Consider the following 72089-nt stretch of genomic DNA (forward strand, 5'->3'; position numbering starts at 1 on the left):
AAGTGATGCTTAGTACATCATTCTGTTGTGTCTTTGTTGTTTATTCTTTGTTAACTAATCAACACTTATAAAGGCATGCTTCATCACGATCTTTATTCTCCTAGTGTTATTTATCCCATAAATCTTTGTTTTTTAACCACAATGTCTCATCCAATTGTTTTTAGAAACTTAAGCCGTGAGGCTGGGCATAGAATATTGTTATGTTATTTCTAACTAATGTTTATTTTAAGACTTATTTCAGTTGCTAACAATTTCTTGCCTCTTGAGTTAAGTAAACTTCATATTACTCATGGTATTGATTATGGATCTAGCATCTTGCTCTTTGGTCTATACAGCTTGAGTAGGAGGGAATGTTGAGCATTGATTATATAATATCATATTGAAAGTCACAACTTGTGGGCTCTGTGTTCAGCTGAGGACTCCAGGTTTGGACCAACCTAATCTGTTTTACTTTACTTGACACATATTTCCTGATGGACCTTCACGCTTATTGGCCAGTCTGGATCCATTGATTATAAAAACTGTACCAGTGGGTCAGTATTCATGATTGACTAAACTATGGGTTATTGTGGGTTCAATAGCCATCCGCCTTTTAAAATGTGGCTACTAGAAAATTTAAAATTATATATGTAGCTTACGTTTATAGCTTGCATTATATTTCTATTGGACTGTGCTAGAATAGAGAGTCTAGAAATAGATCCATACATATGTGATTAATTGAATTTTGACAAAAGCATCAACCCTTACATCATACCATACCCAATATTAACTTAAAATAGAAGATAGACCTAAATGTGAAAGCTAAAACTACAAAGCTCCTAGGAGAATGCACAGGAAAACAATGTTTGCAACCTAGGGGGATGCAAGAATTTCTGAAATAGAATTCAAAAAGCAAATTATAAAATTAAAAAAATTTATAAATTGGGCTTTATAAGACTTTTAAAACTTCTCATTGAAAGATGTCGTTAAGAAAACAACAAGGCAAGTCACATAATTAGAGGGTTTTTTGTTTGTTTGTTTGCAACATTTGCAATACATGTATCTTACAAAGGACTTGTATGTAGATACTTACAACTCAGTAATGAGAAGATGAATTGCCAAACAAAAATGGGCCAAATATTTGAAAATACAACTCATAAAAGCTGATATTGTTGGAAGGCAGTTCTCTATGGATTTCTTATATTCTTGCATGGTTCAGGCCTTTTGAACAAAGAACATGTTTGAATAGCAGGCTTGTATTGGAAGCTAGAGATAGGAGATTCTACCAGAGGAGTTTAGATATGTGCCTCCCTGGAGATGTGTCAGGGAGGTACAGATAAAATCTCCTTCCTCTTCTGGAAATACTTGCTTACATTCCAAGGTGATGAATAATCTTTCTCTCCAGAGGAGAGGACGAGCAGATATGCCGGCAGCCTCATAAAAGTTCAGAGTCTTCTAGTTTTAGGGTCCCATGAGGCACTGCACGTACAGATAACACCTGGCTCTCTCTCAGTGCGTGGCCCTGTGGGAATTAGGATATGGGGAAACTCACAAGATGCTGCTCTGTCTACTGCTTTTAAAGTGAGTAATAAACTGTCCATGTCTCTGACTCAGGGGTCTGGTGTCTTCTGTGTGTATATGTATCTAAAATTGAGGCAAGCTAAATAGTTAGCATGCACGAAGCCCAAAATCCCAGGCCCTTCCCAGATTCCAGCATCACATTTTGGCAATGAGGCTGGGATGCTGATGTTCTGGAAGAGGCAGATGAGGGCCCCAAAGACCCATTAATGGGACCTGAGGGAAGTTCATGGGTATTGGTGCTTGACATGTTGACCAAACGGTACAGTCAATTGGGCAATATGGATTCCTCCACTTTGTTGCCCGTTAATAGGATGGTTTGGGGAGGTGGCTGTAGGTTTGAAACAAGTAGCCCAAATGATGCTTTTGGGTTTTGCTCTCTCCTCCAGGTTGGAGGAGAAAGGGAGTCACCAGAGCTGGTGGAGGGTTTTGGGTGGACTAGTAACATTGGAAGATTGTTCAAGTAGGGCCACGAGCAGCTGTCACACTACTGAAACCTGAATGTAAATACGTCTTGCTTACTGGCACAAAGACACTTTCTCCACGTCCCCCTCTGCCTCTAAGCAGTTTTCAGTACTCAGGGTGGGGCTGAGGTCTTGCCATCCCCAAGGAGGTCTGAAAGCCCTGGAGGACTGTCTGAATATACGGGGAGGAGAGGATCTCAAAATTTTACTTCTCTTTTTGGGTACCAAGTCACCATTCCACTGGTCCTGCGGGGGGAACGGGTGCTGGGCATGGTGGGGGAGGGGCACAGGTACTGTGATGGTTAATTTTATGTGTCCCCTTGGAGGCTGTTTTTGGATGAGATTAACACTTAAATCGGTTAAATTTGAGTAAGCAGATTGCCCTCCATGATGTAGGAGAGCCACATGCAGAGAACTGTGGGGGGACAGACTTCACTGCCATCTGATGCCGCCAATGGGTCGGGATTTAGCGTGAGCACCTAGCATCTTAGTGAACTCTAGACATTGAAGACAGAACAGTATCAAGATCTTGCTAATTGGAACCTCCGGGCTCCAAAGGGAGGCAGCCTGCACCAGGAGGTACACTATGGGGTTTTGGGCTTGCGTTTTCGACATAGCTACTAGATACATCACTTCTGAAAAGTAGTTACTAGCTTGCTCCTGAGCTCTTGTTGAAACTGAGTGCCTGATCCATAGAGGCCTGGGATTCCTTGCCTGTTGCTCTCATCTTTGGAGGATGGGTCAATTGAACACCGTGATTGACCAGGGGAAGGACCCACAAGCCTCACTTGTCCAAAGGACATGATGTACTGAAGTCTGCAGTCAGCCTGGACCCAGGAGGAGCTCAGCTTTATATGAGAAAGTGGCAGCTTTCTCTGTGGGGGAAGCTTGGTTTCCCACTCTGCTGCCTGAAGAAAGCATAAGTTGCTGGCTCTTTCCACGTCCTTCATTCACAGAAGTTCCCCTGAATATCTGGGCCTGTCTAAGCTGACCCCCGACGGTGTCCACTACGGCCACCCAGCCTCAGCATTGGCTATGCAGGGCCGAGAGCAGACAGGGCCGCTCCACTTAGCAGGGGAGCTCAGACTCTCAGACCCAGGGCACCCCTCTTGGGGGCCGTGAATTGTGGAAACAGATGGTGGTTGCTGATTGAACTGACTGAGTCACTCATGTAGATGGCCATGACAAAGGCCGTGACAGAGGAGGGGTAGGATCTTGCTGTGGATTATATGGGCTGCATTCAGTGAACGCTTGCTGTGTCCTCTGATGAGACCCACGGAGAGCACACAGCTGATGGGGCCTGAGGCTTGTTTGCAATTTTCACAAACAAAGCCGCTGTGAACACCTGAGTGCGTCCCTTCTTGTGCACGAAGGGAGGAGGAAACCCAGAGAGGCAGAGCTCTTGGGTTGGAGCGTCAGAGAAGTTAGTGTCTATAGATGCTGATTAAGAGCCTTCCAAAGCAGGATACAAGTGCTCCCGGTTCCCTATGCCTTTTAATATAGGGTTTAAAACATATTTTACTAAAATATAGAGCTTATGTTGTATAATACTGTTTCTGTTTTAGAATACTGCGTCGAGTACCTGATGTATTGCTTTTTGCTTTGAAACATTTCTGGGGCACCTATTCTCTGCCTGGCACTGTCCTGGGTGTGAACACGCAGCGGGAAGCAGCACAAAGGCCCTTCCCTGCGGAGGCTCAGCCATGAGTCGGGTAGACAGTGGCAAACCAGCACAGATGTAACGGGTGACATGCAGCGACAGGAGTAAGGAAGAGAAATAGACCAGAGCAAGGGGGCGGGGGGGGGGAGGGGGGATGCAATCTTAGACAGGACAGTAAGGAAAGGCTCTCTCATGCAGTGACACTTGAGCAAAGATCAGAATGAAGAAAGCAATATCACAGGATTGAAGATGACTAAGTGAATTTAGGTCGTATATAAAAAATTGCCATTTACAGCAGCATGTGTCCAGGACATAACACGACTGGCTCCAGCCAGCTGCAGCTGATGGAGGACCATGCGTCTGGATGGACCCCAGACCCCAGCTGGACCAAACTGAAGACATTTTGCCGAGCAATGATCAACAGGGCTTGTTGTAACCCACTGCGCACACACCTACGGGCTCGTTCAGTTCTATCCACGACAGTGGCTGTCAGTCCTTCATCAGCACAACCGCCAGCGTCCCCTGTGCAGAGTTTAAACCTTGCATTTCTGCTCAGCGTTTTTCTTCACGGGCACGTGCTTTTTTCCTGCATCTGAATAGATGCAGCTTTGTACATTTTGCTTAAGCTCTGGTGGTCTTTGTTTTATTTTTTGATGGTGTCCATTCTGATGTAAGTAAAAGAAAGATATAAAGAGTCAAAGATGTGAAAAGGTCACAAGTAATTTTTATTTATTTGTAAAGCTTTGCATGTGTGAGGATAAGTCTAGTTTTGGTTTATTTGTCATCTGTGGATTCTAAATATTCTTCCTTACTGCTGGGATCCCACGGAATGGGGTGCCCAGGGCACCCTTGCACATTTGGTGTCCTAATTCTGAAGTTGTGCCACGAACAATGACCACAAGTGGAAACTAACTCCCAAAAGTCTCTCCGAGTAGCTCTCTAACACAGAAAAAAAAAAATCGCTTTGAAATTCAGGAAGCGAGACAGAGGTCACTTTCTGTAGGAGATGAACTGCTAGAGATTTCCAATGCCCTTCAGCCGCGCTGGTGTCTAAGGGATGCGATTTTGGTGCTGACCAAGTATCCAGTAAGCTCTTCGGGACACTCAATGAATGGAAATGTGTAAAGTTAAGACTGAACCGTTACTCGATCACTTTATTTATAATGCTGATGATTATGGTTAACATAGTATGCCCATTTGAGGTACATATTTTGTCCTAATGTTGTGTAGTATTTTATTAATGCAATTCGATAAAGACATAACATGAACATAAAAAATACTGTCTAACACTTAGTGTACTTCAAAGTGGAGCCTATATTCTATACTACACTGTAACAAAATTAATATTGATATATGTTATGTTATATATGATATAATATAATATAATATAATATAATATAATATAATATAATATAATATAATATAATATATTCATAGGATGATTTAGTTGTTTGATTATCTCAATCCCTAGAAATACAGGTTTAGATCAGACGGAATGAGCAGAAACCCAATTTGATTGTTAAAATAGCTGGAATTTAATTCACCAACGTTTGCTCCCGAATTCGGTTGGAACTGTGCTTCTCCAGCTTCAACGTGCATTTGAATCAGTGGGGATCCTGTTAAAATGCAGAGTCTGATTCAGAAAGTCTGGGGTGGGGCCTGAGAACCTGCGTTTCCAGCCAGCTCCCCGGCGATGCAGATGCTGCTGGGCCATGGACCACACTCTGAGCAGCAGGGGTTAGAGCTTCGCATGTGGCGTGCGTGGAGACACTGGTGGCCAGGCATAGGGTCGAGGGGTTAAGAGATCTCTCTCTGCAGGTGAGTAGGGCCTGGGGCAGCTTGAGTCTCTAGACTGGTTCTCTCCAGCCAAGAGCAGCCTCATATTCTACTCCAATGGTTTTGTTTTTCATGTACCATAGCGGGCAAGAGCTAGCTTTGACGTTTACACACTAAACCATCTGTATCTGTTCAAATTCTTTATACTTCAAGGGCAGAAAAACAATCCAAAGTGACTTAGAATAAAAGGAGACATATTGGTTCACGTAACTGGAAAGTGTAGGAATAGCCTGGCCTTAGGCCTTCGAGTGATGGCACCTGGACCAGTGTTTGCCTATGTTCTCTTGGTTCCACTCACCTTCAAGAGGAGGTTGCTTCCCTTATATTCTCACATTCTCGGACTCCTATTCTTCCCCGACAGCCCCGAGATGGCTGGGATCCTCCAGATCTTATCTCCTCTCAAGCTCAAATCCAGAATTCTTAGCAATAGTCTCACTGCACCTGATTGGCTCCTGTTGTGTGACATGCCTTTCCCTATATCAATCACTATTGCCAGCGATTGAATTGTGGTTGAATTGTGTCCCCTCCTAAAAAAGATGTTGAGGTCCTAATCCCCAGGACCTGCAAATGTGACCTCATTTGGAAACAGGGTCTTTGCAGATGTAACGTGAGGTCGTTAGCGTGGGCCGTAATCCAATATGATGGGTGTCGTCATAGAAAGAGGACACTTGGGGGGCCGGCCCAGTGGCATGGTGGTTAAGTTTGTGCACTCCACTTTGGCGGCCTAGGGTCATGGGTTTGGATCCTGGGCATGGACCTACACACTACTCATCAGACCATGCTGTGGCGGCCTCCCATGTAGAAAATGGAGGAAGATTGGCACAGATGTTAGCTCAGGAACAATCTTCCTCAAGCAAAAAGAGAAAGATTGGCAACAGATATTAGCTTAGGACCAATCTTCCTCACCACCCCACCCAACCCCCAAAAAAGAGGACATTTGGACACCTGGACTTTCTGGGATGACTTTCAGGGAGAACGTCATGTGAAGATGAAGGCAGAGATTGAGTGATGCATCTAGAAACCAAAGAACGCCAAAGATGGACCGCAAGCCATCAGAAGCTAGAACAGGAGCACAGAACAGACTCTCCCTCACAGCCCTCAGGAGGAGACAGTGCTGCCGACATCTTGGTCTCAGAATTCTGGCCTCTAGAGCTGTGAGACTGTACATGTCTGTTGTTCAAGCTGCCCCGTCTGTGGTACTTTGTAATGGTGGGCCTGGCTGACTAATGCACCAGGGTAATGCAATGCCATTCATCCTGGTTTATGCTGTTCTCATCTTCACCCATCATCTTGGGAATGCCCTTCCTTCTCTGGAACCTCTATAGACTGTCCTTCTGCTTCAAGTGGTGCAGATAAGAGACGTCCCCTAAACCCATGATTCTCTGACTTGAGTCACCTGGGGGGCTTTTAAAAACATGGGTAGGGCCGGCCCGGTGGCGCAAGCGGTTAAGTGCGCGCGCTCCGCTGCGGCGGCCCGGGGTTCGCTGGTTCGGATCCCGGGCGCGCACCGACGCACTGCTTGGTAAGCCATGCTGTGGCGGCGTCCCATATAAAGTGGAGGAAGATAGGCACCGATGTTAGCCCAGGGCCGTCTTCCTCAGCAAAAAAAGAGGAGGATTGGCGGATGTTAGTTCAGGGCTGATCTCCTCACAAATAAAAAAAAAAAAAAAAAAAAAAAAAAAAAAAGAAAAACATGGGTAGTTGGGCCCCATCCCGAGCGTGTCTGAGTTAGTAGGTCTGGGATAGGCCTGAGAATCTGCATTTCTAACAAGCTCCCAGGTGATGCCGACGCTGCTGGCCTGAGGACTACACTTTGAGAAACTCTGCTCTGACCCATCCTATTTTCAAGCCTCCCTCATCTGTGGTACTTACCTCTAGATCTTTCTATTTACTGCCTTGTATTATTGCTTAGACTTTCCTTGTGTTCTCTCATCTCAGCCACGTTTAAGCCTTTGAGAGTTAGGTACACCCCTCCTCGTTTAGAACACAATAGACAAAAAAACTGCCAACTGGTGCCTAGATTTGGAAGGAAAAAGCTGAAAGCCCCTCTATAGTTTGCTAGTCAGTAAAGGCTGCAGAAATACCCTTTTACCCAGAACGTCTATCCTTTCAATGTTCCTAATATTGTCCACATTTCTACACATCCTGACGTACCTCACTGCAGTTCCCAAGAACCCAGCCTAACTTACAACTTTAGAAAATAAAATTGCACACACTTTTTCTAGAGATTTGAAGTAAGGAGCTATTAGAGTAAAATGCTGTTGCTACTGACAGTTTGAGGGAAACGCGAATCCTCCTCCTCAGCTGGTGCCAATTATAACAGGCCAACTGACGTGGCCTCCTGCCCGCTGCACGCTGCTGTGGCCATCGCTGTGTGTCTTCTGAAACTGAGGTAAAATGGACTCCACTCTTCCCTCAGCCCACGGGTACTCTCCCTGTGCACATGGCCGGCAAGCCTCTTTGTGTCTCTCCCCTATGTTCTTTCCCCGTCTGGCCGTTATGACTAGCATAGATGAAAAGCTACATTTACCTCAACTTGGGGAGAGCCTTTCCACTCCAAAGAAACTTCAAAGAGAATAAGAGCTTGGTCAACAAAACATCAGATCAGCATTTTATTTACTCAAAAAGGACACCCAACTTACCATTCCAGGCCGGGCTGGCTTGGAGGGTTGTCCTGTCTAAAATTTCACAATTTATTTCCTTCATGGTGTTATGCGCTAATGTCCCCACATGATATTCTCCAAGAGTGTAAGCGGGAGTTCATTTTGTTCCTAACACCTCTGTGGGAGGAGGCTGGGGCTGCATGAAAACATGGGATGACTCAGTCAAAGAGGAAGTGGAGAGGGAGACCTACCTCCTGAAATGGAGGATGTGGTGGGTGAATTGTTGGTAGTAATTCCTCATTTTCCTATCATGCACCCTGGCTGTGGTCTTCCCTGCCCTACTTATGTTGCCATTAGCTTTGACCAGTGGATGTTAGTGGACATGACACAAGCAGGAATTGAAGTGTGCTGGCGTGGTTGGGCCTGTGCTCTTGACCTTCTACCATTGACAGGAGAAGAGCTTCCCCTAAATAGCTTCTTCCTCTTTAACCTGGACCCGACACAAATTCACATGGTGCAGACTAGAAGGTAGAAGAGGGAGAGGCCAGCCAGACTAACTTGAAGAGGCAGAGACCCCCAGATGAGCCCAGCCTAGATCAACAAACACGTGCTATGTTTTCTTTGCCACTGAGATTTTTCTAGTTGTTCGTTATGCAGCAATAGCTGACTGATACAGAAGGCAAAGACAATAATGAGGAAGTTGGGGATGCAAAATATAACTTTACCACCTTCTCACATTTGCCTAGGCAGGCCCTGCTCCCATATCAGAAATGACAGGGCCATGCACGGCTTTGTCAAATATATGATTCATTTTTGCCTCCCTCGTTATGATTTGCAGGATAATGATGTCTTTAAACAGCTTTTAAAACTCTCACATTAGCCAAGTGATGGGATCGCAACTAACACTTTGGCAAGATTTCAAAACTGAAGGGAACTTGTGAGGTGTGTTCATTTATAATAAAATGAAATGACTTGAAGGTTTTAGTTTTCCATTATGAAAGTTTGAGTGCCAGAAGCTCAGCTATGCAATTTAGCTCTCAGCTATTTTCACTAATATCTCCTCAGCTTGACATCTAAATACCCACTCAGTCAACAACCTCAGGAGGGTTCTTGTTACTAGCAGTGCTGTGTGTGGATCTGTGGGGAGATGAGGCATGAAAAATGCTCTCTATTCTTTGAGAATTTATCATTCAGAGTAAGCAAGATCCACTGAATAGATCAATTACTCATTTAAATGCGGAAAGAACTTTATCAACGTGCTCTTTAGTAACTTTCTTTTTATGTTATTACAATAATTTGTGTTTATTTCAAATAACTTACAAAACATAAAAAAGCATAAAGAAAAAACAGATTGCCAGTAATCCTAATATTCAAATAACCATTGTTAACATTTTGATGAATAACCTTTCAGACAGTTTTCAAGGCACGTGTATCTCTATACACATTTCTTTTTTAAAGAAAAATAGTATCACGTTGCCTTTTTCACTTAATATAACATGGTCATCTTTCCATGTCAATAATTGTTGATCTGTAGCATAATTTTAATGGCTGCAAAGTATTCCTTTGCACGGATATGCCATGATTTTTTTCATCAGTTTTCTATCAATAGTCATTTAGGTTATTTTCTGATTTTCTCTATTAAAAAGAGTAATGCAGTTAATATCCCCAGGCATTCTTCTATGTTCAATGGTCCCCTTATGACCTTAAGACAAGTTCCTGTGAGTGAAATTTTTAGGTCAAATGTATGCTTTTTGTATAAGTCTCAGGTATTTTTGTATAAGTCTTTTGTATAGTCTCAGGTAAACTGACTTCCAAAGGTTCAATTTTTAAAAGTCTTCTCCAAAAAATTTAATTATTTTGATTAGATGATCAAGTCGCAATTGAAACATGTAATGTATCTGAGTCTCTCTCTTGATGTTAAAGGATAATTGTTTCAAGTTTATAAGTTGTTACAAAAGCTTGATGTTCTTGTGACTCAATCAAAAACTTTCAATTTTGGTCCTTTCAACAAATGTTTGTAAATCCCTTTTTTCCCTGGATTAGGTTCTAGCCCAGCAGAGGAACATCCATACACATGCAGAAAAAAAAAAAAATGAGACAGAAGGTGCTATTGCATCCTTCCCAAGACATTGGCTCTGCCTTGCTCTGCATACCTTCTGCATGTCCTCCCAGCTCATTATACCCACGATAGTGATTGCTTTCAACCAACCAGTACAGACCTCCAATCACTAGACACCTCTGAACAGCTGGGGAATTCCATGAGGTTGAAAGCTGGCAGCCTGTAGATGGGACCAGTACTATCTATTCACATTGTACCCACTGCTCCCCAATGATTAAGGCTGCTTGCTTCGCCCACTTACTTTCCCTGCCTTGTTTCTATGGGCATATGAGTTTTGTTCTCAATCTCTTTTCTTCTGGTATAGAAGAAGAGGGTGTGACATGCAGAAAAGGACCTTGTACAGTGATTTACATGTGAACTCTATTTCACAGAGCTTTGTTGCATGAATGGATCTGGGAAGGGAGCACTCTCTGCCCTGATGGGGTGGCTTTCGAAACACTGGGTCTCTGGTTCTTCTTTGCTCTGTAGGTCCCGTTCAGCCTCTGGTGCCCAAGTCCTCTGTCTGACCTCATGGAAAATGAAGACAAGTAAAACAAAGACAAAATATAGGGAAAGAAAAGAAAAAGGGAGACTGAGGGCAGCCTCAGTGTGTGACAAGTGGGTTCCTCCCGTCCTTCCCATAGTGTCAGTGCAACTTGCTCCTCCTCTGCTGGCTCCTATGATTCCATCTGGGTGGGTTGGGGCAGGAAATGAACCCCATCCTTGAATCCAAGCAGTGTCTGCAGAAGCCAGTGATTTTATAGCTTGCTCTGGGGGAGAGAGGAGGTTGCTATTACCCCAACTCCTCTTTTCCGTCTCTGTCTCTGGTTTTTAAGAGGCACATCTAAAGTCTAAGGCACACAGAGGTCGAAAATAAAAGGGTGGAGAAAAGGACCCATCAGGAATATACTACCCAACAGACTGCTTTACTTAGATAAATATTAGACAAAGCAGACTTGAAGCCAAAAATCATGATAAGGCAGGGAGCTGGGCTCTGCATAACGGTAACAGGTTCCAGGTATCAAGGAGATATGGCCATTCTAAATACGGATGCACGTAACAAAAGAGCCTCATACACAGGAAGCTAAAAATTGATAGAACTGCAGAGGAAGTTGGTAAATCCACTCTTCCAATTATTTCAATTATTGATAAGTTAATCAGACAAAAAATGAGCCAAAGTAAGGGAGATCTGCACAAATCACAACATTGGCCTAATGGACCCACGTGGAATTCTGCATTCAGTGCTAGAGATGTAGACAACCCACGAGAAGCCACAAATATCAATCATATGGTGGCTGGGCCACACGGGGTAGCCTCAATAAATCTTACAGGATACATTTCATACAGCGCAAGCTCTCTGATCACATCGCTATGAAGTTAGAAGCTAATACAAAAAGACAAATTAAAAAATGCTGACGAGTTGGGAATTTAAAAACATACTGCTTAATAACTTGTGGGTTAGAGAAGAACTCTTAATGGAAGTTTAAAAAGAGCCAAAAGTTACTTCTTTGGAAAAAACACAAACAAAACAAGATAGACAAGTTTCTGGCAAGACTGATCAAGAAAAAAGAGAGAAGGCCGAGATACATAATGTCATAAGTGAAGAAAGAATTATAATTATGGATGAAGTCGTGATTTAAAAGATGAGAGAATGCTATTAACAAACAGAGTGGATTTTTGTTATTCCTGCGTCTGTGTTTTATAAAGTCACCATGAACTCTGAATTAGTGAATGCCAAACTGTCTCCCAAGGGAAATACAGGGTCACGTTGCTCCCGGCCTCTGCTCACGATGTTTTCACCAATTGATCAATACACAACCTTGTTGTCTGTGTGTTTCTGTTTAGAGACACCTTATTTGATATATATTGTTGATTCATTAACACTGACTTCATGATCAACGACTTCATAGCTCAAGCCTGAACGAAACTTATCTAAAACACTGCAGCACTGTGCCTGGGGGACATTATAAAAAGCAAACAGCACAAAAATGCCCAAAACATGCCACTAAGTAGACCACAAAAAGGACACTTGTTTACGGTACGAGAGCTGAAACAAGGAGGCAGAGCGTTGCCTTGTCCATCCTCAGACAGGAACGCATGTATTGGGTGAATTAAATTTTTGGCTGTTCTGCACATGTCCACGAATAGTCACGAAAGCTCCACAAGTGGTGATTTTGATGTTACAGATAAGTTTTAGTGTGTAAGAAAATTCAGAAGGATAGAATCTGTGAACAGGGAGGATCAACTCTAGGTGCCAACAATTTTTTTTGAAGACAATTTTCTATAAAGCACTTTTTATGTTGACGACAAAATTGAGAGGAAGGTATAGAGATTTCCCATATAGGCCCTGCCCCCCCACACCCACAGCCTCTCCCACGTTCAACATCACTCAGCAGAGTGGGGCATTTGTTACCAAGGATGAACCTATAATGACACATCATAATCACTCAAAGTCCATAGTTTACTTTGGGGTTCACTCTTGGAGTTGTGCATTCTATGGGTTGAACAATGTATAATGACATATATCCATCATTATAATATAATACAGAGTATTTTCATTGCCCTAAAAATCCTCTGTGCTCTGCTCATTCATCTCTCCCTTAACCTCCACCCCAGAACCACTGATCTTTCTATTTTCCCCATAGTTTTGCCTTTTCCAGAATGTCATATAGTTGGAATCATACAGCATGTAGTCTGTTCAGATTGGCTTCTTTCACTTCACAATACACATTTAAGTTTTCTCTATGTCTTTTCATGACTTGACAGCTCATTTCTTTTTAGTGCTGAATAATATTCCATTGTCTCGATAGACCACAGTTTATTTATCCATTCGCCTACTGAAGGACATCTTGGTTACTTCCAAGTTTTGGCAATTATGAATAAAGCTGCTATAAAAATCTGTGTGCAGGTTTTTGTACTGGCATAAGTTTTCAATTCCTTTGGGTAAATACCAAGGAGCGCCATCGCTGGATCCTACGGTACTACGGCAAGAGTATGTTTAGTTTTGTAAGAAACCATCAAACTATCTTCCAAAGTGACTGTACCATTTTGCTTTCCCAGCAGCAATGCATGAGAGTTCCTGCTGCTCCACATCCTCACCAGCATTTGGTGTTGTCAGTGTTCTGGATTTTGTCCATTCTAATAGGTGTGTAGTGGTATCTTGTTGTTGTTTTAATTTGCATTTCCCTGATGACATATGATGTGAAGCATCTTTTATAAGCTTATTTGTCATCTGTATATCTTCTTTGGTGAGGTGTCTGTTAAGATCTTTGACCCAGGTCCACTTTTATAAAGGCATAGTGAAGCACAAGGCTGAGATGATCTGAAAATTTCAATCTAATTCCTAGAATCAGCTAGAATGTAAGCTTAATGAGGGCAAAAACTTGTGTTCTAGTCACTGCTGAATTTTCAGCACCAGGAAGCATGCCCAATACACGACAGCAGCTCTATAAGTATTTGCTGAATGAATCCTGATCATCATACAAGACATTTGCATGGCTTAGCTCAGGGGTCAGCAAATGTGGCCTGTGGGCCAACTCTGGCCCTCAGCCTGTTATTATAAATAAAGTTTTATTCAGACACAGCCACACCCATTTATTTACATATTGTCTAAGGCTGCTTTTGCACTACAATGGCAGAGTTAAGGAGTTGCAACTGAGACCATCTGGCCCAAAAAGCTGAAAACTATTTACTATCTGACCCTTTACAGAAAAAGTTTATCGAGCCTTGGATTAGTTTGTCAGATTAGCCCGTCCCTCCAAGGAGGGCGGCACTTCGGAGAAGGAATGGGGCATACGTTTCTATTCCTCAACACTTCCTTTGTTTCTTTCATCATTTATGTAGTCGCACACTGTACTGAGGCCGCAAACTTTACGGATGGCTAGGGAACCCATTTCTCCCTTCCTAGAGTTCAGTCTTGTAGGGTAGAAAGATGTGTAAACACAGGTCTACAATCCTTATATGCAACTCCAAAATTCGAAAGTTCTGCAAACTAAAAGTTTTATGGAACTCTTTTGGCTGCAAAACCTGACCTGAACTGATGAGAGATGATTTGTAATCATTTTCCTCACTTAGTCTGAATATTCATGTATTTTCCTGCAGAAATGTTAATGGGTTTGATTACGGGGTGCTGCCCCCGGATCCTTCGGGGTTTTTAATTTAATACAGAGCATATGCAGCGCATGATCTTTGAAAGCTGCTAAATTCTGAATTCCAAAGCACATCTGGCCCCAAGGCACGTTGTCCTCTAGTGGTAATATGACACGATATAGGTATAATTCAGTTATAAACAGATGCTCAGCAGTGAGCAGGGGAGAAAGAAAGTCCTCGAAGGTGAGGGGGTTGGGGACTCGGGTGGGCAGCACTTAGTGGCGACAAGAGATTTTCACATATTAAGGTATATGGGGTAACTATTCGGACTGAGAGCTGGTTCAACTTGAACTAGGGAGGCCTGATGTATGGCCTGTTGGGCATGCATTGTACATCTGCCTTGACCATTAAAATAAAGAATGCACTCTCTTAAGATAAGGATGCATACTTCCTCTCCTACACCCTATTGGTAACGCCCGTATTAGTCCCTTTCACGACATCAGGGTCACGTTGACCTGATAATTTGCAACTGAATAGCTCTTTGAAACTTTGAAAATGTATCCTGGGTGTGTTTGATGTATGTTCTTTGTTCTAAAAAGATATAAGACTGTGCTGAAAACCATGCTTCTCCAGAATGCTTTCTAAGGACTTTCCAGTTATAATCCTCACTCTGGTTCAAGTAAACTCACCTTATTTCTCTTATCTATGGAACGGTTATTGGTTATTTTGCCTCGACACTGGGCATCTGATAGCTAAGCCTGGGCCACGAGCACGCGTTAGATGCTCAGGGCAGTTTGGGGAGATACAGAGGAATGATGAGAAAGTTATATTGAAAGCAAAGTTCTCATTTTTCCCAGGACTGACTCTATCTGAGGCCCCTTCTGCCACAAGTTGAACTCACTCCCCTCCAAGCACAGTTGTGAGGTCTGTGTTATATTGGTGTTCTGTCGCCCCTTCCTACCAGCCTGCTCTTTCTTACCTGTCTTCCCTCTCCTAGATGTCTAGTAGTGTCAAGTTGGAGACATTCCCTGACCATACTTCAGAACTGATTCTGGTGAGGACACTTGGGCCACTAGAATGACAGAGAGCTGCCTGTCCCACGCTCCTGATGTCACTATCTCAGGAGTCAACGCGAGGGTGTGCTGATTGCAGGGTGCAGGTCCCATGTCTGAGCTTGAGCTGCAAGGGAGGCTGGGAAAGTGAGTGTCTAGCATTTTCAGTCCTGGTCATGAGAGCCATCTCTATGCCTTTCCTCTCCACCAGGACTCTGGGGACCTCGTCAAATGCTAAGAGGGGTTCAGATGCTGAGAGTGCAAAATGAACGACAGATTTGGAGTGTGTTGGAGAAGTAGAATGACTGGAAAACCATTCTAGAAAATGAGACTAGAAAACTGATGAGGTCATGGAAATTCCTAAATGATCTATCATTTGGTTTTAGTTTTTTTCTTCTCTTGGATGCCAATCTGCTTTTTTTTTTTTTTTCCTCTTTTCACTTGGGATTAAATTATGCTTTCAAAAGCTAGTCATTTTTTCTGGACTGATTGAAGGACTTCGTTGACTTGAAAGCACTTTCTGCCAACTGTCTTTAATTGCTTTTTTCCCTTTAAATCAAAGGTGCTTGTATTTGGTCCTGGATTGGCTCCAAATTAAGTGATTATGTGTTGTCGCCTCCATACTGTCCTCTGATATCTTCAGAGCAAATGGACTATTCACGTCCCTGCCTGAAAGTGATGACCCATTCACAGAGGGAGCGCCTGCCACTGGGGGTGATTGGCTTCCTGGGGAGAGGGGAATTTTCACAGGTAGCTAACTCCCTTAGAATTCCTGTAAAAAGGACCCAACTAGAAGGTAGAAAAGATAGGGTCACCAAGACGACAAATTAAGAAGAATGGTGACTGTGATTGAGTTGCTTCCTCTTCTCTGGATTTGACTCATTAAAACATGGGGAGAGATTGCTGGAAGGCCTGTTCTGTGTGTAGCACTTCTGCAGAAGCTGTCAGGAGAAACCTTTGTGGCATAGGTAAGGAGGCAACACAGCTCAAGGAGAGGCACAGCTCAAGCAAAGACACAGAGGCAGCGATGAAAAAGGTATGCTTGGGAATTATGATGTCTCAAGAGGCCAACATCTGTTCTCTGGACCCATGCTAATTTTCCTAGTGTCTGTAGGAATAGCTTCTTATGGAATACAAATCCCTTGGAAATTCAGTTTCGGGGGCCCCTCAAAAAGCAAAGAATACAAGTTGCTATTGTGAAATATAATCTAGTTAGAATCAATTGCCCAGGCATGAAGGTGAATTAGCTACAGAGATGCCGACTGGCGGGGACTGCTTGATTTGGTGATGGCCATCTGCTCAATTATCAGGGCGATAATTATTTGAAATGCCCTCTCAGCCCATCTCTAGGCTAGCACTGAAGAGTAAACATAGTCCCCAATCCATTGACTGTTTCTTTTTTAACATTTGTGTTTTAGCTCAGTTTGAATGAGGGAATTCAGGACAAATTGACAGGAAAGGTGAGGACAACTGGATGCATGAGTAAGGTGGGAGTGCTTAGGAAATGCAACCCAACAACATTTCCCAGATGTGAGGACCCTGATAAATGGGGACAAAGGAGAAAAGAATCCACAAAGGCATTTCGAAAGAAAGAAAGAAGACGAAGCCAAGATCCTGCCATGTGAAAGTTGCTCTCTGTGTCAGTCGATCTCTAATCAAGATCCTGTTGCCTTCTGCAACATCGCCTCCCCTTGGCGGCCTGCATTTTTTTTCTCTTCTTAATCGTAGACATTACCAGAGGACCAATCTTTAATGTCAGTGCTTTTCTTAACCTTCTCTCCCTTGGAGACTTCCAATGTATTCAAGACTTTACCTACCGCATGCTGCCTTCAGAGGCTGCATCTCCAGCTGAGATCGCAGCCCTAGACCTGGATCTCCACCCATCTGCTGGGCATTTCTACTTGGAGACCCTCCCATTGTCTCAAAATCAAAATGTCCTGAACAATGTCAAGCAGCTTCTCAGCCCATTTCCTGACTACTGTTTCCACCAATGGAGTCACTATTCACGGAGCTTCGAAACCCTCCTTTTCTTGTCTGTTGACTTCCGTAACCAATCATGCAGAAACCTCAATTTTATCTTTAAAATCTTTCTTGAGTTCATCCTTTCCTTTAAAAAGCCTTTTTTATTGAGGTATAACACATATGTACAAGTGAAATGTACTAATACCTACGTTACATCATGTGTGTGTGTGTGCGTGTGTGACCACCACCCCATCAAAAAATTTAGAAGATTCCCATCATCCGAGAAGCCTCCCTTGGGCCTCTCTCCAGTCAATACCTGCCCCGCAGAGGTGAGAGATGATCTGGTTTCTAGCAGCAGAGGTGGGTTTTGGCTGTCTCGCATTTCACGTGAATGGGACCACACGCTGTGTACTATTTTGTGTCTGGCTGCTTTTGGTCAACAAAATGCCTGTATGATTCATCTGTGTTGTTATTTTTAGCACTCTTTTTTATTGATTTATAGTATTCCATTGTACAAAATGCCATACTTCCTTTATCCATTCTACTCTTGAAGGACATTTGGGTTGTTTTCAGTTTGGGGCTGTTTTGGGGTAAATCTGCTGAGCTGCTGTCAGCGGCCTGGTGCACATTTTTGGTGGACAAATGCACTCATTTCTCTACGAATGGAATTGCTAAGTAGGCATATAGTTAGCTTTAGAAGATACCGCTAAACAATTTTCCAAGGTGGTTCTACTGATTTACACTCCCACCAGCAATGTAAGAAGGTTCTAGTTGCTTTACATGCTGGCCAACATATGGCATGGCATTGATGGTCTTTTTTTTTTTTGGTTTTAGCCATTCTGATGGATATATAATTGTACCTCATCGTGGCTTTGGTTTGCTTTTCCCTGCGAGCACCTTTTTATATGCTTATTGAGCATCGGGGCATTTTCTTTTGTGAAGTGTTTAAATCTTTTGCCCATCTTTAACTGGATTCTTTACCTTTCTCTTCTTCATATATTTACATACGACTCCTTTGTCAGAGATATGCATTGAAAATGTCTTATTCACGTCTGTGAATTGTCTTTTCCCACCCTTAACGAAGTTTTCTGACGAATAGAAGTTTTTAGTTTTAATGAAGTCTGTGTTTGAGTATTTTCTTTCATGGCGAGTACTTTTTGCGTTCTCTTTAGGAAATCACTGTGTACTCCAAGATCTTGAAAATAGCATGCTATATTTTCTTCTGGAAGCTTTTTTGCTTTACCTTTCACATTTATTTATTTTTTTATTTTTTGTGAGGAGGACTAGCCCTGAGCTAACATCCGATGCCAATCTTCCCCTTTTTTCTTGAAGAAGACTGGCCCTGGGCTAACATCTGTGCCCATCTTCCTCTACTTTGTATGGGCCGCCGCCGCAGCATTGCTTAACAAGCGATGCGATGGTGCACGCCTGGGATCCGAACCTGCGAACCCTGGGCCGCCGCAGTGGAGCGTGCGCACTTAACCACTGCACCACCGGGCCGGCCCCTACTTTTCACATTTAGGTCTATGATGCACCTCAGATAAAATATTTTTTCGTATGCTGTGAGGCAGTTGTCCAGATTCATATTTCCCATGTCGATATCCAGTGTCTCTATCACTGTTTATTGACAAGTCCATTCTTTTCCCTCTGCGTTGCAGTGGAGCCATTGTCATTAATGAGGTGACCACCTACGTGTGGCTCTGAACCTGGGCCGTCCACTCCGCTACAGTGGTCTGCTTCTCTATCTTGGTGCCCATAGCACAGGACAGTCACTGCTATAGCTTTAGGGTACGTCTGTATTCAGATCTCACTTGATCTGGCCAATCTCGTCTTTCACCGTTCTGTGAAATAATCTGTCTAGTTTAGGAAGGCTAACTTTTTTTTGTTTTGTTTGCTTGCCTCTTTGTTTTTGTTTTTAGAAATCAAAACAAAAAATTACGTGAATGCCCACACGGAAAACCAACAAACGCTGACCTGCTCTGGCTGGGGCTGGAGTGAGGGAGAGGGGCCGCAGCCCACCCGCTTGGCCCTTCCCGCCTCATCTCCATTCATTCACTCCGTCGTGTGCTCGTTCCATGGATATTTATTGAGCCTCTACCCTGTGCCAGGGAAACAGCGGTGAGCGAAAAGCAGACCTGCTCCCCTTAAAACTTCCAGTTTAGAGGAGGAGACAGATAAAGATGCAAACCCCAAGTAAATCAGGTAATTACAGACTGTGAACAGGGGTACGAAGCAAACAGAATGCAGTGAGACAGACCAACAAAAGGGGAAGGCCTTTGTAGGTGCTCAGGCCGGGTCTCTCAAGCCAAGACCTGGAGGATGAGAAGGAGCCCACTGAAAGATTGTTCTTTTTTTTTTTTTTTTTGTGAGGAAGATTTGTCTTGAGCTAACATCTGTTGCCACTCTTCCTCTTTTTTTTTTTTTTTGCTTGAGGAAGATTGTCACTGAGCTATCATCTGTGCCAATCTTCCTCTATTTTGTAAGTGGCTTGATGATTGGTGTGTAGGTCCGCACCCGGGATCTGAACCAGTGACCTTGGGCCACTGAAGTGGAGTGCACAAACTTAACCACTACGCCACCGGGTCAGTCCTGGGAAAGATTGTTCTGAGCAGAAGAAAGAGCAGCTGCAAAGGTCCTGAGGCAGGTCACTCCTGGATGTGTTCTAAAAACCAAAGACAGAAACAAATACGGCTGCAGTAACATTTCTTAAGTGAGGGATTCATCTAGAACAGATTTCTTCAGTGGCTGTAAGTTCCTTGAGCATAAGGGTTGAATCCAGTACTTTTTTGGAGTTTCTCAAATAATTTGCTATAGCAAGAGGAGCACAGAAGTGTGAAGAGGAAATGTTCACAGTGGGAAGTTGTTCAAACCTTGTCAGAAATCCCAGGTGTGTGACTTGGAAGGCTGACAAGCCCACTTTCAGCTTTTCCCATGGGAGAAATGATTTTTCTTGTTTAAGTGTTGGAAAGGGAAAGAAATCAAATTAATAATGCCACGAGAGCATGCCCCAGGCTTTATGGTTTATATTTAAAGATTTAACATCACCCATTTATTACATCTTCATTAATTGATGAGGTTATGGTGCTTTTGGTTACCTAAGGCCCTTTCAGGAACATTGTAGGATGGGAATAAATAAGTAAATGATTACAATGATGATGCCTCCTGCACCCGGGGGTTGGTGGAGATAAAGCATCGACTGTTTCGGGCTATTTGCTCCACTGACTGCAAACCGCTGTTTTATTGTTAATAAGTTCAATAATGGAAACTTTGGAGGCATCAGGAATAAAACACAGCACTTGGAAGAGAATTTCATATAATTAATGACACCATGTGCCGAGGTGGGGAAGCTATCGATAAACACGCTTTATATACAGAAGCCAGAGACCGAGCTAACGCAGCCTTAGGAGTGTGGGCGCCAGAGGCAGATACACCCGTCCCAGTCGCTGCTCTGTCATTCTTGGCTGTTTGACCTCAGGAAGTCAGTTGGTATCTCTGTGCCTCAGTTTCTTCCTTCATAAAGGGACTGCTTCAATATTACCCACTTCACGGACTGCTCTGGCTGTTATACGGTGTAATGGGGCCTGTTGGCCAAATCTGACCCGCTGCCTTACAGCCGGTGAGCTAAGAATGGTTTTTACATTTTTAAAGGGTTGCAAAAAAAAAAACAACCCAGAAGGATAATATTTTGTGGCATGTGAAAATTAGGTGAAATTCAAATTTCAGTGTCATGAATAAGGTATTATTGGAACACGGCCATGCTCATTGGTTCACATAGTGTCTGTGGCTGCTTTCGGCCACACAGCAGAGTTGGGTAGTTGCATAGAGACCATGTGGCTGGCAAAGCCTAAAATATTTTTATCAAACCCAGCTGCCCAGTCTTTCGGAGTTCCTAACCAGCATCTTGCTGCCTAGAACACAAGCTGGATTTCTGTTGACAGAAACCTCTTTCCATGCCACTCAAAGCTGTAACAAATGTTGATGTACAAATCATGTTATGAATGCTTAATTATCATCAATCAAATAGAGGGTAAGAATTACACTAGAAAAAAAGGTTAGGAAACCCAAGGAAAAAATATATGTGTATACGCACACATGCACATACATTTTTTTTTTCCTGAGGAAGAGTCACCCTGAGATAACATCTGTGCCAATCTTCCTCTTTTTGCTGAGGAAGATTTGCCATGAGCTAACATCTGTGCCCACCTTCCTCTATTTTGTATGTGGGACGCCACCACAGCACGGCCACTGATGAGTGGTGTAGGTCCTTGCCCGGGAACCAAACCCAGGCTGCCGAAGCGGAGAGTGCCGAACTGAACCACTAGGCCATGGGGCCGCCCCCCCCACACTTTTAAGTATGGATTTAAATGGAAATAGAAATGTGAATTCCAAGTAATTTCTGTCTGTTCATTAAATCAAGTTCAGTAGGACTCCTATTTTTCAATAGTTGATTTTTAAATGTATATCAGATTAATAAAAACACATTCTTTCTTAAATATCTCAAAAAGAAACTTTTCATTGCATCAGGACCCAACTTTCTAACCAGTCCAAGTGTCTGTTTTTGCTGCATTATTTAGCGGTTGTGTGTTCTGTAGAAGCTGGAACTTTATCTTCAGGTTTACTAGATTTCAGGTCATAAGGTGGAAACAGTGGTCAGTTTTGGTATTTTTGCCACAACTTTCTATTCTTGATTTTTTCTTGATTTGTAGGAATGATATCCGGCCATCTAGGACCCTCAAATATGGGTATCCCTGGGGTGCATTTCTGTGACGCTCCTTGACCTGTTACGGCTTATCAAAAAGCTAGGATTGGGAACTTTCTAGTCCTTTCCCTAAAACTTCTGCTTTAGGTAACTCATGGGCACCCTCTGGAAGTTTGAAATTCTGTGATCTTAGGCTTTCCAAGAGCAGGTTCGCTGCAGTTGCTTTCCAGGATCACAGGCCATCTTTAGGAAGTGGGGCTTATTTCAAAGAAACAGTGGTTATGCTGCTCTATAAATTTTTGGTATTTGAATGGATATTTTCTTAATATATATATTCTCTTGGGGGTCTTGACACAGATGGGAAAATTCCTTTAGCATTACAAAGTATTCCTAATCTGCCAAAAATAGTTACGTAGTTCTAGATGCTGGAATTTCTAATATAGAGGAGTCATCGTCCCTTTTCCCACATGGCTCACAATTCAGAGGGAAATAGAGGCTATAGATGGACCTTATTCTAAAGAATAAATCACAGAGTTGTCACGGGACATTGACACGGAAACCTTCCTGTTTCAGAGTTTTGTCAGGACAGGCAAGGACTGTCTAGTGGTTCTGTCAGCTTGAGCCCATCCTCCATCGGGAGGCTGCAAACAAGAAAGCTGAGAATTCATTATGGGGGTCGAGGATATTGGAAAGGGAGGGTTTCTTTGGAGCGCCAGAGGGTTGCTGTGCCGTTGACAGAACACTTGGGGAGCTTGACACAAGTCCAGTGGAGTTTGAGGGACGAAGGGCTAGGTATCAGCCTCTCTCCCGAGAACTGCAGAGGTGAGCGGCTGTGTGGAGCGCCCCCTGGTGTCAGGGCAAGGAGAACGAGGGCCGCCTTGGGAACAGGTGGCACCACCATCTACCGCAGTGGTACCAAAAGCATGTGCTGGTGGGAGAGGTGGGTAGTGACCAAATGTGGATTCAAGACAGTGAGCTATTTGGAAACTACAAAAGCTGCCTGGAGGGCAAAGTGACTCAGCAGATGGGTGGACTACAAGAAGGCTGGGGTTGTTGAAAGCAGTCAGATGGAGGAGGCACTGCTTGTATCAGGGAACTGCAGTCAGATTCTCAGCAGGGAATATCTAGGGGGGCCCTGGAAACACCCCTCAGAGCATCTGCCACATCCAAAGTGCTCCGACCTGGGTGACAAATGCACCAGCCAAATAGCACCTTTCCTCTCCTTCCCCCTCCTTCTCCCCGCAGTGCCCGACCCTGGGAACCCCCAGCACAGCTGGTGAGTGTGGAGAGAGGCCGAGCGAGGGATGGGAAATGAAGGACCATTCTCCTTTCCACTGGAGGTTTCTCACCCTAAAGCCAGTCCCAGCTGATGGAGGAAAGAAATTAAAGATTAATGAAATTAGAAAATTTTTATTCTTTACCCGTGAAAAAGATATTATTTGTTTATATTTTCTGGGAGTGACCCATACATCTCTGCGATCTGCCTGAGATTTCATTGAGGGGTGAGAAGAATTGTCAAGAAAATGAGTTGGAAGAGTCAGAGCAGGAGAGAATAAAGGCACTTGCTCTTTGTTACTCAGAGACCAGGTGCTAAATCTCTTACGTGGGTTTTCAAGGACAGGGAAGCTTAAGCCAGGTTCAGAATTCATTTCCCTAATTCAAGAGTCACCATCACTTCCACGGTTTACCTCAACTCCTCAAATATCTACCTTGAGAGCCAAATTTTACCACTACAAACGGCAATGAACGCCCAGAGTATTTGCGAGAGCTTTATTCAAGGGAGAGTTGGGGCAGGATTCTAAGCCTGGGGGCCACGTCTCTCCGGGTTTCACAGGTGGGTTTCAGAGGTGCTTCAAAGTCCATGAAACTGCAGCCAAAAATTATATGTGCTTACGAACATTTTTCTGGGTCAAAATGTAGCCTTCATCATTTTCTTGAAAGGGTGTTGAGATAAATTTCTAGGACCAAGATGGAGCCACTCCTGCCTGGGTGCCACACCAGCAAATTGACATGTGCATAACTTCCATGTCCCTGTAAATGCTCCACGTGACCAGAAACTCGGTATGTCCAGCCAGCCTGTTCCCAACTGCCGCAAAACGGTTATGATTGCCTTGCTCTAAATAAGGGCGGATACGCAACCCGGCCCATCAGCATAAGCCTAACGCTCTTTCCCTATTCCCGGACGGACCTGCTGGCCTTGCGGGAAATCCCCGCCCTCCTGCCAACCCTGCCCCGCTGCGCGTTGCCTCTTCTAACTCTCTGTAAGACCTGCTCTTGCCCCCAGCCCCTCGGGAACAGTGCTCCACGGCTTGTGAGGCTCTGCGCTCCCCCCACCCGTGGGCTGTTTTCCCTTGAATACAGGACATCAGACTCGTTACTAAATTGCTTCGGTTTTCCCATTTGACAAGGGTCCCTGACCTAAATAAGGTCAATTACCACCGGTAGATCCGGGGGGCCTGATGAACCTCTTGAGACAGAGGAGCCCACACTCCATCCCAGTGCCCAGGGGAACTTCCGGTTCTCTGGAAGCAGACACCGAGAGGGCGTGGTGGGTCACTGGCGACCAGCACCGGAGAAGAGAACAGGAGGAGGCAGGAAAAGTCAGGCTCCAAACAGGCCGCCAGGCCTCAGCCAGCCCAGGCGGGCTCTGGAGAGAACATGCCCGTCAGAGCGCTCGTCCCTGGGGTGAAAGGGCTGGGCCTTTGTGCCCCCTCCTTGCTCAGTGACCAGAAGTGGCCACCCAGGAAGGGATGACCTTGGGTGGGCGGGTGTTCTCTGTAGCTGAGGCCCCCTCCCCTGCAGGACCTGATGGCTGGACACAGCTGGGAGTGTCCCCCACAGGAGGTGTTGCCTATCTTTCAGGATTGGCGAAACAAAGCCCTCGAGAACAATTGTTTCCCTTCTGATTTGTTTTCTTTGCTCAGAGCACTAGGGGCTTTGGCTCTCCATTAAGATAGGTTTGGTTCTTACTTACAAGCTATATACATATATGTATTCAACTCGTCTCAAACACAATTTCAGAAGATGCTCAAACTTTTAAAGAGAACCAAATCTGAAGTTCCATTCAGTACCTTTCCTACGAATGATGCACGATTATAATTTCTAGAACTTTTCCATCACAATTTCTGAAATGCAAACAGAACAGAACAAAAGAATACAAGGAACGCTGAGCAAACCGACAAAAAAGGAGCATCGTCGGCTCCTTCCTGCCCCGACTCGCTCAGCGCCGTGCGGGGGCACTGTGCTGTGCTTCTAGAATCCACGGCTTCACCTGATCACGCCACCCTGGCAGGCTTGCCCAGCTCACCGCAATGACAAGTTTTACCTTCACAAACAGGAGTCCTTTCTAGGACAAGGCTCGAACCACCCAGAAGAAGGCTTGCCTTTTGCCTTTTCAACTTCTGTGCTCTTAGCTCCACTTTAATGCCTCGCAAGTCGCAGACACAGGAAGAAAAAATAAGAGTTCAGCTGTGGGGGCAGGTTTGTGCCAGGAGCATCAGACCCTCATGCCTGTTCTCCCCAATTAGAATGTTTTCTGGACAGTTTGCTTGAGAACCAGGTCATAACCTGTTCAGCTTTCTCCTTTTGAGAAAGTCTGCTGATTCTCTCTCTGTCTGTATTTAAGTGTTAAAAAAAAAAATCCCTATTGCATAAATTCAACTTTCAATTCAACTCTGGAAAAAAGAGTTTATCCTAAGAATATGCAATATAATTACATTAGTTTCCAAAGCATACTTAGGGTTCAAGTAGTTTGTAATGTTCAAGAACCAACCAATAGATAGGAAGAGAGAAATTAACTTGGTCTTTGGTTTTTAAAAAGGGTATAAATCCATTTAAAAGAAAGAATCCAAAACTGAAGCCTGGAGGTTGTCAGTTTTCCTTGCTGGAGATTAATGGAGCCATCTGAAACCCATTGGAGAAACTGATCTCTAGGTGGCTTTGTGACAAAGGTCACATTTTGCTCAAGTACTGCTGATGTTTATTCTGTTGTGTCTCCAGCAAGAAATGTCCCCGTCCTAGATGAGATAGGATCACAGGGAACAATTTGGAAAATGAGGTTTGTGAACTCTACAATTGACTTTTGAGTCAATATGGGGCTACTTGTCTGCACACATTCCCTGTCCATGGACTTCGTGATGGTCTTCACCTGCTGGGGGTCATCATGGGTCCCGCCCTCCTCCATTAGGGCTCAGGACAGAACTGACAGTCCCCTTCCCAAGAGACTCGGAAATTTTGGTATTAAAGACTGAGTCCTTATTGTTAAGAGTCATAACCATTTCTTTAGGAAATACTTAACCATCACGTTATCAGTGTGATGGTATCTTATTAGAAAATGGAAGTGTGAGCAGGCTTGTGTGTTTCCTCCAGCACACCCCGCCAATAACCCCTCATTATATGACAGAATCCTTGTTTCCTACACGGTTGTTAAGTGAACATCCTAGTTTTGAAAAATGCTCATTAACCAGAAAAGTTTAAACTGAGCCCAACTTTGATTTCCCAGAAATTTAGTCTCCAGGGGCTGACTTCTTCTATCTCATCGCAGATGATGAACATTGACAGGAGTTTCTAACTGTGTTCTCACTACACACACACTGGTGGAAAAGCCAACAGACTAAAAAACAATTTTTTTAGAAATTATAAGAATGTGTCTGTGAGCAGAGCCTGTCTGAAATCTAAGCGTCTTTGATTTTCTCTGGTTTTAATTTAATCTTCCTGAGAGATGAACTTGACTCTTCTAATGCAACCAGAAGTATTTTCTTTATTGTCAGGAAGCAGTGAAGCCTATAGAATATCATCTTTCTCCCTAGTCTTGAAGAGTATAGTGACTTCTAGATGTTTCTGTTGGGAAAGGCAGTCTCATATGTACGGTATTTCGACCCCTGCTTGGCCTCATGAGAATGGGCCTTGGGCCTGAAATACATCCTTCCCACGAGACGGAGAGCCCACCTTGTGTGAGAATAGTCGTCCCTGTCGCACTCAAGCTGACTGCCCTGCATTGGCTGCCAGGAGGGACCTGCTGGCTATGGGGGACCCCTGTCCACTACCGAGGCTGCTCTTGCTAAGTCTCTTCTCTATGTGAGCAAAGCGTCCATCAGCTCTTGACTGTGTTGTGTTTTCCTTGGTGACTCTGATACCAAGATGCAGTGGACTTCCACTCCTGGTGGTGGTCAGCAGATGCCACATGCTGGCCAGTTTCACATGTAAAGCACCGTGGGGAGGAGTTGGTGCAGAAACAGCCAGGAGGAAGTGGAGAAGAGTGAGCAGTATATGCACAAGAATGAGGATCTATCAGGTCGCACCCCAGAGAAAACCGTGTGTCATCGGTGGCATTTCAAGAGTCCCGGCCTGGCTGTAGGCTACACGGAACTGCTTATATTTCCTGTATTAAGCAAGGTCCAGGTCCATAAATTTCACTGAACTGTCATTGGTATGGAAATGAGAAACCTTAGACCAACATAGTCCATACTGACTCACAATTCTAAAATCTGATTTGAAATATCACAAAGAAAATCTTAAGCCTTCGCCCAACTGCCCTCGATCACTAATCTAGATCAGGATTCTCTGTCTATGAGGTGGAGCTGTCTGGAGGCTCAAAAGGAACAAAACGTTGCGATTTTGTTCTCTCTCTTCCCAGAACCTGAGGTGCCTACAGCACAGACATAATGACCAGTGTGTGATTAGGGGTGCATATAGACTCCTTGAGTAATCTTGTCGACGCCTGGCCGACAAGAGCAGAGAAGCAAAGGGGCGGTGGTAAGAGGAAGGGATGGGGCCAGGTTGAGGAGCGCCCCGTGAGACACTGACCTCCATGCTAAGGGGGGGACCCTGGGGGATTTTGGGGGAACAGACCCTAAGGGCAGAGGGTGGAAGCAGGAAGGGTAGTGCTAAACCAGCAGAAAGGGGATGGGGGTTCCAGCGGTGGAATTGACCAGAAAGGGTCCAATCCTGGAGACCTTGAGGGCAGAGGCACAGCATTTATGGATGAAGCCTCACTTTGGTGCCTGAGCAATGGAAGCATGGAGTTGTGTCAACTGAGCCGGGAGCACGGCAAGAGAGCTAGGTGTGGGTGGGTTGAGGAGTCCATTTCTCAGTCCCGTGAAGGTTGAGGAGCCTGTTAGAGTAGGTGAGGATGAGGAGGCAGAATTCCGAGTCTGAGGGTCAGGGAGAGGACTGGGCTGGGGATCTGCTCTCAGGGGCCATCAGCATCAGTGGGTGGACGGAGCTTAAAGCCCGAGGCTGGATGAGGTGACCACTGAGGCAGAGCGTGCAGCTAGAGAGGAGATTGGGCCCTGGGAGGTTAGAGGGAGGGGAGAGGAGGAGGAGGCAGCACAGGGCTCTGAGAAGGAGCAGCCAGTGGGGTGGGAGGGAACCCGGGAGGGTTTGTGCCCTGGAAGCCAAATGAAGAAAGTGACTGGAGGAGAAGCGGGTGATCAGCTAGTTGCTACTAGAACCAATAAGATGAAGACTGAACACTGAGTGTTGGGTTTAATGATGTGGAATTCTTGGTGAAATCAACAAAGTGGTTGAAGCGAAATGGAGGCTTTAGAAACCTGATTGGAGTCAGCTGGAGAGATACTAGAAGGAAGGGAAGGGGCAGTGGTTCCAGAAGCAACATCAGGACCCATGGGAGATGATAACCATAATAAGAAAGAGCACAGAGCAGCTGGGTCACCCCTAGCGGGCTCTTATCCACAGGGACTCTCATCCACTGGTGTTGGCCCAACAAACCGCACGCACACTTGTCAGGAGCATTGTGGCAAGGATTTCTGCAGCCCGTGGCAGGTTGCATGAGATGATTTTAAGGTCACTGACAGCTCTGAGATCCTATCATTGCCTTTGCCGTGGGCTCCACGCATGTCAATTGTCTCAGTCACGTAATCCGAGGGAGTGAATTCGCCTCCCGGAGTGAGAACATCAAGGCAGACGTACGCTTCTGCGCCAGACCTGTTTCCACCGCGTGTTCTTTTGCTTTTTACAATTGTATTTACATTCCCAGCTCCTCTTCTTAAAATGTTGAGTATAAACCAACTCCCCAAAGAAGTACGAGAATTCTTCATAGGATCAATAAGCAAAATGGAAAGAAAATCATCAAAGAGAAACCCGCACTGTAGGCAGAGTCTCCCGGTGGAGAGAGACAGGCGGTTCTTAATGAATAATGAGAAGGAAGCACACCCTACACCGCGCGGCACCCGGTGTTCACGGGCTGAGCATAAAGGGCCTGGAAACTTTGTCTAAATGAAAGGAGCACCGGGAGCGGTGCCGAGCACGGTCTCGGAGGGGAGCGCAGGCACACTGCCACTTTCAATTAGAAGGCAACTGGATTTTTGAGAAAAATGCTCTGTGTTCGGTGTTGCTTTTCACAAATCTTATTTTGTATTTTGGCCAGAGTGATTCACATTTCTGGCATCATTCTCTACTTCATTATTTTATCTTATTTTCCTTTTATTTTTTATTTCCTTTTATTTTTATACCCCTTTTATATTCCTCAAGGCATAGATCGCAATTTAAAATGACCGTATTTACTTAATTGCCTCTGTGCTTCTTGTCTGTGGACCCTCCCTAAAACGTAAGTTCCATGATGACAGAAACCTTTCCCGGCTTGTGTATTGCTTGGCATCTAATAGATGCTCAATATGAATTTGTTTATTAAATCTGATTTTCTGTGGTTGAAGCTATGACACCAACCTGCTTTTCCAGTGTTGGGAATAGATGTAGCTCTGGGACGGACCTAATTACAATTGATCTTCACTGTCAGACAACAACCATTCCCAGCTCTCTTCTCTTTTGTTTTACCTTCCACTTCAGAGAATGGAAAATGGCTAGATGTTTGCTTTCCCAGTATTTTTTTGCCACAAGAGATTGTCACATATCATAGTCCTTAAAGGGAATGTGCTGAGGGGCTTCAATAAAAGCTTTCCTATTGGTGATAATAAGAGAAAACCACTATAGGAAATGACCTTTTGCCACTGCCTCCAAGGTTTCCTGCTTTTGGAAAAGGTCATGATGCCTGGAGCTGCAGCAGCCACCTTGTGGCCATGAGGCAACAAGCATGAGATCAGAAAGCTCACATCTTAAAGATGAAGGAGAAAAGAAAGGAGTGATCTTGGATCCTTGACAACTCTTTTAAGCCAAGGGCAGCCACTACCTATCTCCTTGCTAAGTGAGTAGAGCTCTATTAGTGGAGTTTTTGGCTACTTGTAGCTAAATGAATTCTAAATGATACAATAGCCAGCACACGGCATCACTAAACATCTGTAAGGGAAAGACTGGGCTTTCCAGTCAGTCTCCAGGATGTTAACGAGTCATGTTCATGGTTGATGCATGTCTTTCTATGTCTAGGGCCACGAAGACTGAGGCCCACAAGAGTTCACTAACCTGTTTAAGTTCCCCCAGTGAGGACTGGGTCACCAGAACTTGGACTCAAACCCAAATGTTCCAATTCCAAATCCTCTATTTCCCCTATACTCTCCACCCACTGGAGGTAACTGTTGAAGGTGGTGCAGACCTAGTGGGTTGGGTGTACGTGGCCCAACACAGGCTTAGAGGAACTATTTCCCAAGTTATGGTTTACACAATGACAGCTCCCCTACCGAGAGGGGACCTGTGAGTCGTATAAGGAAGTGCTAAAAGATATCTTAATTTGAAGACATTTTTTCTTTTCTTTCTTTTTGCTTGAGGAAGATTAGCCCTGAACTAACATCTGTGCCAATCCTCCTCTACTTAGTATGTGGGTCGCAGCCACAGCATGGCTGACGAGTGGTGTAGGTCCACACCTGGGAACCGAACCCGAGAACTTGGGCCACCAAAGCAGAGTGTGCCGAACTTTAACCACTATGGCATGGGGACAACCCTTGAAGAAACTTTAGAAGAGATAAATGTCAAAGAGACATTTTCCCCAAACACACTTGTTCCTGATTAACATTCTGCAGATTCCTGGTGATAAACCATGAAGTGCTGGCTGGCCTCTGGCCCTCTAATAAAATATTCACTCCTTCAATTTTTATTTCTCATCCACTGATTCTACAAAGAAAACATATCATAGTGAAAATCATGTTCACTCACATGGTCAGTGTAGAATAATTATTTAGAAGTTCATGACATGCTATATCAGCTAGGATACTTTAGCTACAAGTAACTGAAAACCTGATAAATGGGGAATTAAGTAATACAGACATCTAGTCTCTCTCATTGTAAGAAGTCCAACAGTAAGTTGTTCCGGGGTTGGTTATTTCGGTGGAACCATGAAAACATCATGAACCTAGGTACTCTCAATCTTTTTACTCAGTCATCCTCAGCTTTCTTCCGTAGGTGAGTTTCCTCATTTTCACAAGATGACTGCCACAGCTCCAGGCATCACATCTTCACTCAACCATGTCCAAAAGAAGGAAGAGGACTTTCTCCTTGCATGTCCCTCTTGACCAGGGATTTTTCCCCAGCGGATTTCCTCTGATGATTCATTGGACAGAAGGTGGGCCAGACCTAGCTGCAAGGGAGGCTGGAAAGTACATACCTGTCATTTTTAGCTGCTGTGGTGGGTGGAGGGCTTTGCCAGCTGGGAAGAAGGGCAGAGGAAGGGAAAGCAACAGAGTCTGCTCCACAGGCCCTTTGGTAGAGGGCAATATAGTGAATTCTGATCAAGTTCCTGGGAAAGAAACAGGCTTCACATCAACGTCAGAAAAGGTGCAATCCCTCTTATTCCACAGGACAGCACTGCAGGGAAACCATTCACCGTGGTATCTTCAAATGCACACTCTGCTTTGAGGCTGCAGGGACTCACTCAGGGACTCCTGCTGGTATCCTTATATATTTTTTCTCCATTCATTTCAAAAAAGGTATCAAGTTAAACCAAAACTTCCCTCCTATCTCTGTCCCTCGGCCCTCCTCCCTCCTCCCTAGAAGCAGACACTGTCACCAGCTCCTGGTGGATCCTTTTAGAAACGTTCTGCGGATCTGCAAGCACACACACGCTGGCCCCACACAGCGACTCTCAGCTTACGGCCTTTGGCCATAAAGGCTCTCAGAAAGTTACGGCACTTTTTAGACAATGACTCCTTGTGTGTGCATGTGTGCACGCATGCACGTGTGTGTGTGATGACTTTTTCACCAAAACCACACTAAATAAATATGCTATAAAGAAGCAATAGTTTGACGTTACAGTTTCAAGCAAGGACATACAATTTACTTGACACAGTTTCTTGCTGGGGAATGTTTATAAAATAAATTTTAATTGCACGCCCAAATGTTTTGCTTTGCTTCCGTACACCAGCTGAGAGGGACAGAAGGTCAGACCTTCGACAAGCCTTCAGTCTGCTGTGTGGATGCCCTATTTCTGCATTTTTGCTTTGAAGGTTTCTCGTGTTTTGCCTTTATTTCACCTTCAAGGAGATTTTGTGTTATAGTTCTATTTTTAAGAGCACTTCGAGTAACCAGGAGCTCCCCAAAGGTTGAAAAATTGGTGAAGAAAGTGCAGAAAGAAGAAAAAAGAAACTACCATAAAACTCTATTACATTTTATGGACAAACTGTATTTATTTACTTTAAAAGTGTTACTTTTTATAATCTTGTTTCCATTGTTCAATTGATAGATATTTTATCTGTGAAAACTGGATATTTTGGGTTGGGATGGAACACATCACAATTTTTACTATGAATAATGGAATTTTTTTTTCATTTAATAGCTTTTTACTCAGTGGTAGGGTTTTCAGAAATAAATTAAGATTGTTCAGTGTGGTATAGATGGAGCGATAGGTATTGCTTTTAAATCCACAAAACTAGGTGCCGTATTTTACCCCTCTGCTCTTACTCACTGATTTATTCACCAGGCTGAATAATGGCCCCCAAAGATATCCACGTCCCAATCCCTGGAACATTATTATTACACTTAAGTGTACAATGTAGTTGTATACATATTGGAGTTTGATTTTGAAGTCAGCGTTTATGGGAAAAAGTCAAGTTCAATCAATATTATCCTTGAAAATTTCCTGTGTGGTGTGATGGTTAATTTGATGTCAACGTGGCCGGGCTATCGCACCTGTTTATTTCATCAAACACTAATCCAGGCGCTGCTGGGAAGGCGTTCGGTGGATGTGGATAACATCTACAATCAGTTGACTTTAAGTAAAGGAGATTATCCTTGACAATTTGCTTGGTCCTATCCCATCAGCTGAAGGCCTTAAGAACAAAACTAGATTTCTTGGAGAAGACAAAATTCTGCCTCAAGACTGCAGCATCAACTCCTGCCTGAGTTGCCCACCTGCTGGCCCGCCCTAGAGTTTAGGCTTGCCAGCCCCCACCACTGCGTGAGCCGATTCCTTAAAATCAATGTTTTACTAATATATTATATATAATATTATTGAGATAATTATAATTAGTATGATCAATACATGCATATATGTAAATATCTAATTAATATATTATTTGTAATTCATAATATTAATTATATGAATTATAATTATATTGTATGTAATATATGATATATAATATTGTATATGCATATATAAAAATATACATACGACGGATACAGATAGCGTCCATGATTTCACGTGTACACAGCGTGGTTAGTTTGAGCGTACAGGCCATGTTGTCTAAATAATATGGATCTTTAAACATGAGAATCACCCCTGTCCTGGCGACGTGCCGTGAGACGCACCTGGACGTGGCCCCGGCTCCGGCAACGGCAGATTCTGTCTCCTGCCTCACACTCGTTGGGAATATGGGCTGGCGAGTGGCAGAAGTGAGCACCGCTCACATCGTTCTCCCTCTCTCTTTCTTGACCTGGGACACCTTCTCATCCTCTCATAGCTGACTACACACACGGGACAAAGGTAAATGCGTGTGGGATGTGACTACACTGTATGACACTCTATTGGGTCTCAATCGTCTGTTGAGTTTCCAGTTATAGGTGCTGTGTTGGGTTTTGGAAATATAACAGGGATCCAGGAGCACATCCAGGGAGAGTATACAAGGCATCTATGCTGAGGCTGCAGGGTGACAGAGTTGGGCATGTTTGAGGCTTGGAAAGCCCCACCCGGGAATTCCCAGATCCGTAAGACCACACCCCGAACAAGCAGCACGTTGTCACCACTGATCCAAGCTCCTCTCCAGAAGATGGGAGAAGCCGTGCTCGCTCCCCAGAATCCTACAGCCTGGTATCCTCTGGCGTGGTTTGCTGAGAATGTGTCCTTCGAGCTTATTACAGAAAAGTTCAACTTCTAAAAGATTTATGTGTCGGAGAATTCATTTTATCAAGCTTCAAACCCAGTCCACGGGCTGCTTCAGGGACTACACTAATGTAACGCAACCCCGAATCATTCTCACCTGTCTTTGTCCCCAACGAACAACGACAACAATGACAATTCACGTCCCATGACAAGTCATGACATGACACAGAGGGGCACCCGTCTCAGCCTGGCGTGAGGGGAGCGAAATGCTTCAGAAGAGGACTGATGTGAACAGGTGGAAGAGGAAAAGGAAGAACCTTCCAATTCCAGGCAGAGATAAAAGCTCCTGGAATGTTCCAGAAGCTGCCAATATGGCAGAATAACTGGCACACGTGGGAAGACTTCTTAAAAGCTGCCACAGGTTTCTGATCAGACGGGGAAATGGGTGGTGATTGGAAATAGCTGAAATTCAGATATCACATAGTGATTTAGTTAATACAAACTGCCACTCTCTTTTTTCCCTTGGACTTGTATATGAAAATCTTTGATTCACACATCTGGCGGCAGCTCATATTCTTCTATTCAAGAGATGGATATGTTTGTACTCCATAGGGGAAAATGAACAGTTAGCTAACACTGGACACAGATTGTAAATAGGTGAATCAAAGGGAAAACTGAAACTGTGCCTTTCAGGATGCTGAGGAAAGTGGGCACAAGGAGTACAGTACGAATAGAGGTGACTGTTGGGAAAGGCAAAGGCCAGAAATGGTACCCACTGCACGCTCAAGAAACCTTGCAGGCACAGCACCAGCAAGGTACCCCAGACCCTCCCCTTCCCATGTGTGGCTGATTGCATTTTCCAAAGATGGCTGCTGTGACGCCTCCCATCCCACGTGCTTTCCTTACAGTGTGTCCTTACCACTCGTCTGATCAAGAGAAAGGATCTGTGTTCCCTTCTGTAGGACCTGGGTGGCCCCTGGTACAGCTTCTAGCAATAGAGTGCGATGAAAGTGACGCTATGTGACTTCCAACACTGGGTCATAAAAATGTCTTCCTGTCCTGGAACCTCACACTTGGAACCCAGCCACTGTGCCATGAGGAAGCCCAAGTAGCCCACAGAGAGGCCCACATCGGGAGGAGCCAAGACCCCCAAACACAGCCCTGGCTGAGCTCCCTGCTGACTGACAGCCGGCACCAACTTGCCAGCCAGGTGAGTGCACCATCTTGAATGTGGATCTGACAGTCCCCAGTGGAGCGGCTCTAGCTGATGCAACTTAGAGCAGAGATGAACTGTCTCCTCTGAACCCTGTAGATTGTGAGCACAATAAATAATTGTTCATTTACTACATTTTGGGGGAGTTTGTGGTGCAGTAATAGATAACTGATTTTAATATTAGCCGCCCTTTTGCCACAATGTCTCCCATTCCACGTATTCTTACAGTTTGACATTGAGGCTCCTCCAACAGCGACTACATTTATGCTCCCTCCCCTCGAATCTAGGTGGGCTTGTGACTATAGCATAAATGACACTATGTGACTCCCAAAGCTAGGTCATAAAAGCTGATACAGCTTCCCCTTGGTTCTCTGGGGGTGCTCACTCTTGGAAGCCAGCTGCCATGTTGTGAGGAAGCCCAACTAGCTAATGCAGAGAGACCACATGGAGAGATCACAAGTAGGCATTCCAGCCACTACCCAGCCGAGGTCCCAGCTGACAGCCAGCACCAGCTGCCCAGCGCATGAGGAAAGTTGACTCTAGATCCGTGCTGTCCAATATGGTAGCCATGGGCCATACGTGGCCATTTAACTTTAAATTAATTGAAATTAAATACAGTTTAAAGTTCAGCTCCTCAGTTGCACTAGCTCCATTTCAAGTATTCAAAGGCACACGCTGTTGTCACCCCAGCTTTCGAGTTTTTCCAGCTGAGCCCCCAGACATGCTGGAGGAGCAGAGACAAGCTGTCCCTGATGACCGTCTCTGAATTCCTGACTTGCAGAACCATTTTATTATGCCCACATAATATGCCCTCATGTCTTTACGTTTTGGGGTGGCTTGTTGTGCAGCAGTAATAACTGGAACCCCATAGAAAGGCATGCTGGGATTAGGCGCTGATGGCTGTACGTGGGCAGCGCCCCGGGAGAGGAACCCTGTCCTGCCACCTAACACATCTATACAGGAGTTGGAAGGGGCGAGAATCCTTGGCCGGGGTTACTGCCTGGCTCCTGTGTGAAACATCCTGTTCTTGGACGCCAATTGCCTGGAAAGTTTGCACACTGGCCTTGTCTGAGTCGAGGGCTTGGAGCCCTCTCTGCTGAGTCGTCAGCGGCTGGGCCACCTAAGGGAGGTCATCCAGTGGACAAATGGTTTGTCTCTGCTCCATTTCATTCCCGATTTGCCACTAAAAGAGGTTACAAATGCTTCTTTTTTGATGACTTTTGGAAATAATAAAAATCTACATAAGTTTCAACTGGGGTGTAATAAAAATCACATATATTTTATCAATAGGAAGGCAGCTACTATGACCAAGGTGTTTCTTGGGCAATAAAAATGAACGTGTTTGAATATTTTTTCTCTAGGATGGATCCTATCTGGGTGTTAGAAAAGCTGTCATTTGGAGTAAAAATGAGTAAAAAAAAAAGTAAAGTAGGGCCGGCCCCGTGGCTTAACGGTTAAGTGTGCGTGCTCCGCCGCCGGCAGCCTGGGTTCGGATCCCGGGCGCGCACCGACGCACCGCTTTTCCGGCCATGCTGAGGCCGCGTCCCACGTACAGCAACTAGAAGGATGTGCATCTATGACATACAACTATCTACTGGGGCTTTGGGGGGAAAATAAATAAATAAAATTATAAAAAAAAAAAAAGTAAAGTAAAAAGTGGAGTAGAAAAAGCTGTTGATTTGGAGGAAGTTGGAGATGTAGGCGATAAAGTTGAAATCTATTCTAGCCACCTCTTTGGCAGCTGTTCTTCCCTTTGTTAATTCCCTCCCGCGCATAAAGAATGAAGCCCTGGAAAAGACGGAGGGTCAGAATGTGGTGGTGTGAAGCCTCAGACCACTCCCCATGGGGTCTGGAAAGGGAGTCAGAGGACCATCGAGACTGAGAGATGACCGGACCTGAGGGACAACGGCGGTCTTTCCACTTCTTGTCTTTTGTGGTCGTCTAGAGCACCAGGCAAAGCTTTTAGGCCCCAAAGCACAGACCATGTGTGAACACGGGGTGGCAAACAGCCCCTGAGTTTCACACACGTTCTGTTCATAGACCTGGTACAGGAGACACGAAACATAGAAGGAGCTCTGAGTGTAAAAACAGGTAAATAACTCTATACTGTGATGGTTAGTTTTATGTCAGCTTGGCCGGCCATGGGGCGCCCAGATTAAACACTATTTCTAGGTGTGTCTGTGAGGGTGTTTCTGGATGAGATTAGCGTTTGACACGGTGAACTTGGTAAAGTAGATGGCCCTCCCCAATATGGGTGGGCATCCTCCAGTCCACTGAGGCCTGAAGAGAACAAAAGGGGAACAAGGAGGGGTTCACCCCTTTTTTCCTGACTCACCGAGTGGGCGGGACATCTCAGCTCTCCTCTCCTGCCCTCAGACTGGCATCTACCCGACGGCTCCCCTGGTTCTCAGGCCGTCACACTCGGACTGAATCACACCGCCAGCTCTCCCGGGCCCCAGACCCGGGTGGTGGATCATGGGACTTCTCAGCCTCTGTAACTGTGAGCAAACTCCTCATATTAAATGTCCTTCTATATATATATATATATATATATATATATATATATATCTCCTATTGGTTCTGTTTCTCTGGAGATCCCCGACTAATACTTATACATACACTTTGAATACATATATTACATATAATATCAATTATGTTATTTATTATTATATTATTAATATACTTAATATAAAGCCAATCACAACAAAACAATAAAATACCAATAATTTAATTATTAATAAAACGATTGTTAATAAATAATAAAATAATTAGTAAAAATAAAATAATTTATAATACAATATTAAACATTTTATATTACTATATTATATTATATACTATAGATTATAATTAATATAATGAAAATAAATAATGATATATTATTAAAATTATTAAATATATAAATATAATAAATATTCAAAGTGTACCTATATAATATATATTCAATGTGTACATATATAATATATATTCAGTGTGTGTATATAACATTGAATATAGATTATATATGTATATACACACACACAAATTCTGAAGGAAATTAAATAGATCACAAATCTCCAGGGTTACTGTTCCCTTTAGAATAGGGATAGTCAAACTATGGCCCGCAGTCTGTTTTTGTAAATAAAGTTTTATTGGAACACAGCTGAGCTCATTTGTTTACATACCCTCCCTGGCTGCCTTTGCACTATGAAGGCAGAATAGCTCTGACAGCGGCCATAAGGCTCACAGAGCCGAAAACGTTTACGATCTAGCCCTTTACAGCAAAAGTCTGCGGACGCTGCTTTAGGATGCCGTCCCACATTATTTTTATATGTTGAGTATATTTTTCATTTCACACGACAGGGCTCACGTTGATAACACCACATGCTGCGACCCTTCTGGAAACTGGAGTGTGTGCGATACTCAGGGTCCTTTTAAGTCTGTGCTTCAGTGACTTGCATCCCTATTTGGAAAATCACACACTAAAGATTATGTAGTGCTTTCTGCCTCGCCTTGAGGATTTAGATAAACTTAAGAATTCTTTATTCTCTAGGGTGAGGCATTAGGTCTATGCAGTCAGTGAAGCAATTTTCCTGCATGAGCTTTGAACCCTTGGTCCTGCCGCTCTGTCCTGGGGAACTGGGCAGTGGGTGAGGGGGGCACATTGACCTTTGCCACGGCTCCCAATTTCCATTAAGCCCCTCGGTCAGGCAAACAGAGAGTGGATGTGTTTCTCAGCCACATCTGGGGTTTACGCTCAAAGATAATTCATTTTTTAGAAGATCTGGAAGCTGTGGGGAATGGGACCAGACGGGAGAGCAGGATCTACAGAAATACTGTGGGATCGACTTTTCCAGTATACGTTTCTCCAAGCTTTCTTCTGAAAAGCAACAGCTACGAAATGACTTAGATGCCAACAGGATGCGTTTACTTAGGTATCTCCCTCCTCCTTCTCCTCCTCCCTCCCCTCCTCCTCCTCCTTTTTTCTCCCCACAATTCTCAAACCAGGTTTAATAAAGAAAATAAAGAGAATCCCATTCAATTCAACAAATAAGTATGGAGCATGAGCCGTGTGCTGGCACTGGTCCAGTTCCTGGGGGGCAGAGGCTGGTCCCTGCCCTCCCGGCTCCCCCCCTCCCTCTGGGTTTGGCCCCAGGACTCTGCATGGCAGCACAACACCACAGGCTCTTCTTAGCATAAAATTCCCTCATGATCCCTGCAGAGCATTTCCTTCCTAAAGAAGGCCTGGTAAGAAGGCAAACTAGGACCATCGAGATAATGTACTCATTATCGATATTTCTTCCTTTCTTTCTCGATTAATCCATTTGTTTTAGAAAAGTCAGACAATAAACTCAACAAAAAGATAAAAAAGGAAAATTACCCCAAATTCCATCCCTTCCCCCAAGAGCCCACTGTTAACATCTGAAGGTTTTTTCTTCTGTACTTATTTTCATGCAAATATTTGTGGGTTTTTACAAAATTAGGATTACACTACATATATAGTTCTGTGATTGTTTCTCTCACTTAAAAACATATTCTACTTCCCATGCAATTTTCTTCTAATTCAAGTGAACTTTTTAACCTGAGCTGAAGAAAACAGGATGACAGTCAATGTTATTTATGCTTATTTGCTGGTTGAAATTTTTGAAATTATGGCCTCTTGGGTAAGGGTCACAGGATACAAATACATTACCTGAAAATACGTTATTAATTAGAGAATTCAAATAAGTTCAGCCAGAAAAAGAATTGACAATACGTGTCTGTAAAGGATGTTATCTGTGTGGCCAGGCCAATTCTAAAACAACACTTTGAAATGTGAATTAAGAGTCATGAACTTAGCTGATGGAAGCAAAAGGCAGTAAATGTTGTCTCCAGGATTTCTTTATTACAATTTAGGAAATTTTGGCTGGTTCCCATGGGGTTTAGGCACTAGTGTTAGGGGGTAGGGGTGAGGGACATCCATTATTAGTGGTTGCTATGGACCAAATATTTATTTCCTCCCCAAATCCGTTTGTTGAACTGCTGAATGTGATGGCATTTGGAGGTGGGGCCTTTGGGAGGTGATTAGGTCACAAGGGTGGAGCCCTCGTGAATGGGATTAGTGCCCTTGTAATAAGAAAAGGAGATTGCTTGTTTCCTCAATCTCTCTGCCAGGTGAAGACACAGCAAGAGGTAATCCATCTGCAAACCAGGAATAAGGCCCTCACCAAGAACCCAACCATGCTGGCACCCCAATCTCAGACTTCCAGCCTCCAGAACAGTGAGAAATAACTATTTTTTGTTTAAGCCACCCACAGTATGGTATTTTCGCTATAGCAGTCTGAACTGACTAAGACAGTGGTAATGACAATGGGGTTAGATAGGAGGGAAAGGATCTACGTGTATTTGTACCTTGCATTCATGCACTGTAAGTGTGCACTGCAATCCGGCAGTCTTCCAGACCACCCTAAGGGCCAGCGATTCACTAGAAGGGCTCATGAACCAGAAGAGATGTTATACTCGCCGTTATGGTTTATTACAACAAAAGGATGTTAAAATCAGCAAAGGTAAGAGGCGCATAGGGCAGAGCTTCCTGTTGTGCTCTCCCACTGGAGCCTTGCAGACAGCGCTTAATTCTCCTAGCAACGATGTGTGACAATATATATGGAGTACCGCCAGCCAGGGAAGCTCACACGGGTCTTGGTGTCTAGAGTTCGTATTAGGGGTCAGTTACATGAGCGTGGCTGACCACCCATGTGGGTGAACTTAGTCTCCAGCCCTTCCAGAGGCCCAGCTGATACTGTGTGGCCTGAGGCCCCCCTGCTAAATCGCATTGTTAGCATAGACTATCCACGTAAAAAGACACTCTTATCAGGCAGGACATTCTAAGGGTTAGAACTCACCTCCCCGGAGCCAGTCAAGGGCCAAACCTTTAATGTGCAGGGTTTGGACAACCTGGACCTGCTGATTTAACCCTGTACTGCAAGGGGTCCCCGTCACCAATGACTACCTGTTCATTGAACTGTGATTTAAACTTCTCCTGGGCGGTGCATGCTCTTGACGTGAAGTTCATCCCAGCGCTGAGAAGACAGCTGAAGAGCGTCCTTACAGGGACTGCTCCTGCTCAGCTGCTTCTCTTCTCTTGCTCTTGCATCTAATTAATAAACTAAGAAAGGACTTATTTATGGCAGATGGTGATGCCCTTCCTCATGTGTTGATCGTCAAAGATCAACTTTTAGCTGGCCCAAAGGGAATGCTAGTTAAATATAACTAGAAAATCTTGGATTGTGATCAAAATACAAGGCAGCTATTCAGAATCTAATGGAACCACACAAAACCAGTACTGTTTACACTCCCGAGGTGCTTGCATGGTTTAATGAATACAAACGTAGGCTAATATTACAATGAAAGTAAATGTGAAGGAATTGTGATGTGGTATTGGGGACTATGACTTTATTTTTATCAGGATGTTATTATTCATAACTTTAGTATTATAATGGTTCAAATCATTATTAGGATCTCCATAAAAAGCACTATTTGAGGCGCTGGCGTGGTGGTGGTGGCACAGTGGTTAAGTTCGAGAGCTCTGCTTCGGCGGCCCGGGGTTTGCAGGTTCGGATCCTGGGCGTGGAGCTACACACCGCTCATCAAGCCACGGTGTGGTGGCATCCCATATACAAAACAGAGGAAGGCTGGCACAGATGTTAGCTCAGGGCCAATCTTCCTCACCAAAAAAAAAAAAAAAACCCAACAAAAAAACCACTATTTGATAACTGTCACAAATATCTTCCCTAGACAGTTTGAAGAATTTTGCTTGACAAAAATCCACAAAGTGTACAAAGAACTGCCCCCCCCCCCCACATCTCTTCCTATGCCACACACAGTGGGCTTAAGGAATTAAACACTCAACACCAGACTTTTTTTTTTTAAAGCATTCAATGGACAATAAGCATATGAAAAGATGATCAACCTCATCAAAGATCCTGGAAACACAAATTAAAGCCACACTTACCAGGGTGGCAACATTCAGAAAGGTTGCCTATAGGAAATGTTGATGAGGACGTGAATCAATAAGAATACTCATACACTGCCAGAGGCGATGTCAATCAGATACAATGACCTTGGGAAGTGATCTGGCAATATCTGGCGCTGTTGATGATGCCCACACACCGCCAAAGAGCAGTTCCAATGCCACGTGCAGATCCCGGAGGAGACCTTGCACGTATGTTCACGAGGACTCGTCTGAGAACATTCATAGCAGCATTGTTTGTAAAGGCAAAATGACGGGAATGACATAAATGTCTGTCACCAGGAGACGGGGCAAGTACACCATGGTATAGCCACACAGTGGACACCAGGGGGTGATCCCTGTGGGTGTGGACCCCCAGCTTCCAATTGCAAGCACCTGTGATGGGAGCCTAATCAACGCTTGTCCAGCAAGTCTCGAAGTTCTGGGGTGTTAACAGCCCGCAGCCCCAGAGAGCAGTCTGCAAACAGCGACTGGTGGAAGCTAGCGGATAAAGAACTGCGGCTCCACCATCCCTCTGAGGCCTGTTCTCCGCGGTCTCCAAGAGTTCCCCAGCAGGACGGAGCCTCAGGGATCCACAGCGCTGTACTGCTTTCTCTTCCGTTGTTGATTTGGAGATGATTTGAAGAGGCCAAGGGAAATTTATCGTTACGTAATGTTTATTATCTATTATTTTTATTTCCCTCCAAATAAATGACCTGGGCCCCAATCCTTGTCTCAGGGTTGGCCTTTGGGGAAACCCAGGCTAAGACCTGGCTTGTAACAAGCTGTCTTTGGGAACATTCCAGCGATCCTTTGTAAATATCCCAGCAGGCTTGCCTTACCTCCATTGATAGCAAGACAGCTGTCTCTTGAACTCACTCATTTCTCTCAGCTGACTCCCTGTACCCTCCTCTTTGTAGCTCACGGGGAGGAGAGGAAGGCTCTGACCTCTGGGATATGTTCCCATCCGCTTCCACAGGAGACCCCGACAGCCTGGCTAACTCCCTAACTCCATGCTGAAGAAACGTTTATCCCCATAAACTGCCCCATAAAATCTCCATAGCTCCCGTTGTCCTCATCACACAGCTTCACGTCAGAGAACACAGAGAGACAAAAATCTCTTTCACTTTTAGATACCTTGGAACAAATTGGAGTTGCTTCTAAACAAAAGCTTATGATTCTATCCAAATGTTTTGATAAAAGATCTTGTTATACACATCTCCCCTCATCCTTATATTCTAGAAAGTCATGCTACCCCACAGACTGGGGAGGAGTATCCAATAACTGCTGGATTGATTGATTTTCAAATTAAAAATGTATACAAGTAGCCTACCATGATGGCACCTGAAGATGGACGTTCTCACATTTGTAATTTGTTTCTCGGTCCTAAGGAGTAGTCAGACAAATTATTAAGTATGATATAAAATAAAAACTGTTTAGTAAACTTAATTTTATTTACAGTAAAAACTAATCAAGTTAACATTATTCTACCTTGAAACTGGTCACCTTAACTAAAAGCAGGACAAATCCTGAAACAGACTTTGAGCCCCCAAAATCTGATTTAGTGAGGTTGAAAGCTGGAATGTTCCATAATCTTTTATGTTGCCTTAAAACTCTTCTGGAATGAGAAGGGTTATAAGATGGGATAACCATATAATTTTTTGTCTCAAGTGGGAAAATTTTGAAATTGAAAAGTGATGCTAAAATATAAATAATTTTTAAAATATTTATTTATTGGTTGACAAATTAGTTTCATTGTATTGGTGGGTTTATAAAATAGCTCTTTTCAAAAAATAAATATTTAAAAAAGATAACCAAAATCTATGTGCGTTAAAGGAAAAATAATTTCAAATTCTTTACATTTAAGAATACATTTATAATATAATATAACATAATATAATATGCTTAAAATAGTGTTTATCTGAACACTAGATAATAAAATGGGAAGAATAATTATTCTTGGTGGCCATTCATGTATTTCTCTCAGTTTTTTAGCCCTATCTACTCCTAATATCATGTCGTTAATATTTTTCTGAACAACAAAGATTTTCAATATTGTTCTATTTTATTTATTTTTCATAAAATTGCCTACAATCTTCTTCAAAATGGTTTTTATGATTAATTAATTTGAAAGCGTTGACACTTTCAATTGATCCTTCTCAGTCAATCATAATATTTTAAATTGCAAAAACACTTCTCTGCACACGTCCTGAGGTATCTGGAGTAAGTTCACAACAATTCCGATAAATGGAAGTTATTATTGATTTTATTATTTTTGTGTTAAATATTTCAGTCCAAATTTTTATAGATCCTGTCTTTTTGCTTCCACTCAGAATGCCTTCTGTTGACAAATAATTTTACGAATCAAAATTTGTGAAGTAAGTTTACTCTATTTATGATTCTTTTGAGGGTTTTGCTAATCAAGGATGCTGGGAAATTATAAGTACTGAGTATCAGTTTATCAAATTAAAAATAGATGCTCCTTCAAAAGATTCTTCCTGCAAATTTAGATACTCCCAAACACAATTTTAGAATTTAAAATTAAATCTTGCACATGGTTTGAACTCACATCATTCAAGTTGTTTACATCCAGCCTTCCTTTTGTGGGAAAAATTTCGATACCTTCTTGATTGCAGACTTTATTTTCAATAATTGCATTTTGCTAAGATCTTTTGGTACTCCATGATTACTTTAATTAAAAATTTCCAACTGATTTGAAAAAAAATGCATCCAAAATTTGGAGGATTCATTTATAAAAAAACAAAAAAAGTCACTATCATTTTAGGATACTTAAATAGTTTTCTCTAAGGCTCAAACATTTCTAAAATGAATCGATGATGGGAAGCAAAGAGAGAAAGTGTTGAATTAAAAAAAAATTATCATCAACATCCTTTAAATATTTTTATAGTCCAGTTACTCTTTGTATAAATAAAATATTGTAAATTGTGACAGGCCCGGTTTCTGTTTCTATTGGCAGAATATTGCTGAGTATTTGGAAACTATTATGTGTGCACCACGACCGTTTCCGAGTACGTTTTTGCCCTTAGATTTTATTAGTAAGAATTTTTATTAGTAAGATTTTATTAGTAAGAATTTTAGCTTAATTTTCAATAGCATTCATAATGATTTTAGGTTTTTCACCTTCAACAAGATGAATTTTCAAAGGCTTTACTTTGATACTATGAATTGGATGAAAAAAATCAAACTATTATTGGAATGAACTATTTTCTATTAGAAATATTTCATGGTCTTGATACAAAACTGGCATCATTTAACTGTTCGTGAAATTCTTCTGCTAATAAGTCAACACAGTAACAGCTATTGCTTTACTTTTTGTATGTATGCAATAAACCTTGGGAGTGAATACGAGCAGCATTAGTTTAGAAGAGCAATCATTTGCTCTGAATGAAAGGTTAGGCTTCACGGAGCCCTATGTAAATGTGCCCTCTGCAGCCACGTGTGTTACATTGCCATCTTTGAGCACCGTCTCCTTGCAGTGACGATTAACTTTTGAAGTAGACACTGAAGCTTCTCCGGCAGCTTTGCCTTTTTCTGGTTTTCATGGGGGGCGTGCCACCACTGTGGCCCCATGGTGGACGCTAAATGTCAACAAGCATTTTGTGTCAATTACATATTTGTCATCAACTTTGTGGAGAAATGGAAGTTCAGTCTTTAATGTTTACTAGACCTGCCCTTTTGCTTTTCATTTTCAGTTTATTACTATTTTAAGAGTCTGTTGTATGAATAAAAAGGGATTACAAAACCATAAAATACATAACTCGCTGTTGCTTTACTCCATGCAATAAATGTCCATATACTACAGCAAGAGGGTCCAGATTACTCCCCCTAACACGCTCACCGCAGGGCTGCTCGGCCTTGGTTTCCCACATACATTTCACGTGCCCCTATGTGTATTTTCCCGAGTGTCTCAGTGGTCTCACCCACCAGTGGCCTGGGCGTTGCATGCATTTTGCAGGCCAAAGCACGGGCAGCTATACTGAATGCTTCCCCGCACCCTCCACACTGGAAGGAGGTGGCTGTGTCTAGCCTCTCCCGTCCAAGTTCACTCCACTCTATCAGCAAGCCTGCTTTGTATGATCAGTGAGTCCGCTACGTGCTCTCCTTGAAAGAGGGGTATCAGCTTATGTCGGAGAAGCTTGGGAAACAGAGATGGATTGTTGCTGATGGGCTTTCAGATGCAGTCACACGTGAGAGTGAGAACTCCTCTGCACGTGTCTCACATGCTACCAGACGAGGTGGTGGCGACACTTCAAGTGCACAGCGTACTTTCCATCTGGGCTTCTTCTAGGGCAGCTGTTAGAGCACTGCGTGGTTAGAAATGAGATGTCTAAGACCACAGACGGAAACTGGTACTGTTTCAGGCAAGTCGGGAAGTTTGGTCACCCTAGTGATGATAGAGAGATATAGAGATAAAGAGAGAGAGAGATGATAAACAGATAAGTGATAGATGATAGGTGCATACTTAGATGACAGATAATATGGAGATGATAGACAGACAGATAGGTAGATGATACATAGATGGATGATAGGTGATAGAAGATAGGTAGATAGATGATAGATAGAGACAGATAAATGATAGATGATAGGTAAATAGATGATAGATAACACACAGGTGATACATGGATAGACAAAACATAGACAGACGATAGATGTTAAATAGATGAGTGATAGGTGATAGGTAGATAGATGATACATAGCTAGACTATAGACAGATAGAAAGCTAGATAGTTTTGCTAATTGTCAATTAATTTTGGAACCCACTAAGCTCAAGTTGACCACCAACATTTGGCAAATTTACTATTTTGTGAAATGTTAAGCACAAGTTTACCAGGCACTGAGAAGTCTTCTACTTTAGGAATTTACAATTAATTTATGTTTTAGTTTCCTTATTTTTAAAATGAAGACGACAAGCACTTCCTGTTCATGATACAAAGCTGTGACATCGAATAAGGTGATGTCTATGAGCATGCTTTACAAAATGTGAACTAAAAGCATTCTCTTTTCATGAGAAAAGGATCTCTGATGTAAAATCTCAGTCATCCAAACTGCTTCCACATTTCTGCCAGTCCTATCAGGGAAGAAAAATATGTTACTTCTTATTCCGGCAAGCTAAGAGACATGGAGTAGAGATGAGGGTTTATATTCTTGTGTAGATTTCCTTTTCTTCCAACTAAAAGCTATCACTTACTGTGTTTGATTTTTTAATTAAAAAATATATATTAATGTATTATGTACACGTAGTTAAAAAATCAAATAGTATCACAAGGCTTATAATGAAAATCAATCTTCCCCATGCTCAAGTCCTACTCCTCACAGATAACCACCTTTAACTTTTTGTGTTATGGTAAAATATACACAACATAAAATTTGCCATTTTAAACCATTGTTAAGTGAATCGTTCTGTGGCATTAAGTGCATTCACATCGTTGTGCAACCATCACTACCATCCATCTCTAGAACTTTCCATCTTCTCAAACTGAAACTCTGCACCCATTAAACACTAACCCCCATCCCCTTCCCTCCATTCTGCTCTCTGTCTCTATGGATTGACTACTTCAGAGACCTCATATAAGTGGAATCATACAGGACTTGTCTTTTGTGTCTGGCTTATTTCACTTAGCGTAATGTTAAGGTTCATCCATGTGGTGGCAGGTATCAGAATTTCATTGCTTTTTAAGGTTGAGTTATATTCCATTTATGTTTAAATTTATGTATAAATGGAATATTCTATTTATAAAATACCATCTATAAAATGTATAGACCACATTTTCTGTATCTATTCATCTGTCCGTGGGCACTTGGGTTTTTTCCATCCATTGTCTACTGCGAATAATGCTGTTCTGAACATTTAGGCTCAGGAGGAAGTGTTACATTTAAAACATAAGTTTACATCAGAGACCACCCCGCCCCGGACCAACAAGATAACCATTCTTCAAATCCTGACGGAAGCTGATGCCTGGAGACCGCAGCATTGCTCCTTTGAGTCCCCTCTGCAGGAAAAATCTATTACTGTGAACAAAGCCACACAGTGGTAAATTAATCATTGTTGAGAGATTGGCAACATCGAGAAACATGAATCTAAATGGAAACTTTGAGTTGCTTCAGATGAAGAGGTGAAGCCTCTTGGTCCCTGATTTCTCTTTGAGGTGTGAGAATGTCTCGGAGGGACAGAATCCAGCGATGCCCTGAAGACTCTGCCTGCCAGAAGAGGAAGCACATTTGCAGAGCGAGAGAGAGTGACTTAGAAAGACGATTGAGTACAGCTGTCAGGAAAAGCCAGCGAGGAACCACCCAGGACTGCAGCCACCATCACAGAGCAAAGAAACCAGAGACGATAAATGAAGTTGCGGCAGTATCTGGAACATCTGGGACCTGTGGGAGCCCCACACAGCTGACTCTGCTCTGATCCCTGCCCGAGGGGAATCTTACAAGTACTGCACCTGTAAATAGCGCTCTGATGGACTGTGATTATTTTGCGTTTCTCAGCAACATAGGTGAGCGGCCAGGCAGATGCTGATTTTTGCATTCTGAACACTATTTTTGAAAGATACAGAGTATGTGGTGTGACTTGGGAGCAGGACAGTGACCTCCTCTCTAAGCACAGTTTTATTGAAGATGTAGGGCCACTCCAGCCTCAGATGCTGGGGTAAAGGATGTCGCTAGCCCTGCACTTTGCCCTTTGGTCTCACCCTGCCCTTTGCCCTTTGGTCTCCAATAGCAATCAGCGCGACACCATTTCTCAAGAGATCCATTTCTCAAGAGAAAGCTAAGGGGACAGTGGTGGTGTCATTCTGCATTTCCAAAAAGAAACCCCTTCACGGGTGAGCCAGAGAACATGGACTTGGAAGAACCAGAGAAATTCTCATGCTCCAAAGACAGGGGGCATCTCGAGCTGGATCTTGAACATCCGAGAGGACAAAGGCAAAGGGACTTGCTGTGGAAATGCAGGGAGGATAGCCGCTGGGGGGTGGAGGGAAGGGTGGGGAAAGGGCATGGTGTAGGAGCCTGTGAGCAGAGAGGGGGTTCTCATCTTCCCAGCAAGAGGAGAGCATTTTCCAAAATCCCCGCAGAAGCGTGAGTTCCCTGCTCAATGGAGTGACGGCAACTGCTGGTTGAGCAAGTGGGTGATTCTCTATGGTGACTTGTGGCAACCTTGAAGCTTCCTTGTCTGTTGGCTTCTCAGCATCATCGTCATGCTGCCTCTCCCACCCTTTCTCCATCTCCTCCTCCTCGGTTCATCCACTAGATGTTGGCGTTCCCCAGGGCTTGCGCTTGGCTCTCTTTTCTTCTTGCTCCAGTTAGGTAGTTCCCATCAAGTATTCCACAAAAAAAGAAAAAAAATTCCAAGGTAAAATAAATGTAGGATAGAACAGATGACACAACGTAAAGCAAATTTCTACTGGGCCTCTCAACCCTCATCATGAACCAAATACCTCGTGGTAGCAGGATTCGAGGAATCATTTGGTAAAAGTTGCTTAGATGACCTGCCAATGCCCTGCTGGTCATTCTGATGATACCAATTGTCCCTTACTCTGTATGCCCCAAATCCCTTCTTCTTATCCCTTTCAGCTGAGCTCTAACCACATTACCACTATGCTTGTGTCTCAAATGTTACCCTACTCAGATGTGTAAATAAAATGCAGCTTCTTTATTTCCTACAGCGGGTCTAATTTTCCTTATTAGGCCCCATCTGGATGGATAGAAGGGTGGGAGGGAGGCTTACATTTCTCCAATCAGCCTCTGCCACCCTAAATACCATCTTTTAGGTGAATATTCAGTTTTCCAGCATTCCTGCTCTCCTGAGGAGGCATCTGTGGGTCTAGGAGCATCCGTGTTCTCAGGGTATTTGGTTGGGCAGCGCCCCTGGCCTCATATCCACTGGTCTCCAATAAGAGGGGGCTGCTTTGCCCTTTGTGGGTTCTCTGGTTGGCATCCACTGAGAAGTGGTGTTCGCGGTCCTGTTCCTGGGCATTCAGCTGGTGTCAGAAGCTGACTCCTAGCAAGGATAACATGGTCCATTTTCTTGTCATGCTCCCAGGAAGTTTGACCAGTGCAACTTCCCAGGAAGTTGACCATAGACTGCTCCAACAGGCTCCTTCCAGGATGTGAGACTGCTCAACTAGGCAAAGTATCTGCTTATCAAACAACTGTGTATTTATCAAAACTCCTTCTGGATCCTTGCCTTATTATGCCCACCAAACCTAAACTATTATATGGAGAACTTTGCCCAGCCCCAGTTGGATCTCCCCATTGAAAGGCCCACATTAAACCACTGAAGACATGTAGTGGGCTTAATGGTGCCCCCACCCAAAGATATGTCCACAACCTAGTCCCTGGATTCTGTGAATGTGACCTCATTTGGAAAAAGGGTCTTTGCAGATGCAATTAAGAATCTTGAGATGAGGAGATCATCCTAGATTATCTTGGTGGTACCTAAATCCAATGATGAGTGTTCTTACAAGAGACATAGAGACAGAAGAGGAGGAAGCAATGTGACCATGGAGGCAGAGATTGGAGTGATGTGGCCACAAGCCAAGGAGTGCCAGCAGCCCCTAGAAGCTGGGAGAGGCAAAGAACGGATTCTCCCCTAGAGCATTTGGAGGGATCGTGGTCCTACCAACATTTAACTTTGGGCTTCTGGCTTCTAGAACTTTGAGAGAAGAGATTTCTGTTGTTTTTAGCCATCCAGTGGTTGTAATTTGTCACAGCAGCAGCAGGAAACTAATACAAGCCTAGACCTCAAAAACTCATCTGTGTCAACACTTGACCTCTTGCTGAGATACTACTAAGACTGTTGAGCTAGGATTATGCCTAACTGTAGTGGGTAATAAACTCAGTTCTGCTTGGTCAAGGTTATTTGTGGTCTTCTACGGGACTGACAGTGAATAACTTTCTTCCTTTAACTCAGACCCTTTCTCTTAACCACCATGTTATAGGGTCTCCCAAGACTCTACAAAGAAAATGCCCAATAGTGGTGTAAAGATCTCTCTCTTTCTCTATCTCTGTCATATATCATCTATATCTATATCTATGAGAAAGAGAGAGAGAGAGAGAAAACCTTTGGATCACACTGAGATAATTCTCTTTCTCATAAGGATTCTCTCCTTGGAATATGCTGCATTTGTCCTGAGGCATCTTGGTCCAGAAAATTGATGAATTAACTCATTTGTTCATTCTTTACACGTTTACTGGATATATTTTTGTTTACATAACATTTTACCAAGACCCTTGGGAAACAGAATTAGTACAGAAAAATAGTTGATAGTGTGTAGAGTGGAGAATATTTAAACAAAGTAGATTAAATGGGAAGAAAATACACATCTAAAATGCATATTATGGAAGCTTGATGGCCTACTCCTGCATTAGTATTGATGCTTTACCCAGGATGGAGCCAGCTCCTGCTAACAGCAGTCACTCCCAACAATAGAAGAAATACAGCATGCTTAAAAACATATAGAAAAAGAAGAAAACTCTCATTTAATAACACTCACCATGGATGCTTAGATGGTTACTGTGTTGGTATTGATAAAGATCGGCATGGCACCTACACGACACAGATTTTATATGACAGCCCTGAGTTCAAATATTCTGTCTTGTGGTCAGATTCTGTATTATAGTTTGAACATTGAGATATAGAAACAAGCCCGGTTAATGAGGAAAACTATCCATTCATCTCTTCAAGAAATGTCTGAGTGACACACAGTGGAAAGTCACAGATTTTGGACTCAGGGACTATACCACTTGTGATCTTGGGTAAGTCACTTCACCTGTCTCTGAATCCATTTCCTCATCTGTAAGTAGGGATGGAAACCGGTAAGAAGTAAATGAGGTCACCCATGTTTTGGGGTCATACTGTGAAGAGTTCACCAACATGTTTCTTTGTCTTCCTCTGTTAGACCCTGGATGTCGTCACTTGTAACTGGAGGGCCTCCCTTGCACCCCTGGCCTGAGGGAAACTGGAACATCAAATCAAATCATTGAATTTTAGGTTTGAAAGAACTAAGGCCTAGATATAAGACAGAGAGATTTGGTATCAGTATCAAGGAGTCAACATCCCCAAAGTTCATGTCACTGCAGAGGGAATAAAACTTCCCTGAATTTGTGGAGGAGAAGGCAATTGGAAAGAGAACAGAAGTTCGGATGCTGGGGAGATTTCTGCCCCCTGCATCCCCACCAGGTGAATAAGAAGGTTGGGGGAGAGGGTCTGCATGCATGAGCTCAGCTAGTTAGAGTCAGAAAAGGAGGAGGATAAGGAAGAGGACACATTATCACACCTTATGAAAAACCTCCTCAGAGCACAGAGATTTGAATTTTAGATATTGTCTTTTCAAGGTACTTATCTCTCCTGCAAAATGGGAATACTGATCACGTATAACAAAAAGAATACAGTCATTGAAGTCAGGAGAATTTGAATTCAGATTCTATCTACAGTAGATAGATATCATACCTCCCACATGTTATACCAAGTTGGTCTGTGCGACCTGCAGAAAACAGCAGAAGTGATGGTCTGCCACTTTCTAGATTAGGTTATAGAAGACACTGCCGCTTCCTTCTCGATCCACCTCTCTCTCGATTGCTCAGTCTGGGGGAAGCCAGCTGCCACGTCTTGAGCAGCCCTCTGGAGAGGCCTACGTGGTGAGGTGCTGAGGCCTCCTGCCAACAGCCATGTGGGGAGCGTGGAAGCCCATCTTCCAGCAAGGCCACGCCTTCAGACGACTTCAGCCCTTGTTGACATGTTGACTGCAATCTCATGAAAGACCCCAGGCCAGGACCACCCAGCTGAGCCGCTCCCAGATTCCTGATCCTCAGAAATGGCGTGGGATCATCACTGCTTGATGTTTAAAGCTGCTAGGTTTTGCGATAATTTGTTAAGTGGCAAATGACACCTACTAAGCCATCTCTCCAAGTCACTGTTGGGTGACCTTGGGCACGTTGCTTCTCGTTTTTCATCATAAAATGGGGGCTGTGGCAGTCAGTGCCCACCCATATCCCCTGACCCCTACCAGAGTCCCTGCAGGTGGATCTGACACACACGAGCAGCCTCCTGTGTCTCCTGCCCGAGTCCATTCTTGGGCCCCGGGAGCATCCTTGGCCCACACACATAGGCCAGGCTAGAAACGCCAACGAGTTAACGCCCCAGGAGAGATCATCTGCCAGTGCAGAAAGGGAGTTGGTGGATAAATACCTCAGCTCCCTTGCTCCTTGTGGGGAGGGCAGTGCTGGATGTTCCTCACCGTCTCTCAGAGAGTTCTCACGGTGATAACCTTGACATTCGCACACCCTTTATCCATCTTCCCTCTCTTCTCTGTCTCACTTCTCCATTCCCTCACTGTGCTCCCTGGGACCACTCTCAAATAAAATACTTGCAATCAAATCCTGTCTCAAGGTTTGCTTCAGGGACAACCCCAAATTCAGACGGGCTGACATTAACTAGCTTTCTGGGTGGTTGCCCTGATGAACTGAGGTACCGTGGGTGAGGGTCTGTTCTCCTCCTCTTCAAGGAAACGTGCAATGAGAGCTTGGAGGCGAGGGTTCTCTGTCCCCGAAACACCTTATTCAGGGGTGCTTCATCCACAGCAGGATTTAGTTAGAGATTATTTATTGAACATAGTATCTCTTTCTTTTTTCTCAAATACATCATGTGCTTTTTATTCCTTTGATATGGAAGAAACAACACATAAATATAGAATATTCTAATTTGAATGACAAGTTGATGCATAAATAGAATGAGCCTAAGAAAGAGTTTCCAAGATATCAGAAATTAAAGCTCTTGCTTTTCCTTGGTGGTCTCTCTTCTGGAGAAACAACCTGTACCTTGATGATGTTAGAGAAGGCGTTGCAAACTCCATAAAGAACGTTAGGAAAGTCTGGCCATCCAGGCTACCCAACGGTGGGGAGAATTATCTCAGGGCGGGAGGAAACAACTGATAAGATAGATGAGCCTAGAGGCAGGCCTGTGTGTCTCCTTCAGACTGAACGGGGGTCAGGTTTCAGTGGATTCAGTTAACGTTCTATAAAGTGGCTGTGAACACTGAAATAGCAAATTCTGCACCATTGCTCCCAGGGGAAGTTAGGTTGCTGCGGTCCTCTGGATTTTAGCCAACCAATCCATGCATTACTCTGTTTTATGTGTGTTTCTGTTCAAAGACAGCTTATTGAATATATGTTGTTGATTCATTAACATCGAACTCACAACCAACAGCAATAGAATGCACGCCCGGACAAAGCTTATCTAACACACGTGTTCTCTCCAGGAGGCACATCACAGCCCTCCCGAACTTGGGACTACCAGCCCGCACTTTGGCACTTCTGCCTGGGGGCCCTTTTAAACAGCAAAATCACTGACAAAAAGCACAAACATGAGAACAAGTTACACTAACTAGACGGTGAAAAGGACACTTGTTTACGGTGTGAGAGCTGAAACGGGAAGGCAGAGTGTTGCCTTGTCTGACCTCAGCTGGAAACGTGTGCATCTGGTGACTGTTGTGGCTGAATTGTGTCCCTCAGACAAATTCATATGTTGAAGCTCTAACTTGTCCCCCAGGACCTCAGAATGTGTCTGTACTTGGAGATGGGGTCTTTAAAGAGGCGATGAAATTAAAATGAGGGCGTTAGGGTGGTCCTAATTTAACCTGACTGGTGTCCTTATAAGAAGAGGAGATTAGGACAAACTGATACCAGGGGCTCTGGTGCACAGAGGAAAGACTGTGTGAAGACACAGGGGGAAGATGGCCATCTGCAGGCCAAGGAGAGAGGCTTCAGGAGAAACCAGCCCTGCTGACGTTCTATCTGGGACTTCCAGCCTCCAGAACTGTAAGACAATAAACTTCCGTTGTTTAAGCCTCCCGGTCTACGGCATTTTGTTATGTCAGGCCTAGCAAACTCCTACGATGACTCAAACACTTTGCTGTTCTGTGTGTGTTCATGAATGACCACAAAAGCACTTTGGGTATTGATTTGGGCGTTTCAAATAAGTCTTAGCAAGTAGGCAAATTACGGAATCCATGAATCGTGAGGATTGACCGGGCTGCCACCAAATCCACATTATGGTCTGTTCCATGCAGCCATAGTCAAATACCCAGATTTTTTTTTCCTTTTTTTTGTAAGCAAGATTAGCCCTGAGCTAACATCTGTCACCAGCCCTCCTCTTTTTGCTGAGGAAGATCGACCCTGGGCTAACATCCATGCCCATTTTCCTCCTTTATATGGGACGCCACCACAGCATGGCTTGACAAGCTGTGCGTCCGAGCACTCCCAGGATCCGAACCCTGGGCCGCTGCAGCGGAGCGCACGCACTTAACGACTATGCCACCAGGCCGGCCCCCAAATATCCAGATTTTGACTGAATCACAGCCCCACTTGCAGAGAACAGGCCCTCGATCTCAGAGGTGTAAGTGGGTAAAGCGCAGACCGAAGGAGAGAAATTTCTCACCAAGCACCCAGCTCTGTTAGTGCTCTGAGGGCCTATTTTTTCCTTAACTCTTATATCTCAAATTCCTTCCACAAATTTCATTTCCTTTTTTTTTTTTTTCATTTTTATTTTCCTTTTTGTTTAGCACAGAGTGTATTTGGGAGGGCCAGAGGCTGACTGAAGTGTGCAGGATGACCTGAACCCCACGGGGGCTGCTCAGGCTTGTCTAGCCTCCTCAGCGCATGGACTGGTCCTTGCTCTGGCAGCAGCACAGTCTTATGCACGGCCCATTAAAAACCGTGATTCCGCTGACCCGCAGCAGTGGGACACGGCGCCTCTGTTCTTTTCTCAGTAATGAGCAACGATTTCCACTGGGACATTTGCCCTCTTAACAGGCTACCCTGTGGGATTTAAAACATGGTTGGAAGGGGTGAGCACTTATGATTCCCAAAAATATTGACCTCATGACACTGGACTCATTAGCACCACGCTGTAAAAACAAGGATATGGTCTAGATAGAGTTCCTCCTTAGCAAAAACTGGCCATTACATGTCCGGGAAAGTGAAGAGGCTTCTCCTTTATCCTCCCTGATAACACATCTCATCACTGCTTTTTGATACAACCGTAACTAATGTGGTTTAATCAACTATTGTGTATTTCAGAGAAGTTCATCAATCCCTACCCATTTAGCAAGGATCTTTTTTATGACGCATTATGAATAATAATTGTTTTAAAATCATTGAGATACGAAAACCTTAAATATATATTCTAAAATTAGATTTTTTCCTTTTTAAATTTAGCAACTTTTTGCATAGATAATACATTCACTGGGTTCGAAATTCAGAGGATACAGAACAGTACATAATGAACATCTTCCTTCCACCCCGTCTCAGGCTACCTCGTTCTTCTCTCAAGAGGCAACCGATCTTGTCTGTGATCGTGTATGTGTGTATATTTCCAGACATATTTCTTATGTATAGACAACCAAATGTGTCTGTGAGTGTATGCGCACACATATATATGTGCATCTACACACAGACACACACGTGTGCATGCAGTATAATACAGATACTGTTCAATATCCTGTCGTCTTCATTTCACTGTACTGTCGATTCTCATTATTGGCAGATTCTGTATTTGGGAATTTGCCTACTTGCTAAAATTTATTTGTAACCCCCAAATCAATACTCCTGGTGCTTCTGCAGCCATTGGCAGACTTGCATCGAGTGGTAAAAAGTTTGAGTTGCCCCATTTGCTCCTTCCCAGCTGATGTCAAGCAAGGCAATGCCCTGCCTCCTTGTGTCGGCTCTCACGCCATAAACAAGGGTCCTCTCTGCTGTCTGTTTAGTGCCACAGTTTTTGCACTTTCATGCTTTCGTGTTTTGTGATTTCGTTGTTTAAAATGGCCCCCAAGCGTAGTGCTGACGTGTGGGCTGGTGTTCCGAAGCATGAGAAGGCTGGGATGGGTCTTATGGAGAAAACATGGGTGTTAGGTAAGCTTTGTTCAGGTGTGAGTTATAGTGCTGGTTGGTCGTGAGTTCAAGGTTAATGAATCGACAATATATGCTAAATAAGGTGTCTTTAAACGGAAACACATGTAAAATGATGTTATGTATTGATTAGTTGATGAGAATGTTGTGACCGAGGCTCGCGGGAACCTAACTCCATATTTCCCCTGGGAGCTTAGAGTGGATAGTCGTACAGAACTTTTTATTATTGTTGTTATTATTATGTGATCATATCTGGTTTTTTTCTTATAGTTTCTGAAATTGTATCATTGATATATAGCTCCCCAAATCTAAGATTATCTTTTAAACCTACCATGTTATTTTTTATTACTTTCGTGGTTTCCATTTTAAAAACAATTTAAATCTTTGTTCTGACTTATTTACTATTTTTGTGGACGTTGAGAATGGCTACCTCGTTGTTCTAACACCATTGATGGAGATGCCAACTTCATCATAAACTAAAGTCTCATGAGTATTTGAGTCTATGTCTGGACTTTTTATTCTGTTCCATGGATTTTTCTGTCTATCCATGTGTTAGTACTACACTGTTTCAGTGATTGTAGGTTTAAAATATGTTTTAATAAGTAAATAATAAAATATGTTTTAATACTCATCTTCCTTTCTTTTTCAGATGTTTCTATCTATTTTTACTTGTGTTTCCACATTGACTTAATACCAGCTGTGTAAATCAAACAAACAAATACTCTGTTGCTATTGTTATTGGGGTTATGTTAGATTTATACACTAATTTTGGAAGTACCAGCATCTGATTATGCTGAATCTTCTGATCCAAGAATGTGGTATATGTTTTCATCTGTTCTAGGCTTATTTTGTGCCCCTCAGCAGCATTTTAAAGTTTCCTCATAATGACCTTGCATATTTATTCTTAGGTATTTTATTTTGTTCATGCTATTACTGCTTTTTCAGGGAGTTATTTCTTCTGTATATATTCTAATTAGTCATTTTATATATGAAGCTATGTTTTATATATTAATATTGTTTCTTTTTCTTCTTCCTTTTTTTTTTTTTTGGTGAGGAAGATTAGCCCTGAGCTAACATCTGTGCCCATCTTCTTCTATTTTGTATGTGGGACGCTGCCACAGCATGGCTTGATGAGTGGATCTGAACCCGTGGACCCTGGGCTGCCGAAGTGGAGTCCATGAACTTAACCACTACGCCACTCGGCCGGCCCTCTTTTTCTTTTTTCTTTTGTTTGCCTGCAGTTTTATACAAAGCAAAAGTCTCTCTTCTATTTGTGGTTCCTATTTTGTCCCATCTCCTCTGCTTCTCACACTCAACCGACACGTCCAGGGGGACTTCTGTCTCCTGTGCAGGCATCCAGTTCATGTAGCTGCAAACAAAGGAAGGCCCTCTATTGACAGAAGTGTCTTTTCTGGCTCTTTCTGAGATGTGCAGCCACTGTTGGTCACATTTCTTGTTATTTGCAGTCAAAGACAATCCTAACCAATAGAGAAGACAATACGGTGGAAACAGGGCTTCGCAACGGAGATAGGCTGGGCCTGATGTCATCATCCCTGGACAAAGATGAGGTCTTCCCTTGGATTTTTTAGTTACGTGAGCCAGTAAATGCTGTTTTGTAGGAAACCAGTTTGACTTGAGCTCTCTGGCCCCTGCACCGAAAGCTTCCCCAATGACTCAGAAACGACCCTCTATTTGTCCTCACAGTCACCATTCACTGAATGCCACTTTGTGACAGAGGGTGTGTCACGGTCCCTGGACTTCTGTGGTCAGATACTGGAGATGTATTTTGTTCTTCTGAATCTCTCATGTTTTCCTAATTCTTCCTGTTCCTCATAGCTTTGCATGGGTGTCTGCATGTTTGAAGAAACAGCCCCTCTCCCAGATTTTAAGGACTAGCTTTGACTGGGAAAGACCCTTACTGGTCCACCTGGCTAGAGATTCTGGGCCTTTGTTCCTCACTGTCCCAGACGGCCAGTCTTTCTTTTTTCCTTTCTGTCTCCGGAGCCCAGGATCTCTTGCTCCCTCTGGTGTCTATGTTAGTTCCATCAGTGTTCCATGTAGGGGCGAGACAGACACGGGCCCCTCAGGTACATATTCAGAGAGTCCACCTACCGGCTAGTGGAGCTCAGATGACTGTGACCGTCTCTCCTCCAACGGTTTTGTCACTTATGGAACGACTCAGGCCACCAAGGCGGGATGGACCACCATGAAGTTTTAAATGGTTTTTAATTGTATAATTTTAAATGGTTGTCATCCTTTGCCATGCATAATGCATACATGAAATAGACCATTATTCAAAGATGAGAAGCATATGGAACTCCGAATTTTAAATGTAAGTTGAATAGGAGAATAAAAAGAAATAAAGAGTCTTCAAATTTATCTCTAGATGACACTCCGAAGCTCTTTACTGGATCCATAAATTACAGGCATTGTATTAAAAATGGCACATTGAGGTTCCTTTATATTTTAAAGACTATTGTTACAAAGAGACAGTGCAGCCACCACACTGCCTAATTTGACTTCCCATCTTCTGGGAATATAGTCTTTATTCCATCCATCTCTGCAATGTGCTATTTGTGCAGAAATGCTAGCAGGCAGCACTTGAAACCATCTCTCATCTTTTCACTTAAAAATAAAACACAAAACTTCTTTTTAAAACAGCTGATTGTTTTGAAGTTCTTGATTCAAGAAGTTCAAACATTAAGCCAATTTTTGTCCATTTTTAGAATGTAGTGGATAGTTGAATTTCAGTACTAATTTTTAATTTTTTAATAAACAAATCAAGCTTTTTGTATAAAGTTATTGGAAAGCCCACCTATTTCTCCATATTTCATGAAATAAATATGTTTATATAATAAATTGTGTTAAATATGGTTTCAAAATTATACCAACCTAAAATGAAGTGTTTTAACTTCAAATCTGTCATCATGCACCAAGTGTGCAGAATTATCTGATCACCTTGGCTGAGGCTGAGAATTACATTTCCCAGAGCCGCCTGCCCCATAAGCTTTGGGTTAGAGTTGGTGGAAAGAGGAATTTATGGGAGATTTGAGAGATGAAGAGCAGCTGCTCTTTGCAGAAGAACATGGCGGTCGGGTGTAGGATGGACACCGAGGTGTCCCGGGTCCAGCGCCCTCACCTCCTTCACTCTCCCTGGGGCGTGCACATCCTTAGGGCTCCATGTTGCAGCGTCCTCCACTCTTACCACCTGCAGACCCTTGGCCGTGGGTCCAGAGGGACAGTAGCCACACAGGGTAGGTGTTTCCACAGTCCTCTTGCGGACTTCCCAGCCACAGCCCACTGAAGTTGAAGCTTGCGCTTGACTTCTCGAATTTCCCTGAAGGACCCAACTTGCCCACCGCCCCATGCCTGGGGGGAACTGCTGAGTGACTGTTCTACGATCTTCCAGCTCCGCCTTCCAACCCTCCATTTCCACTGCTCATCCCACGTGTGTGCAAGGTCCAACAGCTATACAAAACCCCTAATCCCATAATACTCCTAGTGGTTCTGCTTCCCTGCCCGAACCCTGACAGATATGCCAAGAAGAAGTTGTGAAATGGTTAAAATTCCTAAGACGGTTCCTATGACCACGTATTACTATGAAGGGGGCTTATGACTCAGAATACCTCCGGAAACCCTCAGGTACACATATAACTAAACGAGATCGTTTTTTTATTTCCTCTGTATAATGGTTCAAAAAACCCAAACACCAAACCTACAAACCTCCAAGTCCCACAAAGCCAGTTTTGGAGGAAAATATGACATCTGTATCTGTATTTTATTCTCAGGACGCAGCACAGAAGCTTCTCAAAGACTTTGAGGCCAGCTAATATTTTCTGCTCTAGCCTTTTGTGTGCTTCCTTTAGAAAGCCTGTCCTGGTCTGAGCCTTACAGCACAGGAAGCTTTTGGATTCAGGGTTAAACCTGGCTATTGTTGAAATCCTCTCCTGGTAGTGATCCCCTACATTCACCTTGGGATTTAAATAAGTTTAAATAAAAGATTTCAACTGCTAGCCAGCAGTTAGGATTTAATCTATTTATTTGACACTTGCAGTGCTTTATTTGTTTTTTAATTGCATTAGTTAACAACATTTACATATTGGGCGATTCTCCATAAAAATCTTGATTTCTGACCTCTCCAAAAACAATCAGAAGATGCAGCATTATTGGGTCCAACAGTTGGGTGGGGCTGAGCATCAGCTGCCCTTCTGGGCTGTTTGCCCCAGTTTGCCCTAGTCCCCACTAAGCCCTATTGTCTTAACCCCAGCCTACTGTCTGCGTTTACACTGCCTACCAAACTCCTGAGGGCACTGGAGTTGACAGCCCCCAGTGGTCTGTGCCCAGGTCCTTTCCAGTGGACACCTTCCCATGCATTGATCCCTGGACACAGTGAACTACAAGCCATTGTTCTCAGGCTGCAGGGTCGCTGGACACACAGTTTTTCCTCTTGACCCTGCAAGCTCTTCAGGGTCAAGCAGGGTCTTGCTGCTGTTGTGTATGAGACAGGGTGAGCAGGAGACATGTCTTAAATTTTGGTCAACAGACATTTTTCGTTTTTTCCTGCCTGGGAGATCTCAGCCACTTACAAGCTTTTTATCCTCCCGGTTTTGTTTGTTTGTTTTTCCATTTCTTTGTTGACTTGGAGATCCTGTCAATCTGGATGATATTGTCTGCTTCCGTGATCCTTTGTCTGTCTATATCAGGCATAGCCTAAGCATCAAGTCTCATCTGGAGCTTCTAGCATTGTCTAAGGTTCTGATTTCGTTTATTATTATACCGATTTCACATTGAATTTTTCCTCCACTATTTCAAAGTCTCTCTTCAATAATTTTCAGGTTTTTACATGAGATTTTCCCACAGGAATTTTGGAACGGTTGATGCTCTGGTAGTAATGGGGTGCAGGGCAGTACAAGCCCCTAGTTTTGGCTCCATTCCTCAGCTCACCTTCCCCCAGCATCCTGTGCTCCAGCAGACTGAACGCCAGCAGACCTACAGACGATGCACACTCTTTTTCTCTTTGCTTCAAGGGCCCCTATTCCTCCCTTAGCTACCTGGTGACTCTCTCAATTTGAGTCTCTTTTTCTGGGGAGGATTCTCTGATCTCTCAGGAGGAGCAGACCCCTCTGCCCTGCCTGTAGGTCTCTACGACCCTGGCTCATCCATTTATAATAGCACCTACTTCAGAGTTTTCATCTGTTTACAAGTCTGCTCCCCCACTGACTACGTGCTCCCTAAGCCTGGGACCTTCTTTGATTAAACTTTTGCCCACTTTGCAGCCCTAGTTTGAGAATACTATAGGAGCGTATTGGTCAGCTATTGCCACAACAATGCTGCATAACAAATCACCCCCCAACTCCCTGGTGTACAATGACAAGCATTTATTTCTGGCTCACACGCCTGCCTGGTGGCTGGGATTTGGCTGATCTGAGTTGAGTTTGGCTCTTCTTGGCTTCAGGGATGAGTTCAGTTCATGTCTGCTCTGTGTGTCTCTTATTCTGGGGTCAGTGGGATACCTGAGGCATGCTCTTCTCATGGTGACGGCAAAGCCCATCTGGACGAGCACATTTTAAGCCTTTGCATCTCACCTGCTAACACCGTACTAGCAAAGCAGACATATGGGTAAGCCCAGTGTCCAGTGGTGGGGAAATACTCTGCCCACCGTGAAGCCACAGCGAGGATGTGGATGCACAATACAAGGGAGTGAAACATTCACACCAGTAATTCAGTTTACCCCAGGGTGCTTAAATATTTGTGGAATCAACAAATATGGAATATTCAAGAGATTCACAAAGATTCCTCATTATTTGTATAGAATTGAACAACTGCAAATTTACCCACATGGGAGACCAAACTTTGGGAGGCTGCTTCCAAAGTGTCGCCAAGCATCACCCCACCCATTTCTGAAAGCAGCGCTGTCTCGACTCAGCCTGAAGGGTCAGAGCCCCAGGACTCAGGGTTGCAAACTGACCTAGCCTGGACTGGGATTCTCCAGCCACATCGAGAAGCAACGCAACATAGCGCCATCTGGGTAAACCATGCCTCCAGCCCCTAGCCAGTTCCTCTATTACCATTCGCTCATGCATCGAAAGGGCGCAAAAGGCTGAAATCACATTAAATTCTTGTCGACCATCTTATTTTCTTAGGTCATCGTGGTAAGATGAGTCCTGGCATATGCATAGGAATTAACGAAGCTTATAAAGGAGCAAATATTTTGGCTCATTATTGTTCTTTACTTAGCGTTTGTTCTTTTGATTATTTGTGGAATTCCATTAACGAAAATCGAGGGAGATGATCCCTTTCCAGGTTCCTGCCCATGGACATTAATCCTAGGGATTTGTATGCAATGAAATTTGTTTTTAAGGTTCGCGTTCGTCAAGTCACTGCAGAATTTTCCTTCACCATTTGTAAGGAAGCGGAGGCCAGGAGTAATATGAATAAATATGTATTTCCTAAACAGTTAATTCTTACTTTTAAAGTGATGTGGGAAAGTTGAGGGGAATAAATTTTCATTATGTAGCAGAAAATGTTGAATAATTTATTCGGCATTTTCGAAAACCTGCCTGTGAAATAAAGGTAAGATTCATAAGGCGAAGGGATGGTTGGGATTGCTCAGGTGGGGACGTCTGCCCAGCGCAGTGAGAAGAGGAGAGGGAAGGGATGACAAAATTGCATGTTGGATCAATGAGTGTGAACTGCAAAACCCTCTGATCTTATCACTTGAGGCTGGAGACGAAAAATCACACGTAGACAAGCATATTGCTAATTACGCTGATAGGGTGTCCTCACGGCCCGTACGGCTTGGGCACATCACACAGGAGGGCAATACTCCCAGACTTGGGCGAAGAGATGAGGTTTTGCTGAGAAACGTCTCATTGTTATCATTTTCTACAAAAACCACAGGAATTATTTGAGGGCATTATCTCTCACCACCCAGGTACAGTGACGATGACAGGTTTCATAAGGTGCATTTCTCTTGTCTGGGGTGTCTCAGCTTCAGCCCTATTGGCATTCTTGGTTGTGTGGGATATCAGGTCACTGTGGGAGGTGTAGAAGCCTCCTTGTTCTCTACCCACCAGCTGCCAGCAGCACTGCTTACCCAGTGTGACAAGCACAGATGTCTCCGTCATTGCCACACTGCTCCTGGCAGAGGCAAAATCGCCCCTAGTTGAGAACGACCGCTTTAGTCCAATCTACAAACCGTTATGTGGTTGGTATGCAACCACAGGGAAATTGCATCTCCCAATTAGGGAAATGCAAATTAAAATGAGAATTAAATGCTAGTTCCCCCACTGGGTTGCAACAATGTTAAGCTGGATAACGTAGAGTGTTGACAAAATTGCAGGGAGACAGGTTGCTCCTAACGGGAGCATAGGAACAAGGATTTTGGGGGCCATTGGTAGTTTCTACTCAAACTAAAAATGCACATATCCAATGACAGAGACCTCTTTTCAGTATCGACTGAGGAGAAATAGCGACAGTGTTATTTTATTTATTTATTTATTTATTTATTTATTTATTTATTTATTTATTTATTTTTTGGTGAGGAGGATTGGCCCTGAGCTCACATCTGTGAATCATCCTCTATTTTGTATGTGGGACGCCACCACAGCATGGCTTGGTGAGTGATGTGTAGGTCCGCACCCGGGATCTGAACGTGCAAACCCAGGCTGCCGAAGTGGAGTGCGCGAACTTAACCACTACGCCACTGGGCAGCCCTGAGTGACACTTTCAGACGAGGAAGCATTTAAAAATGTTCATTGAAAAATTACTTCGTCTAGTGAAAAGTGGAAAAACCTGCATCCATCAGCAGGAGAGCAGCTAATTAGGCAGTGGTGACTGGTACAGTGAACTGTTTTGCGGCAGCTAAAGATAATTAGGTACGTCCGTGTAGACTAACGTGATGGAACACTGAGATGTAGTGTTAAGAAAATAAAAAACAAATTACCGAATGAAAGGTAGAGAATAATTTTATTTATGTTCTCTCTCTCACACACACAAATATGTTGCTTTCTTCAGTTGCATGTTGCGTATGTGAATAGGAATACATGGAAAAAGGTCTGGAAACATTCCCTGGGAGTGGCAGGGCCCCTGTGACCCTTGTCTCCTTTTCCTTACGGCTTGTGGTAACTGTGCTGGGAGTCTGGGAAGGCAAAAGGACAGGGGTAGGGTGTTAAGTTGCGGGTGAAGTGGGGGCTTGCCCATCCTTCACAGCCATGGCAGACATTTAAGAAGCAGATGGAGACGGGCTCTGGAGAGATAGGAGTAGGGAGTAAGGTGTGTGGGTGGGGAGGACATAGCACAGGCCAGTGTTCCTTCAAAATTAGGGCAGCAGATACATGTGTCCAGAGCAGCACCATTCACAATAGCCAAAAGATGGAGACAACCCAGTGTCCCTGACAGATGAAGGATAAACAAAATATAGTATATCCATGCAACGGAATATTATTCAACTATAAAAAGAAATACTGACATATGCTACAGTGTGGATGAACCTTGAAAACATGATGCTAAATGAAAGAAGCCAGTCACAGAAGGTCACATATTGTCTGACTTCATTTATAGGGACTATCCAGAAGGGGCAAATCAACAGAGACAGGAGGTAGACTAGTGGTTGACAGGGGCTGGGGTGGGCTGGGGAATGGTGGCCTGATTCCGAAAGGACACCGGATGTCCTGAGATGACGAAAATGTTCTAAAATTGTGCGGATGGTCGCACAGACCTGTGAATATACTGCAAGCCATTTAAATGGACGAGCCGTAGCTCAGCACAGCTGTTTAAAACAAAAGCACTCAAACGCTCCCCATTGCCTTTAACACCAAGCTAGGAGTCTTTATAGCGGCCCGCAGAGCCGGGAACGGCTGGACTCCACCTGGCTCCGCGGGAGGCCGTCTCTCCACCGGGACTCGTTTCTCCGCTCCCTCTCTCTCTCCGATGCTGCTCACGTCCCCAGCCCGGGTGTGAGGTGGCCGCCTGCGCCGCTCTGCAGGGCACGGCCTCTCTTCTTTCGCTACGCCCATCCCAGTTTGGGAACTGTCTTTGTTTTCGTTGCAGCAGCGTCTGGTCCCCTCCGGAGACCCTGAGCTCTGCTGGGCCACGCAGGGGTCTCCCATATCTGCAGCACCCAGCACGGGCCTGGCGTGGAGAAGGTGCCCAATACACATTAACCACAGTGACTCGTATTAATGGAAATGCTCATCTGCTGGCACGCACCTGGGGGGAATGCATCAAGAGTCTCCAAATGCACGCAAAAATCATTATAATTGCCTTTCTTCTTCTTAGCTGTGAATAAATTTCGTATAATTGCCCATCTTTGAGTTGGAAATAAACTTGGAGAAGTCACCGTCAGTGATTGGATGAGGCTCCACAGCCCAGAAGCCCAGCTGACCTTTTCATCCATAACCTCCTAGGGTGGGGGAGGGGAGAGGGCATGTGATTAAGTCCGAGACTTGGTGGAAACCCAGGGTAAGACTTGGGGAGTACCCACCTTCCTTATCCTGTCTGAGAGGCAGGCCTCTGTTGAATCTTGACGTAAACTGGTCAAAGTTGTCCACTCTTGTCACTCTTAGGTTTTAAGATATTTATTATTTCCTGAGAGTTTGTTACAAGAAGGTCAAAGAAAAGCGTGGGAATGGGAGATTGATGTGAGGGGAACAAGATTTTCCAAGGGTAAAACCAGGCAACACTTATCAATGTTATTCTTTGATGACGTCCAGGTCTTCAGTCCAATCACCAGCCTGTATTAGTTTGTTAGGGCAGCTGTAATAAACACCACAGACAGGGCAGCTTAAACAACAGAAATGGATTCCTCAGAGTTCTAGAGGCTGGAAGTCTGAGATCAAAGTTTCAGCGAGTTTTTTTCCTCCTCAGGCCTCTCTCCTTGCCGTATAGACGGCCATCTTCTCCCTGTGTCCTCACGTGATCCTCCTTCTGTATCTGTGTCTTAACCTCCTCTTATAAAGACACCAGTCCTACTGGAGTAGGGCCCACTCACATGACCTCATTATAACTTAATCATCTCTTTAAAGGCCCTGTCTCCAAAGACAGTTACACTCTGAGGTACTAGGGGTTAGGACTGCAACATACAAATTTTGGGGAGACATAATTCAGCCCATAACACCATTTGTGTGAATAATGGATAAGTGCAGGGTGGACTCAAGCATATACAATTCTTTCCAGAGAAGTAATGACAAAATCAGATATTCTTTGAGTGATATTTTGATCAAAAGTAGAGAAAAACCACCGTGACTCATACAACACATACTCTCTTTTCGGTATAACATGTTTACTTATTGTCTGCATAAATTTGAGACTAGCTCTCACAAATTTGGTAAATGCGACAACATAGCCACTGGTACAAAATAGCTGCTTAGTAAACATTCAAAGAATTAATCAAAGATATTTCCGTCAGCAGTTGGTTCGTGCTGTTGTAAACAAAGACTGTTTCTCATCCAATGCCAGGGCTGCACACAGACCTGGTCTTTTTGATCTGGCATCTTCCTGTGCCCTTGGAGACAATCCTTCTCACCTTATTTTTCAGCCATTGAGTGGTGAGAGTTTTCAAGCCTGCAGATTGGCTAAGACATATTTTTAGGCAAATAGAGCCTTTGGATCCACCTGGTCACCAAGGATCCTAAGAGCTGTCTTCATAAACAGGCTTCATCTGGCTAGTGGCTGAGGCGAAACTATCCTACTTGACCTCTTTGTTAGTTTTTGATTTAACAAAAAAATAAACAATATTGTTTTTTAGGATTTTCCTTAGCAGAAGACCTAGAAAAACCACATTTGTTTCATTCAATGTGCTTATGGACTCATTAGTGTGTGCCAAGCATGATACAATGTGCTGGTTTAGCTGGACCCCTGCTTCTGTCTTTGATTCAGGGTCAAGTCTCTTCCTTCAATGATGAAAAATTTCCAGATGTTTCTCAAAGCATGGCCCAAAGATTTCTTTTGGTTAATTGGGAAACTTGTTAAAAATTCAGATTAGCATTGTCTTATGAACATAACTGTGAAATTCAATTTCCCTCATACTCTAGAAATAAAAAAAAGAATAGAAAAAATGCAAACTTCATTTACAGCAAATGAAGATAGACTCCAGCATATAGGTAAATGCTGCCAGAAGCAATTGGGTTCCTACGGGAGCTGGCAGAAGGAAATGGAGAGACATGGGGGAGAGATCTAAATGGTGACAGTCCAGATGCTGCAAATCTCAGAAAACACCAGCAAAAGTGAAGCTCTGTAAGGTAAGAGACACACCCTGATGGGCAAAAGCTTCTCATTGCTGCGGCGACGTGGGCAGAAAAAAGGAGGGTGACAGATGCTCCCACTGGAACCATTCCAGTTTAGAGACGTCTACACAGACTCATGAAGACGCGCCACGTTACAGGAAGCAATCTGCTCTTGCTGCGGTTGATGAGAAGTAAGACCTCGCATCGTGAAACCCTACAAGGCTTGAATGCAACCTGGACCTCCTTCCCCACCTGCAGGAATGTCTTGACAATGGTTGGTACAAAGTCCTAACTCATTTGATAATAAGTAAAAATATATATATCTATAACTAGCACATCTACATAAATGCACTGAAAGAAAAACATGAGAAAAACAGCAGAAAACTTACAAAGAATACTCAGATATTTTGCAGTGTATATTGGTTTCCCATTGTTGCTGTAACAAATTGCCACAAAATTAGAGGCTTAAAACAACACAGACTTATTATTACAGCTCTGGAGTTCAGAAGTCTGAAATGGGACTCACTGGGCTAACATCAAGGGGCCAGCAGGGCTGCGTTCCTTTCTGGAGGTCTAGGAGGGAATTGTCTTCTTGTCTTTTCCAGTGTCTAGAGGCCACCTGTGTTCCTTGGCTCCTGGCCTCTTTCTCCATCTTTAAAGCCAGCAATGACCGGTTGAGTTTTTATCGCATTGCATCACCCTGACCTCCTCTTCTATCTCCCTCTTCCACGTTAAGGACCCTTGTGATTACATTGAGCCCAGCCAGATAATCCAGGGTAATCTCCCTATTTTAAGGTCATCTGATTAGCAACCTTAATTCCATTTGCAACATGTATTCCCCTTTGCTATGTAACAAAATGTAGTCACAGGTTCCACGAATTAGGACATTGATAACTTTAGGGGGGGCCTTATCCAGCCTACCACACCATAGTATACAGATGGAAGTTGTAAACAAACATTTCTCCACGCATTTTTAAAAAATTAAAGAAACAATCGCAAATAAAGAAGATGACAAATAAAACACTTAAATTCTTGGGTGAGAGAGAAAGAGGGATAAAGCAAAAATTGACAGAACTCAGGAAAGAAGTAGAAGAAAAATGTTAAACCATCTCAGAAATGTAGATGGAGTTGGAAGGAGCAAAGAGGATACTGCCAAAAATAAAAATAATTAAAAATAATAACGTTGTAGCCTACAGTGGACATAGAGGAGAGAAATGAAAAGAAAAAAAAAAAAAAAGGAAAAACCTAAAAGAGACCCAGTTTTAAAGTAGAGATAGAGTGAATGACACAAAAGCTATGCAAGGCAATCCTACATACATATAATTGGAGTCCCTGAAGAAGAAAATCAGAAATGAATAGAAGAACTATTTGAAGATACAATTCGAGAAAACTTCTTTGAAATAAAAGAAGACTTGAATCTATGTAATGAACGAGCACATTATGCCTGTCAGAGTGGTTAACACCAAAACATTCCTAATTGGTTACTAAATTTCAAAGATAGAGAAAAAATTCCTTTGGGCAACCATGCAAGGAAAGGAAGACACTTAGAAGAAAAAAATTCAAGCAGGTCACAGATATTCTTACAGCAACATTCAAAGCAAAAAAAAAATGAAAATAGAGAAATCCTTACAGTATTCTCATGCAAGGAGGGTATGAGCCACAATTTTATACCCAGCCAAAGTGTCCTTAAAGTAAAGCCTACCCACAAAAATGCCTTCAATGTGAAAGAACTGAGAAAATATCATTCTATGAGTCCTTCTTGGGAGCACTAGAGGATCTACTGCAGCCAAGTAGTGTGTGACCAGAAAAAGAAGGAAATGTTTCAAATTCTTTTAATGAAAAGAGCATAACCCTGATATTAATACTGAACAGATCACAGTCACAGTAGACATGACACCACTACAAATGATAATAGTAACAATAATCAACTGTAAGCCATTCTCACTCACAAATGCAGATGCAAAAATTCTAAATAAAATATCATATTAATGAATGAATCTAGTAATGTTTTCAAATACATCATGACCACATATGTTATTATGTGAGGAATATAAGAACAGTTCAATTTGAGGAAATCTAATAAAATAATATAATTTGAAGGGAAATTAAAAGAGCACCTTCATTTTATGCTAAGAGGGCATTTGAAAATTTTCAATGTCCGTTTTAATTTTTTTAGAAAAGCACTCAAAGAAATATAGAAATATCGGATACTACCTTATCCACTATGGATACACAATAAAAATTATTTATTCCAGCTCAAAATCCAGCATCATTCTCAATGGCAATATCCTAGAAGTACTTTCACTAAAATCAGTAACATGCTAATGATGTTTGCTAGCAATATTATTATTTAACATTGCACTGGAGATTTGAGCCTGTGCAACATACAGGAGACACCATCTGGAGTCTTGCCAAAGGGATCAAGCGTGGATCGAATCAAGCCTCTGGATCGAGTGGCCAATTTGCAGGAAATACAGAGACCAGAGGGTCGTGCTGAATGGCACTATAGGATGCAATCAGTCAAACCTACCCCAGATTTTTCCCTAGATAAGTTGCAAGAAAAAAAAGATGGAAGGGAATTCCCAAGATTAAATGAGACTTATAAGACAGAGCACAATTTTTTAAAAGTGGGCACGACTGAACCGTAGTGTTCTAGGAATGCACATTAGCTGATCATTTATTCAGAAATGCAAGGAGGTGATGACCACATGGGTCAGGAGGGTGGTTGCTTTGTGGGGAGAGAGGAATCTCCATCCGACTAGAGGAGGGGTTCTGAGCAGGCTGTTCCTACCCAGCTGGTGTTTACGAGGGCTTTGGCCTTAAAACCACTCACGAAGCTCGACATCCCTTTTGTGTGTTTTTCTGTGCCCATGTTTTATTTTACAAGAAAGCAGTTTTAAAAACATTAAACTCTGCATGGCATAAAACATCACAAAGAATCAAAAGTGAAAAGCCAACTTGCAACACTATGTTGGCAACTTAGAAGCAAAGGGTTGACTCTCTAATTGTGTAAAGAGTTATTCCAAATTAATAAGAAAAAAGCAACAGTTTATTGGCAAAATTGACAAAATATAGAAACAAAGAGCTCAAAAAACATATAAAAGATGCCCAGCTTCACTCATGGTGGCGTATACACTGCTGCGCGTCAGTATTTCTGCTTCCGCTCCTTCCTGGCTCATAATCCTTTGAGGTCATGTCACTGAAGTGAAGCCAGTGGAAGCATTTAAATGCCTGTAGAAGAGGCTCCAGGACTCTCTTCTGCTGCCAACACGGTCATGGCAGCACACTTAGTACAGTCGTGCAAAAAGGAGCTGCCACACGGAGGGCAGCGGCCTGGATGGTCACTGTGTTCCCCTGGGGACTTCCTGTGAGCAAGCAGCAAACTCTGTTTTAAGCCACTGAAATCGCGGGGCTGCTTGTTGCTGCAGCGTCACCCCGCCCATCCCTGGGAGTGTGCGGGGGGGTTACAGATGCTCTCAGTGTGCCCCCCGACAACTGTTATCTGGGTCCAGACTGGAGAGAAAAACGCTGCTGTTCCCGGGGTAAGTGATCAACTGCGTTCTACGAAGTGGGAAAGCTTCTAAA

The sequence above is a fragment of the Diceros bicornis genome, chromosome 26 (assembly GCF_020826845.1).
Source record: "Diceros bicornis minor isolate mBicDic1 chromosome 26, mDicBic1.mat.cur, whole genome shotgun sequence".
Lineage (NCBI taxonomy): Eukaryota > Metazoa > Chordata > Mammalia > Perissodactyla > Rhinocerotidae > Diceros > Diceros bicornis.